Below are 72,089 nucleotides of genomic sequence, written 5' to 3'. Positions count from 1 at the left end.
CATTTAAAGGCAGTAATTTGAAGAGTAGGAGCTGATAAATACTAGTTGTGTCCCCCCATTGTGAGGGAGCGGTCTAAGTGGTGAACTCTCTCTTTCATCCTCTTCCATTGCCTGTGGCTTTCTCAAGCGTCAACATTCTTCCACTTATCTTTATAGCCATTAGCGCTGTCAGCCTCCCTGTGTCTCTGCTCTGACTCACTGTGAAGCCCTCGCTGAAATTCCATGAATATCAGTTGACAAGCAGGACGCCTTAAAACGTAAGTCGCCAACAAATTGAGTTGGTTGTGTGTCTCAAGGAGTAAACAGTGAGGAACACGATCTGGAGAGAGGAGCGTGTAGGCCTTTAAGTTACACCTCTGGCCTGGCAGCAAACACGCACTGACACACACAGACTAACACAAAAACAAACAGTACAGCATGAATTAGAGCGTAGAGTAAAGTGGCCTCTCAGTGTCTGCTGTTAGGAGGTTTCTAGAAGATGACTGACTCTGCAAATGTTGTCCTGGGTGATATTAAAGATCAAAATATGGACAAACTTGCCATTTTTTGGTTGCATGTGACCAAAATCACTGCATTCTATCTACTGAGATCAAGCATACTTTAATGTAGTAAGAAGACTAAGTAATGTAGTATTTTTACTTCTCTGTAGGCGGCACCTTTTTTCTTTTAGTTGTTTGTTCCAACTGTTGGCATATTAAGTAATTTTATATACTTTCTGTTGCATTTTTCATTATTTACATATTCTACCAAACGATTAAAGAAAAATATATGCAAATTGTGCCTTTTTGTGATCTTTTTGTCAGATTGAACTCTTCACGTACACCTAGCTACAGCTAACACGGTCTCAAACTTCACTCCTGCAAGAAATGTGCATCCATTCCAACAATATTTTCTAATCAATCGTGTCTTCATGTTGAAAGACAGCTTGTTGTAATGTGTTGCATTATAGTGAGAGGTACATATAGGACAAAAATATTAGAGTTCTTGCGTTTACCTTCATCAATATGCTCATAAAGTTGAGTCTATATGCTTCTCTGACTGTCTCAACAAAAACACTATAAACTTCCTGATGGTAGGATTTATTGCGGGACTGTTGCATTAGACTGCATTATTGTAGATCTACTTAATAAACTGGCAGCTGAGTGTCTCAAGACACATAATCTGAGAAAAGCAATTCCATGAAAGTAATGAATTTAGAGAGACTACAGTTAATCAAGATTGTACCAAAACAACACAAAGAATTACTATTTAATGCCAAAAGTTGCTACAACTGAATAAGACAACATAGCAATCACTAATAAATAAATGAATGGACTTATTAGCGTAATCCATTGAAATTATGCTGGATCAGTGAGGATGGAAGTTTCCAGCCCTCACTGAAGTACTCCTTGGATCCTATAGGGGGAGTCTGGCATCATGGCTGCGTGTCAGGAGAACACACACATTATACTCACTTTGGACCACACACTAATGGAATGTGCAATCCTGTCATCAGCTTGTAATTACAGATTTTAGCCAGCAATATTCAGCCTTCAGAGTTTATAAAAAGAAAGCAAAAGCTGTGCCAGTGTGACGTCTTTCACACCCTCCCTGTGTTTGGTGATTTGACAGGAAAGTGGCACGTGGTCTTCGCATTTTACACCAAGTTGTGAAGCTTTTCAGCCATTTAAGTCCAATTAGAACGAGAGCAGCAACATGTCTTGAATACCACCCTCTAAACCAAAATGCCCTCAGCTATTGTTGATAGTCTAATCCCTCAGTGGGTGTAATAGAGTTTGGGACAGAGAACATGAGGATTTGGCTAATCCCCTATTAAGGACCTCCTTAATCCTTTTGAAAATCCTTGTATAGACACCAGGTTACAGCAAAGGTCAGATGGATTAACCTTGCTGAAAGTGATCTGTGGGTGTCTACACAAAGAAAATTAATGTACAGCTAGTTGTAGGAGAGTCTTTGTTCCATTACATATAAAACTGATCTTACAAAAACCAACACTGCATATTAAAGACACATTTTGCTTCTCATTATATTACATTTGTTTAGTTTACAGATTCATTCTGCACAGATGAAATGGATTTGTTCCAAAGTTTGATTTTCCTCTTAATACAAAATAAAGAATGGGACTCAGCATTTAAAAAAAAACATAGTGCAAACAGTAATACAGTTTAATAAAGCACAATTTGCATAATTACATTTTAATGTGTCTTTTTTTGGGGTTAATGAGCAAGTTATTCTTTTAAAATACGCTACCATTGAGTAATCATATTATTCTGAATATTATTATTTTTCAATTCCAGTGATATAATTCCTCATACAAAGGTAAGGTCCCTGTGAATTCCTCTGCGGATGGAAAACGTATCTGCACCATATGCTCTGTGGCTACTGATGTCAAGTCAGAGTGATTAGGTGGAAGTGGAGTTTATGTAAGCAATGGTGAGCGCAAATCGGCCCCAGATCTCCCCACAAGATGCTCACACTCACTGAGCTCGCAGCACTTTACACAGAGCATTGAGATATGTGATATTAAGTAGGAGGCCATAAAACCTTGTCTGGACCCATGTGGTCGACTGCAAGTAATAGGGAACAGTCAAATATATATTCAAGTTTTCAATGAAAGCTCGTTGAAAGTGTAATGATGTTAAAGTGCTGTCAGGGGAGTCCCAGCCTGATGTTTTATTGGCTGTTTATTTTATTGGAGGACTAGCCATGAATCTAGGTAGCCTTCAGTGATATTGCCACAGTGTGGTTGAGCCCCTCAGTCTGCATGAGAGATTTTATTAGCCAAACATTTGTTTCTCTATAATAAAAGCACCCAGGACTATGTCTTTCCAGTTCACTGGTGAAAATAGCAAACAGATGTGTGTTCAGTCCTTAGCCTCCTCTACACATCGCTGGCACTGTCCTTTTATGGCGTTTTGCTTAGAATGCAAAGTTTCACTTTCATAATAAGAAACACTGGCCACTGTATGTGGCAGCCTCTGTGGCAAAGCTGTTTATGACGAAGGAGTGAAATAAAATGCAGCTTTACACGGCAAACACTTATTACACTCACTGTATTACTGAGCATAATTAATTCGTATGGGATAACTGCGCTGAAGCCCATAGAACCTGAGTTAATATCACAGCCAACATGAATTTTCTGCTTGCATGGAAAGCTGTATGATTGTTTACGAGTGTTTCAAAACCCCGGGGATGAAATAATAATTTTCCCACAATGCTCAGTTCCATAAATGTGGATGGGATGCCGGGCAATTTCTGTTTCATTTTCTCAGCTCACTAACTGTTGGCTACACTGCAATATGTGATAACTACACCAGTAATATTTGGTCTATGGGACTAAATCCATTACAATAAGCATTTGCATAATGCAGTAGTGTCATTGAACAAATGAGGAATATGTAATGATCCAATCTGTGCGGGACAGAATGAACACACTGCGAGTAAATATGTAATGATTTCCACATGGCTGCGCATCTGACGAGATGAACAAAAGCTCTTGAATGACCCTGATCGTACAGTCGCCGGCCTGGTCAGCGCTAAAACATATCAGTGACCTCGTTGCAGCTATTGGCAGGAAGTGCTGTGAATTATGTAAGCATCAGACACACTTCTTAAGAGACCGTTGCTTGGCAAGTCAGTGCCACACACATAATCAGCACAATAAATACTTACAAGCTGTTTGAGTCAACTGACAGGCCAGTGACTGATGTGGTTGCAAGAGAGTGGGCTGAATGGATGGCACAGATCAGCCCGATGAGGTCAGAAAGCAAGGCTCTCGCTGCATTTGGCCCAACTGATCTCCAATTAAAGAGGGCATTGACATCACACAACAGAGCAGACCATGTGAGCCACCTCTGGATCTCTCGCCAAGACATGTCACACACACCCTCTTAGCTTTCACCACCAGCTCATGAAGGGGAAAAAAAAAAAGAAAAACACACAAGAGCCTGCTTCTGAAGAAATTGTTGCACCTAATTTTGTCTTTACATTCAGACAAAGCCTTTGGAGTGGAGGTTCATCCCAGGAGTCATCTGTCCTGAGGTTGGGTACATGATCTAGTTTCTGCAGGTCCGTACTTCTCCGGCAGCCCCTGTGGGGAGGGAATAGTGAACCCCTTTACAGGCTTACTTGGCTATCATGTTTCTTGCCTCAAAATACGAAGCCTGCAGTCGATATAACTATGACTATTATCTATCAATTAATACATCTGTCTCCATTGTAGGGGTCCGCTGCCCTGCTAGCGGCCTGACCAGGCAGTGAACTCTTGCATTCCTAAAAAACACGGTCATCCAGCCTCTGTAATTTGTCATGTTAGAAGTTGACAGTAAAAGGTCATCCACTCCCATCGCTGGAGGCAAGAAAAAGCACCAGGATGAAAGTGCACGTTCAGACGATGGCTATTACTGGGCTCTCCCTATTTGTATAAGACTGGGAAGACACACACACACAGCTTTATCTAATGTAGGTCACCTATCTGTCTTATACTTCTCACACTATCAGAAAGCAGAAGCGGTAGCTGTTTCATTAAAAGACACTCCAGCAGCTAATAATGCACCTATTACGTGCCTTAACGTTTGTGTGGCGTAGTAGTTACTGCAGCACTGATGTGTAAAGAACAAAGATTCTCTTTGTGTCTTTACTCCTGTTTGTTTTCATATTTATATTTAATATCTGCAGATTATAGACTCTAAGACATAAAACAAATAATGTCCCCTCTGAGTGTAGTTTACGGCAAAGATAGTACTTTATCACACAGCTCCTGATATTCATGTTCTCCTACTGTAGATATCGTAGCACATCTGTAACTTAACACCACCTTCCACCAGCTGTATACTTTATGTCGCACTAGTTGCACATTGAGTTTCAAAGCCGACAAGCTATCCATTAAATCGGGCCACCTCTGACTCCACTCCAAAGAGAGGGCAGGTCTGCCAACAGCTCATCCATCATGCACAATATCAATTGATTTCCAAACATAAACAGAGCATCTATGATATAAGGGACAGCTGGATCAGAAGGGGCACTGCAGAGGAAATGCACTTCTAGACATCACGGCTGAATAGTCCAGCTCCTGTCTTCTGCCCGCTCTCCCCCAGACTGGCATGATTTAGTCGGGTCCCTCGCTTCCTGCAATTATTTTACTTCCGAAGCACAACAACACCCAACCGAAGCACCATGACACTGTGAGGTTCCCTCTAATGACTCCTGCAGCTCATCTATAGCCGAGTCTGGACCGCTATTTACTCCTGTGGTGGGAAGTAACTAAGTGCACTTACAAAAATAGGTACTTGCATTTTTAGATTATGTTACTTTATTCTTCTATTAGACTTTATTAGTGAAATGTTGTATATTTTATCATATTAGTGTAGTACCTTTTGGATTAGGATTTTAAATTAATCATTTATAAAATACAATTCATTATGAAAGATTCAACTTTAATCTATACAAAATATAATAAACAAAATTTCTCATTCTAAGTTGGATTTTAACTGTCCAAAGAAGAAAAGGAAGAAAAAAACTACTCTTTGATCATAATTATGAATCTTTCAGTAGATTGCTACTGAAGTGGTTCCTAAGGAAACTAGATATCTGCACTTCCACATGGCTCTGTTTTCAGGCTTTTTTTAAAAAAGATTGAAGGGCATGACGGGGGATCTTATCCAATCACAGACCTTTTTCAGCAGAGCAGATGAATTAGTATAAAGTCTGTAGAGCTACTGGTTACATGGAGGATTTTCACGCAGAAGACAGAAGACTGAATCTTGGATTAAGCCTTAAATAAATATGGACCTCTGGCTCAACTATTCTGATGCATTTAAAGCATAAGCGCTTCTGGTGGGAGGGGCTTAGAATTAGAGGGAGGGGCTACAAGTACATTTCGAGTTTGTGGCGCAACACACAGTACATAAAAATCTGTGTAAAATTAATACTTTTCTATCAGTATTTATAATTATAAAATAGTCTATGTAATACCATTGATATGTGCAGTAATGTTATTTCTATCCAAAGAAATATGGACAATCAGAACTAGTACTTTAGTTTATTCTTAATTTTACTACTGATATTAAATACATGTTTGCACTATCCCCTAGTAGCCACTGTGATATCTTATCTTCTGGTTTTGCCTTTTCCAGATTTTGGCCAACTGCATCTTTCAAAAGCATTTATACTTTTGATGCTTAAAATGTATTTAGCTGCATTTATTTCTGTACTTGTACTGATTTGTAATTGACTATATCTAGAGTGATACATCTACTTTTACTTGAGTAACGGTTCTGCTCACCACTGATTAACCCATTCTTTCAGTATAGTGGACTAAAAAAATAATAATGAAATAACAAAGCAGCGTACCAGTGCAAAACAAAGTGTTCCGGTAGTAGTTTGAAGGTTAAAAAGGCCATGTCAGACACAATGAAAAACATATACCAGGACATTATGTATGTATGAGAGCCCCGATTTGAGCCCCGGGAAGCACTCAGGAAATGTGGCTGAACATGATGACAAGATGAGAGTCTTCTAATCACATCACCATAATAGGGAAGATGCGGGTAAACAAAGGGTTTGAAACAGTGTGTGGGCAGCGTTTGACATCATATTTATCTCACTCATACGTTTGGTTCACAAAAACACCAAATAAAACAGCCCAGTTCGTAATTGTTAGAGAATAACCTGGCCCTTAAACTGCTCATAATTTGAGTACTACCTTCATAGTCAGCATTTGCTTCATGGTGCACTTTGGCCAGAGCTTCCACACTCTGCGGATCAACATTCAAAGCTCACATCTGCTCCATCTTAATTAAGAAACGTGTGTGTGTGTGTGTGTGTGTGTGTGTGTGTGTGTGTGTGTGTGTGTGTGTGTGTGTGTGTGTGTGTGTGTTATTAATTATTCATTGATAATCTTCTTGAGCATGATATGGAGCAATTCTGTTAAGCTACATTGAAATATTATCAATTATCATGTTTTAATTTTTACCCAAGTGGCTCCCCTATCTCCACTTACATTACCCTCCTCTGCTCTTCCATGCAGCATTAGAGAGGCGTCATTAGTGAGGACCAGTGGGAAGGCTGCCCGCAATGGAGCAAATGGAAGTCATAAAGCAGCACTACTCATCGCATGGACATTACACATTGACCCTCCCAATCCCTCAGCCTCTGCAATTGGCTGACAGTCTGCACCAATGACACGGTAAACCACAGGCTTTTCAAACTCAATTTAGCTGGGCATTAATTATTCCTCTAAGTATTCTTTGCCCCCGTTAATATTGAAATTCATAAATGTATAAGGTTGGGGCCGAGCATGTTGTGGTACACTTACCAATGTGATGATACAATTCCCATTTGATGGTCGCTACCTAATTAAGACTAGCGAGCTGTGTACTGCGAGACTCATATATCTTTGTTATACCAGACAAATGCTCCCCTTGGTTCACGAACCGGAGCAAGTTCAGAGTTTTTTGATGACTGAAACTTCTATTAACTTTCATTTAAAATTCAATCGCTATTGTATGAGGAACTACCATACCTCCATATCCATCTATATCTCGATATAGTGGGCAAAAATGAATTACCCGTGGTGCTAAATTGAATTTGTTGCAGCACAGCTTCAAATCCTCAGAATGTTTGGCGCTATAAGTGGATTAAAATCTCCCCGTGATGTAAAAATATTCAATACAACCAGGGGCTTGCTCGGTTTGAGGGAGAGACTGCACTGCTGACGCACTTAGTTCTGTCATCTCATCAAGGTGAGAAGAGTTCAGAGTTTCTCCCTGAGGGCCTTGTTGTCCATTTGAACCCTTGGCCTTTGGTCCGGGGTTCAGAGGTGCAGACTGCTCCATCTTAGACATCCACAGGGCTACTCTTAGTGCAAACAAGCTGATCACAGGTATACTTTAAGTAAATGCCATACTTGCACAATAATCTTTAAAATCTACTTACAAATTACATCCAAAATGATGATATGGTTTAAATCAGTGTTGTCATTGTGGTAAGCCTGCATTTTCAGAGAATGCTCGTTCAGCATGTGGTTGGAATGAGACTAAGCCAGTCGCAGACACACAGCAGTCAGTACAAAGCTGCTGTTATTTAAAGCAGAATTCAGCAGGACTTTTCTACACGACCTGTTGGACTTGATGACACAGAAGCTACCGCAGAGTGCGACATCTCTGACTTGATTTCAGTCAGCGACAGATGATGTTTGTCCAAAGCAAGAGCAGATTACAGAGTGCACAGTTTGATGAATTCTCACAGACAAGCAAGCCTCCTTAGATGTTCAACAGCTCTTCTTTTTTTATGGAGTTCCACATTCCAGATGAACACATTAAATCTTTTATTCCTCAGTCTGTCCATGTGATAAATTACAGAAAAGGTCTGGACTAGAAAACTGACAGCTGCAACCTCTATTACACCCAGCTAGTGTGTTTTAGGACCTCTAAATAACACTAAACATGAAAACAAGTGATATAAAAGTCAGCAGTTATGTGTTTGTAATACGTGATCATAGAACAAAGGATTACTGGAAACGTATTTTTAATATTTGTTAGATTTTGGGGCTGCACAGTGGAGTAGTGGTTAGCACTTTCGTCTTGCAGCAAGAAGATCCCGGTTCGATCCTGGGGTGGGGCTGGGATCTTTCTGCATGGAGTTTGCATGTTCTCCCTGTGCATGCGTGGGTTTTCTCCGGGCACTCCGGCTTCCTCCCACAGATCAAAAATATGCTGAGGTTAATTGATTACTCTAAATTGCCCGTAGGAGTGAATGTGAGTGTGATTGTTTGTCTGTATATGTAGCCCTGCGACAGACTGGTGACCTGTCCAGGATGTCCCCTGCCTTCGCCCGAGTCAGCTGGGATAGACTCCAGCACCCAAGCGACCCTGGTGAGGATAAAACAGTGTATAGAGAATGGATGGATGTTAGATTTTGTCCCGTGTAATTTAGTTTATGTGTGTGTGTGTGTGTGTGTGTGTATGTGTGTGTGTTTTAGCATTTGCTACATTGTGGGGACCAAATGTCCTCACAACTGTAGGAAATCCGAAAACTATGTCACTTGTGGGGACATCTTTCGGGCCCCACAAGTTTAAACAGTGTTTTCTTGGCCATGTTGTTGTTACTGAAAAAAGTAAAAGTGCGAAAACGTTTCTTTAGGGTTAGCCATTGTTTTGGTTAGGGTTAGGGTTAGGGTAAGGGTTAGGGGTTAGATATGAATGGGAGTCAATGGTAAGTCCCCACAAAGATAGAAAAACATAGTGAGTGTGTGTGTGTGTGTGTGTGTGTGTGTGTGTGTGTGTGTGTGTGTGTGTGTGTGTGTGTGTGTGTGTGTGTGTGTGTGTGTGTGTGTGTGTGTGTGTGAGAAAGTCAACATCAAAGCAGATCTAGTGTAATCTAATAGCATCAGTACGTTCCAGCTCAAATTCTTGTCACATGTTTGAATCAGTGAGTGATCTATTTTAACAACAGAATGCATTCTTTGTAACTACCCTCCAAAATGACACATGCAGAATCAATCTAAATTTAAGCTTTTCCAAGCTGATTTTCTTCTTGTGGGCAGATCAGATTTGTCTGTACCATAGAAAGCCATTCTGAATCAGTTTTAATGATGTGACACTGCAGTTAAAGTTGACATATTATTACAAACTCATGCTATCATTGTTTGTACATAATAATTTCAGTATCTGCTGTGCTAATTGACCCACAAACATTAAAATGAGACAACCTAATCAGGTTTTTGTGCACCTCCTCCTATCCAAATACATTCTGTACCAACAATATTCAACTTGGGAGACTTGTGCTATGCCCACCATGCTAATTAACTACTGGTGTTATGGCTCCAGTTATCGCAAAATTGATCACTGGATTCACCAGCTCTGTCCAGATTTAAATATTGCATCAATTTCATGAAACTGCCATGAAATGTTCTTACAGACTTTCATGTTCTGCAGATGATGTCTTCAAATGACTTTGATGATTCCATGACAGTTCTTTCTGTGCCATTTTTGGTTTTGAGTGAAATGTTTTGGCAACTACAGGATGAGCTACTGTGAAAACTGATACAGATATTCACGGTCCTCCAGGGATAAATCTCAGTTGTTATCTCAAATGATAATCAGGTAATAATTATGCTTTGTTCAATACTTAAGTTCATAACAAAATGTCTGCAAAAATAATTCCATTATTATCAGAGTTTGTCATGCTGATCATAAAAAAATGCTGATTGAAAATATCACATTTGATGACATCTGAACAACTGTAGTGAAGCTACTCCAAACTTAGACCTATATCATGATGTCTACATCATTTAGTTTGAGTCTGCACACATGCAGTCCTTGCTGTAGATATTCTTGTTATTGTAGTTTATATTAGTTTTATCATCTGAGAAGTGAGTTTGGTCTAGTAAATCTTTCTAAAACTATGTATTATTAGGTGCTGAATGTCACATGAAACATTTGAAGCACTAGTTCTGCCAACTGGGTGACAGGTTGAGGAAAATGAAGGGACAAAAGTCTAAACCTGCACATTGAAATTAAATATTTGTGTGTTGAAACTTGAGTTTAGAATGAGCAAAATGGTAAATGGTCTGCACTTATGCCACACTTTTCTACCTTAATACTACACACAATGCTTTACAGTGTCTCTAATCCACCTATTTTTTGCCCTGAAAAGGTATCTTAGAACACAACTTCAGGTTCAGTGTCTTGCCCAAGGACATTTTGGCACTCAGAGGAGCTAGGGATTGAACTGCCAAACATGCAACTGGAGTCCAACCCACTCCACTACTTAAACCACAGCCGACAACGGAGCGGAAGTCCTGCAACAAATTTGTTTCTTGCATCATGAACCAAAACCAAGAATTAAAAGTGATAATTAAGACAAGGAAAGTAATACTTACGGAAATTAAGCCTGTCTTACATTGCCAGTGCCAGACTATCATCTAGTGAAGATAAAAAGTCAGGCTAGATTTTAAATCTGATACAAAATTAACTCACTTACTTAGAAATACCTCTGCAATCAAAACAAAAAATACTTTAATGTGTAGATAACTTATGTAAGAACCAGCTGCATCCTCATTAAAACGCTGTTCCTGCATTCAGTGTTTTTACTTTCACTATATGGAGAAGGAAACTATCAGAAAAGAGATTTTGAATCCCTTTCCCTCCATACAATCTGCGGGGATCCTATTCTGCAATAATGGTGTGGAGCTTGTGACATTCAGTGCTGATAGAGGACATCATTTCACAGGAGACCTCACAGAGCAGCTAGACCAGGAAGAATGTGGCCAGATGGAACTGGGCTGAATTGTCAACATTTCCCTGTTGACTAGCCAGCTAAGCAAGTTCCACAATGCAGGCAGATTTTTACATTCAGGAGGCAAGAGACACCACACACACAGACACACACACACACACACACACCTTCCCAAAAAAAAGGCACTAAAACCAAAACTAAAGTGAGTACGCAGAGCCTCCTGAGTGCCTCGTCTGAGAGGGAGAGGACAAAGGTGAGGGCTGGCTGTAATAAAGCCGTATGCCCGCTGTTAAGAAATGAAATGTAAAGCCATCACTGTGATCCATCTTCATTAAACAATTTCCCCTCTGCCTTGCTTTCGAGGGTATCAGTTTCAAGGGGTCAGGTGCTATTTCTCCTCCTCTTGGGTGTCGGCATGTGTTTAAATATACTGTAGAGTGCAGCAGCAGAGCAGTGAAGCAGAGGAATGGGAGGCCATTGGTCCCGTGCCGATTGGCTGCCATTCAAGGTTACTCTTGGAGGGTTTCCCATCACCCCCCTCTAAGTGATACATTGCAATCTGACAAATGCAAACTGTGACATTTAGGAAAGCACTGGGAGAATAACTACTGTTGTGCTGTTAATCTGGGCTCCTCACTGCCAAACTAGACTGTTAGGCGGGCAGTTTTACAAGCCTGATGTCCATTTCACAGCCAGGTCATTTCAGAATTATACTGCATGCACTTTCTTTTCAATCAACCGTCCTCAAAAAACAATTTTGGAACAGTGCATGCTCTGGGAAGCTGGGTGAAGAGGCACAAAATAAAGATGTAATTCTGCATCATGTTCCATCAAAAGCTGCCTTTAACATCTGTGGATGCAATAGATTATTTGTTTTAGATGCAAAGTTTATTTTCTGCTTAGAATTCCGGGAGAGAGCATAGAGTGTGAGCACTAGATTAATTAGGAACATCTAAGCAGAACATAAAGATAGAAGCACTTTTTTATAGGTAACCAAGAGTGTGTGTGCAAAGATCCGGTGTTGTTTTGACAACGTAATTACTTGATTTATGCTCTTTTTTTAAATCCAAGTCAGGGATGGCCTGACTATTTTTGCTGATTCATAGAGAAAATACACGAGGACAGATCAGATGAATTGCTTTTTTCTCAAACTCCTGTTTGTCTAAATAAGAACTCTGTGATCAATCTTCAGTCTTTCAGTTAAGTTTATTGTCGTGACTGGCTCCTCGTTGTCTGAGTAATCGCTAGGCGGTTTCAGATAGCTGATTACCTCATCACTCCGGGGCAAATCTGTTATAATTTGAGTGAGCAGGTGCACATCTCACTGCCTCGCGCAGCCAAAATAAACATGGGAGATAAGGCCTGTAAATTCACTGGAAGCTCATAATTCTGGATGCACAGATTTGTCATAGCATGAAACACGGTAGCAGAGTTGCGTTGTGTTACCCAGAAGAAATAACAAGAAACAACGGAGAACTGGGGAACTCACAGGAGGAAATTTCTCTCTTTCTTTTCCCCAAATGCAGCGAGCCGTTTCCCTATGTATGGTTGCGAGGCGGCATTAATTATACTTCTCCCAGGAATTGCTCCACTGCCATTGTCACCAAATTACCGCCTTTCGCCACAGATCTGCTTTCTCTCCTTTAATGTGCCATTTAATGCAGTTTCTCCTAATCCACTTCATAGACAGAGGTGAACGGAAATGGTGCTGTGTGTGTTTTATGCAAATTGCAAGATGGGGTGATTAATTTGTAATGGGTTTCAGTGCAATTGAAGGCAGCGGGAACTGATCAAGGGCAAGGACATTATAGAATAGTACAGGCTGCATAGGGGTGGCTCTGCTTGTTCTGCACTGTACCACAGCATGACAGTATCTCATTACATCTAGACCAAACACCTCCCCCATTGATAATGAGCATTTTTCATGAGGAGGGACTGTTTTCGTCTCTTGTTGTATTTTCTTGTTCTGAGCCGCGCATCATTCTTCATCTAGCTAAATCATCTATTGATCCAGCTCTATATCTCATATCTATGCACCATAATGTATTGTGTACTGTGCATGCAGTGTGCCCGGGCCCGTTTGGAGATCTTCTTGTTTGCTGGAGGATGCTACATATAAACTGCAATGCATCACCATCCACAATTTAATAACAATAGTCTTTACACGAGCTAACTAAAATGTGTTTCATACTGACATTGGCAAGCTCTTTGAAAATAAACCAAACACTCATGCACATAAACTAACATTGTTTTCTCACAGTCTTTCACGCACATGCAGGCACCACTTTTAATGGAATTCCATAGACTGCTGAGTGTAATTTTTTTGCCTGGGGAAATAAGACCGGAAAACTCTGTTTATATGTTTGATGCCATTCATTGTTGATTGTAAACTGCTGAACAGACCTCTACAGATGCAGCAGTGTGTGTTGTTATTCTGTATGATGGTGTGTAAGATGTTTTTTTAAAGGATGTTTAGCCCCAAAATATGCTGATATTATCTATTCAGCTCTTTGATTCATAACACCCCAATTGTTAAGATATAATCAGATGCAGCTGTAATTATTTTTCTTAGTCAAAATTGTAGGAATCTGTTCATCAGTGAATACAATGAGCGTATTTTATTTATAGCAACTCAACTTTTTTTTTTTTACAAAAATCATGTCAAGAGGAGTCAGAATTTCTTATTTGTGCTTCAAAACAGCATGTCATTTGTGTTTGTATTGGTCATTGTGTTTCTGCTTTATTTGTGTGTATAAATCATGAAACAACAAATTATTTTTACCTGATCTGTTCTCCAGTATGCTGACCAATATGTATGAAGATGCGGACATTTTTCGATTGTGCTTGTGTAATTTTGGCTCCAGGAGAAATGAAAATAAAATATGTAAACTGAGAAAATCCTAAGATGTCCTTATACAGCATGTATGAGGGGTATGGACAGCTAAAATGTTAAAAAAAAAAAACAAACAAAAGTAAAATAATATTGTGTAATAGTTCCGAGGGGAAAAAAACTATAGAACTTGAAATACTGTGGAGGAAAGGAGGAAGCTGTGATTCCTCCGCTGTGCCATTTGAGCAGTATTATTTTAATCACTTCAGGTCCCTTTCTGTCCCTGCTGCTTCTCAGGAGTTCATGAAATTAAATATTTACCAACAGTAAGATGCTGACCTTTTGTACGAGCATCTTCAAACAGCATAACTTCCACTGCTCCATGAGAACATGTCAGCCACAGCTAAACATCACTATAGAAGAGTGTTGTTTAAATCCTATGATTTCTGCATTAATTATTAATCATGATGTGATTCCTTCCACACCCTCCCTTCGTGCACCTTTGGAGAATAGGTGTGTCATATACTATTTAACTGAGGAGAACAGGAGCCCTGCACAGCCCAAGCGGCTTAGCAGAGAGACACAAAGCAGCAGTGGCACCGTTCATACCTTCAGGTGACAGAGTGCTGATGATTATAGCAAGGACAATGCCCTGCATGTGTCAAACAATTGGCAAATAATTTATGTCATCTTTTCCACTGTTATTTCCGTGGAGGGCACTAACTGTGTTGCCAATATCAAACCTCCTGCAGAGGAGAGGCGGGGGGAAAAAAACGGGACGTGCTACAAAAGACTGATGGAGGGAGAGAGGAAGAGGGAGCAAGAGGAGTGGACTGGGGGAGGGGAAGAAGTGCCAGGCTCAGCTTTTTCCTGACTGAAGATGCACAGCCATCTGTGAGGAGACAAACACACGTATGGCCATCATTTGTCCAACATCTTACGTGATGTGAAGGCTTTTCACTCGCCATGCCAACCTGTGTGGCAGATGATGTATGTGTTTCTTCAGTCCCGTGATTACTAGCATGGAGCTGCAGAGCAATGCTCTTCACCTCATCAGTTCCACAGGCTGCGCTCCAAGGTGGGTGAGGGATTCTCTGCAAGATGGCTTCTGACACACAGCACAACCAAGGCGTAGCAGCATGAATATTATACAGTGCATTTCACCACAGCCACCCACTGTGAACAGATCAATCGAGGTGGATGAGGTGAATTAGAATTTTAATAGAGTGCCCAGGTGCAGTAATTAAAAAGAATGATTATATTTTCCCTAAATGCATAAAAAAGTGGATGGTGCATTAGGGTGGTGTTGGCTGCTTCAGTCTTGTATGTAGCTTATGCTGCCTTTTTATTTCTCCTATGAGATTTAATAGAAACTTTTAGAAGACAATGCAAAAAATAATAATAATGTGTATTATTTATATTCCTCATCATAATGTTTGCATGTTCGTTTTTATGCCCAATATATATATTTTTTAAAGGACATTATTTATCTACCACACAAAGCAGTTGACCTGTATGTACATAACATTTTTGCCTAGACGTCTCCCGGCCATTAATCACTGCCAGGATTTAAGCGAGTATTATTAAGTTTCACTTAATTTGGAAAATTAAGCCCATTGCTCCTTTTGGTCTATAATTATCTTTCATGGCCGGTGGGTGATGCATAACAGGTTTATGTATGACTAATACAGCACAAGGTAAATATAAAGATGTGGAGGAAGGTGGCCAAGAAACTGAGACAACAACTCGGCGCCATCAGGCAAGCTGAGAGACAAGTGGGTGATAATTGTTGTGGGAGCCACGGGAGCAATAGCCTCTTTGAGGGAAAGGTAACAAACCAGCAACACAATAGAGATGAATCACAGTGGAGGACCTCCTGCTGAAGTCGATCTTCCACTGAGGCCCTATTAGACTTGGCTCACAAGCTTTATGTTTCAGCTGCAGACTTATGGTTATGGCTCTGAAAGCGCAGACTCCAACAGAAACAGACATTTTAAAGCAAATCCACAAAGTAAATTCAAATTTTAAAAGTTTCAGCGATTGATAAGTGATGAAGAATCGACCTTTGTTGAAGATTTTGAATCTTACTTCCGTAGAATAAAATAGCTCTAATAATAGGACAATGCAATTCCATCTTCACAGTTCAACAGCAGGACAGAAAGTTCACGACAAAATCCAGTCAGGTGAGTTTAGTCTCAGTCTGAGCTCTAAGGGCTGACAGTCAACAAAATATATCCATTGTTCGGTGGCTTCATCCAGAAAGAGAGCAATGTTTTTGTAGGGTGACCTGGGCAACTATGCTATGTCAACTGGTGTCAGGCTACAAGTGCGATATACCAGCTTGCCCGCAGGCTAAAACCCCAAACGAGGCCCCTTGTGTCCCAAACAACACAACCAAAGATAAGATTCCAAGTCTCTTCCTTGACAAATATTTCTAGTTAAAAAGGCGCGAAGAGGAGACACAGCCCTGGTGACTAGACAGGAAACCGGTCGGCCAGCTTCTGCTCAACACGTCAGCAGATCAAGTGGAGAGCATGTGTGAACATGGGTGTGCAAAAGAAGCCACTTGATTGATCATTAGGAGGTTCTAACAGTAGGAGTATCTAAACTCATGATCCTCCGATGTGCCATGATGCTTAGAATTTGTTCTTTTGTTCCTCTGGGGCAGAAGTCAAGGCCTCCCCTCTAATGGGACCCCGACTCCACAGAGGAAACTTTGTTTCACATCAAAGAAAAGGAAGTCCTCTTCTGCTGTAACTATGCTGCTACAGATGATGCAGCATCTTTCATGGTCCAGTTAAGGAGAAAAGGAACAAGCGAACAATCTAACCTTTAACCCATGCATGACTTTTCTGAACCTGTGGTGATTTGTCCAAAGTTCTGGTCCTTCCAAACAATGACCAACCTTTTATTGTGCAGAGCGACGGACCATGAGGAATTCTTATGCTTAAAATTTGAAATTGTGCAGATCTTCAAGGAGTTCTAATTAATTTCCAATGAACAATGCAAGTTCTTATTTTGCTTTATGTTTTCCCCCGCCTTTCGGAGACAAACCAGGCCATCCAGTTCAGTGGTTCTCAAAATGGGACGCAGAAAAACTCATTAGGTTTCCCCTCACCTCCCTCAGCCGTGGTTGAGCTACGGCAGGTTAAGTGTCACTCAGAAATTAGCGTTCTCCTGGTAGAGCAGTGGACGCCACATCAGCTGCTACCATTTTTGTAACTACATTAAACAAACCCTCTGAAGGCCTCAATGATGCATGCAATCTTAATTTTTATTACAGCAATTTATTATACACTCCCTGAGCTTATGACAGCCCCGACTGTCATTAACAGATTAATTATAATTTCCCCCTGCGCTCAGAGTTAAAGAGAAACGTGAACGCATGCAGGCGCCCTTAAAAACAATGAGAGTTGGGTAACCGTGTTTCATCATTCCAGTGCCTTTACCCTTCACCCTGCCTGAAAGTAAATGAAATAAAGGAGCCAGGGGTGTGCTCCTGAGGTCCTCCCTGCAGCCACTGCGCATAACAAAGACACAAGTGATGCACTTCAAAGAGGGGAAGAGTCTCCTCCAGGTTCATCATGTGCCAAGAAACTCAAAGAAGATATGGAAGCTGCCTTTTGGCTCCACCTCCTCTGAGCCATTGTACAAAAAAAAAAACGACAGCAACCAAAAGAGGAGATGTCATATGCAGTATTAGTTTCCATACAGGACTGCTCTTCAACTGGAGACAGCCCAGTTGAAGTATTTAGCACCAAGGCCACACCATGCTGAACATATTATCTTGTTTTACTGACAATTTGAACCTAAAAACTGAAACAGCAGATGAAATCTTACACAACAAGAGCAAATAACATTTTCTTGTTCATCTCTCTACAGGCCTGCTATTCAGTCAGATTCAGACAGATTTCCATTACAGACAGTCACAATTATGCTGTGAATGATTACACAATCTCTCTGCTATGGTGTCACAACCACACTCCCAAAGCACATTCCTGAACTGTCCCAGCTATATTAGTTGACGATCCAGAGGAACCACCTCATTCAACTTGCCTACAACATACTGCAGACATACTGGCTTAAAACAATTACAAATACATGAATTTAACCTTCATGCGGAAACACGCAGTATGAATCCTTTCAAAAATACAAGCATATTTGTTGCTGTCATCATTCTTCAACCCTGAAACCAAGTCAGTCTCCAACCTTTACAACCTCCAGTTTAATCACGGACAACAAGGTGTTCTTTTTCATACAAACATTCAATCCAACTCCATGCCAAAGCAGCAAAATGCCAATGTCAGTGCTGAGTCTGAGCACAAATTCAGAAAATGACAATGAAAAGAAATGCCAAATATGCAAACAACAGCACAAAGTAAGAATAGACACAAGTTTCATACCTCATTGGCCGCATAAACTTTGAGGGAGAAACCTTCCAAAAGAAAACATTGCACTCTTCTTCAGTCCTTTCATGCACTCACAGCATTGACAGGTGTGCTGCTCCTTGTGGTGATTGGTATAGTGCGTCTAAAATAAACTACCTCATTCCAACAAGGGAACATTTGTTCCACAGAAAGGTTCCTTTTCATATATTCACCATTGTGTGTTTGTTAATCTTTGAAGCTTATTTAAATAAAACAACAAAAAATATATAATTTTATTTACTAAATTCTTCCTGTTTTTTAACTCAAAAATAATTAAATGAACTTAAATTTTATAGATAACTTCAATTGCAGCTACACATGAAGAGTTCATTTGCAAAAACAGGTAACTCCGTTTTCAGAAAACTCTTTTTTTTATTGTTTACTTGAGATAATAATAACAATAACACTAATAATTTATTTTTTCTCTATTTTATCATGTATTTTATACTGAGTCAAATCCACTTATCTTCACTTTGATTGATATTATCTCAAATAAACAATAAAAAAAGTTTTCTGAAAATTTATAAAAACGGAATTATCTGTTTTTGCAAATGAACTCTTCATATGGTTAACTGCAGACTGCTGAAAGTGATCCTGGTGTCCACACTGTCCTGGTGACACTATGTTATATAGTTTTCCTGAACAGGGGTTGGAGCTTTAGCCAGATCTTGGCAGCGTCTGACTTCAGCTATCTGCTAATTAATCCAAAAATAAGGAGTAGAGTTGAGGTAAATCATGCAGTACCCTGTAATGGAACCTTCACCGATCAGGCATAACATTATGACCTCAGGGAATGTCCAGTCGCATCGGGATGGTGGCAGTGAATTCTGCAGGTTGTAGAGTGCTATCTACCCAGATCAGGCTTATCCTGGCGCATCCCACAGATGCTCAGTAAGATTTCCTTTTGGGAGTGTGAACCCAGGTGAACAGCTTAGCTCTGTTGTGTGCCCTGGACCACCCCTGAGCAGTTTTTGCGGTGTGTTGGGGTGCTTTGTCCTGCTGATGGTGGCAACTGGCATCAAGGACTGTTGTTGCCATGGGGGTTGGTGGGTTGAGGATGTTGTTTGACCTTCAGTGTTAAGGTGGGTGGTGCATGTCAAACATCCACATGAATGTCAGGACTCAAGGCTTCCCAGCAGAACATTGCATTATAACAAGATGATCAAAATTCACATCACCTGCCAAAATGTTGTGTATCTGTCATTCAAAGTGCCCACGACCCTTATTATGCATAACTTCAAGCCTTTATAAGAAGTTATGTAAAAATCACCTCCATAAAGATTTCGTAAATAGGAAAATTAACTGTAAAGAACAAAACAATTTTTTTAAACCAGGCTATAAACATGCTTATTTCTGCTGTAAAGTTGAGTATTTCCACATGGGGACTGACTTGCTTTTTGAGGCAGCCTCAAGTCTTCATTCGTGGAACTGCAGTTCTTTGCATTTCCACGTTGACTTCATTTTTTTTGTCCAGTAAGTAAGTGCTTGTGTCCATCTAGCATGCTTAATTTGACATTTCTAGAAGACTGGCAAATTTGAAAACTTTCAAGAAAAGATGAATTACAGCAAGCTGGATGTGTTCATTTTCAGTGAGTTCAGCACCAAAATCTCTTACACACCATTTGAACTTTAGTTTTAAATGTCACTTTTGTATTTTAGTTAACAGAAAACCAATTACAACTATATGAATTGAACTTCTGCTATGAACGACATCTGCAAAATATCAACAAAGAGAAAAACACGATGCTGCCCTACAGAGGAGCACTGAAGCAGCTATCAGCTTCTATGAACAGCTTTTCACTGAAGGTCTGTCCCCTGCAAATTAAAGCAAGAACACAGAGATATTGAGGTCAGGGTAAGTTTAGCTAATTTGTGTTAAAGGCTGCGAGGTAAGAACATTAAAAACCTCGTTGGGAAGGTAATAGCCCAATATTAGACAAAGGTGGGGATTAAATTCATTAGATCACCCTTGATCATCTGTAATGACCCTCACCTGTAATTTGCACCTCATAAAAGTTCTTACATCTCAGTGTTCATCATCTTGGGTTACACTGTAAGTGTCAGAGTGAGGGAGAGTGAGTGTGTTGGTCTATAAACATTTGTAATTAGTCGTTTAGATACTTAAGAAAACATTATATATCATATGACCAATATGGAAAATGTTGTCTGATAGAATTATACATATTTGACTGAACAATTAAAGCACCAATTCATAATATAAAAATACATTTCAATGGTAAATTTGGGTGCAGTAAATGCCTTGCAACTTCCAAAACTCTTGTTTTTTCTCTGGCACATATGGCAGATATTATCTGCTTCAGCTAGCAAGACATATTCTAGACAGACATATTCTAGACAGATACAACCAGTGCCTTTGTTGTGTGGCCTCCTAAACCAAGATTACACAAAGCTCTACAGGTGGTGAAAAATGAAATATGCAGGACATCCCAGTGGTCCAATGGTTAAGACATAACATCTTTGTTTCAACTACAGAAGGGGTAACCCTCATTCCACGTCCTACTCCTCTTTGTCTCCCCTTGTTTCCTGTCTGTATCTCTGCTTTTTGTACCAAGCAAAGGTAAAACTGAAAAAAAAAAATACTTTGCGTGACCTGTCCCACATCATCAACAGGCAACATCAGGTAAAAGTACAGAACCAGGTAATGATATACTTCTGTACATGAAGGCAAAGCTTCATTCAAGATGTAAAAATTTCATTTTATCAGCTGCATAGTATCATGACAAGTCGCTCAGCACCAAATCAAATGCTACAACAATATGACGCATTTTTCATCCAAAGTCATAAATCTGCCGCTTCTATCAAGTGTCATCAAGTCACACACTAAAAGTATAAAAATCATGTCAATCTGATCACCTGAGCGAGCTATCAGTGTGAGCTTATCATAACCCAGATCCAGATCACTAGATAATGACATTGCATACACTCTGAGCTAACAGAGAGGCTTCCTTCATGGAATATTAAAAATTTTCCACACATTCATTTAATAGTTCGTGCAGTTTGCACCACGGAGATATTTCCTCATAAACTGTCATTGATGCTGTTTAGTTTTGTGGCTGCATCTCACACTGAAGTCGCTTGGAAACCTGTCGATTGAGCTGCAGGTATCCATAGCAACAGTGCTTGCAACATGCTCAGCCTCCGAAGAATTAGAACGACTGTTGAAGGTGTGTTCAGATAAACGTGACGAGAAATGAGTAGAGGCCTGCAGGAGCTGTTGTATGAATTAAATTGACCAAAAAAAATACAAACATGTGACTACCCTCCATGAGATTGCAGAGTTGATAAGAAGAAGGAGAAAAAGCAGGCTATAGGTGGCGCACTGGCCCAGTGGGGGAAATGGACAATATGATAAAAACATCTGATCAGATTTTGAGAAACCATAGCTTGTTGTGTGGGTCACTTATGTGTCTGGATAAAGAATGTTTTTGAACAACAACAGTTTCCCAGAATGAATAATGTCTCTAATAACTACAAAAATGGCTGCAAGTTGGATGATGATGGTTCATCCCACAGTGCCAGTTCCGTTTACCAAGAGTGGCCCACAACGCATCATAGCATGTCTCCACAGAAAGTGTTTCGAATGCATCAGTCAAAACAAATACGCTCCTGTTTCTAAACGGAAGGTGTAATATCTTGCATTTTGCTCACATTGTCCAGTTTTAAAGACGATCTGGAGCATACTTTTAATTTACTCTATTTCCTTGCGTTTTACTCATACCCTGTTCCAAACACATGGGTAATTAAATATCAGTACTGGGTCTGAACACATCCTGTGTAGACACATGGTTGATACTCATACCTCCAACCTGGATAAAAATACACTCAAATTTCATTCCTCAGGAAGACAGATAGGGGAGATTCTTTAACAGAGACTGCTCTGAGTCACAGGAGAGAGTGGAAAACTGGAGCTAAAGACTCTGGTTTGTTCCTCTTAAATAGCAGCAATGAAGTCAGTCAGTCTGTTTCAATGTGCTTATTACATAAATGATAGCTCACACTTGGTCAGTGATGCTTATAGTTGCACATTTGAGGCAATAAAAGTGGCTGTTAAAAGCCATGTACAGTATTTGTCATTTAAACCCACAGTGCAACAATCCTAAGAGCAAATATCCCTCGACGTCGGAACCTTAATTAAATCAGGCCTGCAGTATATTTTTAAAGCTACTGCTTTGAGCTGTATACTGCTTTACTGATTTACCATTTGTTGCGGTGGGTTTAAATGAACTGTATATGGAGCACCTTAAGAGCAATGCTACAAAGTACAATGTTTCATTTATGAGCTGCAAGACACAATAGTAAAGAGAGCCGCATTTCATTAAAGTTTAATTAAGACAAATGATCTGTGAGAGCACACCGTCTCTTAGGTGGCTCTCATCGTGTGACAACCAGCTGCCGAGGACAGAGAGAGGAGACACCGAGAGAAGGAGGAAACGCTGGCGACCGGCAACGACAAACTTGTGAGTTTCTCACTGAGCTACATACATAGAGAGCTCAAACTAAATCAGAAGAAAAGAAACAGGGGTGGCTCCAGTTGTTGTGTGAGGCAGCGTCCCACTGGCATGCGGTGTGATTTATAACGGGATGACTGTAATCAGAAAAGGTTAGCAACATGCCATTAATGAGATTTCACAGTGCCACGGTAAACAGGCATCGTGTGTTTTATTTCTTCCTTCCCTCTGCCCTCCACTGTGGGTGTTCGGTAACTAAACACGACGACGTTGAACAGGGCCCCTCATGCAAAACAGGTTCTTTTATAAATCTGATGAAAGCTAATCCAACATTTACGCATCTTTTAGCTCTGTTTCTGTTCTCCACCATCTTCACCAGCTAGTCACTTATTATTTGACCTATCTGAAGTTCAGTGCATGTAAGATGCTAAAACAGCTGCCTGTTGCCTCTAGAAACAAAGAATGTAGTTTGGGCGGTAAAAATGAAGCAAAAAGTGAAGATGGAAACCATAAAACCAGAACAAATGAGTTAAAAGACACTCAGCAGTCCATTAAGCCGAGAGGGAGCTGCAGAGGCCGGAGATTTGAATTGAATTTGAGTTGATTCAAACGCATAAAAATATTCACTGCAGCAGCTTTAAGTAACACTAACAAAGTTGCTAATAGCATTTTCCGCATCATATTTTGCTGATGTGACTTTTCACTGATTTCACACTGTATATAAGAAGTCGCACACTTGATCGGCCTCTTTGGGAGTTTAAGGCAGGTCAGATTGTGAATACATGGAGCGTAATAAAAGAAATGCTCAATGAGACAAAAAATATTATGTGGTCCTGCTCTGTGCACATCCTCACCACGGGAAACAGCTCCGAACACGAGCCACATTAGTAGAAAATCACATTCATCGAACCCCTAAGTAAAGAAGTCGAATGTCAGCACTTCCCAGGAAGAAAATGATGTAATTTATTTTCCTGTCAGTCAGACCTGACTAGAGTGCTGTCAGTCACTACAAGCAAAAGAGCCATGAGCACGCCGCTCTGCTTCATGCCATTAGGAACGGTTACATTTTCAACAGCTACTGCAGCCGGTTTGTCAGCAACACATTTTTCATGAGGAGGCCTTTTGGCTTTCAACATGCGGCTTTAGGACAAGAGGTCTGAGGATGTAGCACCATGTGGGATCCTTATGGCTTGTCCAAGATATTGCAGCTGTAATAATAAAGAGCCTGGACCATTCACAGTAATAGATAAGGCAACCTGTAGCATAACTGAAGATAAATGCAGGGTTTAATGTAATTTCTGCATGTTTTCTTTTTTTAAAGAAAGAGCCTATTTCAAATCAGCAAATATTTTTCCAGCGGAGAAGATGGTTATGTTATGTATGCAGGCATTGTGCAGAACAGAAGGAGATTGATGGACTTGTGCAGTCGGCGCTGCCTGGTCATACTTAGGCGAGCTCTCCCCTGGGCGAGCGAGACTATTGGGCGAAGTTCAGATGTAACTTCATTTTCTATGTGGATGAAATGCACCTTAAGGGCAGAGGCAGTGGGTGGAGGAGAGGAAGGGCTTGAGCAGAAACTGAGTTTCCCGCTCACACAGATGCTCGGCGAGAGTCAGAGGCTAAGGCATAAAAGAAATCCATTGTGGCTGTGGAGCCCGACTGCTGACAGAAATTAAATTGTGTCCACTGACTTTTCATATAGCAACCCGAGGTCTGTGTCGATAGTGCCGGAGTCTCGGTACCATTACTGGAGGGGCTAAAACACCTTTGTGTTTGTACTCCAAATGTCAGCATTACAGCTTTCCTTATCTCCACTGCAGTATATGAACAATTTCTAATAAAGCAGTGGGATCACAACCTCAAGCGTGAGGCATCTCTTTTAGAACAATCTAAATAAGTACATTGTTCATATAATACTGAATTGTGAATATTACAGTCTTCTTAGCAGCATAATGCTTATGTTTTAGTCATGAGCAATTTAAAATGATAGCTGTTCTAAAAGACAAGAAATTTGACTTCATGAACATAATTTTCATCATATTATTCCTGTCAAAAGATGTGTAGCTCACAGAACATGTATTATAATTTAGTCTAATGTTGTTCACATCTTTATCTGTGACAATAAGTAGATTTGAAATGATTTGAATTTGACCAGCTTCCCCATCTGTCCTTAAAAATGTGAGTTTCTGAGCATCTCTTCATTTTCTGCAGCTTTTCAGAGTCTAATTTGCAATTAATAGCATTCAGCAAATATCACCAACATTAAAGTTTGGGACTTGCTACTCCCTTAAATCAGAAGGAAACATTTGTATTTCATTTCTGAAGACAAAGCAAATGTGCATTTTATTCAATGAGGAAGGAAGAATCTTGATTTTACCACGTTAGACATAATCGTTTGAATTTCTTCTCTACTCTTCATCAAAAAGTGACACCACGAATCCCGTCAGATCACAGCTAGGCTGACATCCCTGTAAACAGATACATGAGTTTAGCTCAAGGCTCGCTCCCAGCGGTCAATGCAGGTGTCATTTCAAATTAAACTCCAGGACCAACATTATTGAACTGCTATTTCTGATTAACTGCAACTGAAATCTTAAGCAGCATATTTAAAGAAGTCATTGAAATTGGCATTGCAATGAAAAGAAGACAGATATGTTAGCAGCACTGGGTGATTGTCTGCTGATACAGAAACTGATATGTCTAATGCTTCTACCACAGATTCCCTGCTGTAAATGTGTCTGAAATGAAACTGATTCTCCGATTCTTGCATTTAAGTTAATAGATTTGGTACACTGAAAAAATATTTAATGACTTTTTATAACAAAAGTTAATTGAGAGGAATGGGATCCCTTTTCCATCTGTCTGTTAAATATAATGTTAGCCAGTTAGTTAAGCTTAGCATAGTGAGGAAAGAGCTAGCCTAGCTCAGTCAAAAGGTAACAAAATCCATGACATATTTTGTATAAGTAATCTGCAAAAACACAAAAAAGATTGACTGGTGAATCTTGGAGGTGCTGATAGATGAAATTTTGTTACCATCAAGGGAGCCATAATAGCTATTTCTATTTATTTACTGAATTGTGTATTTCCATTACAAACTATTTTCTGGATTTCCAAAGTGGAAATTAATAGTGTCATCTTTTCCATTTCAGCGACATTATAAACAACATACTTGGATGCAACATTTAGTTGTTGGATCAGAATATAAGCTTAAAAAAAGATAGAGCGTCCAGTGTTTTTGTCCTTAATTAAGCTGTATTATCATGTACAACAACGCTTCTAATGAACAAAAACAGAACTTCATAAGCGTCAGAAGTAGAACAATGACTGAATAATCATTAGTCCTGTTTATGTAAAGGTCATTGTACATTTTAAGTCCTAGTAGAATATCTAAATTGAGATTAAGCTCAGTTTTCATTTCATTTTACTGTTTTTGTCTCCTATGCCTCCATAACTGAAACCTTTATGTACCCTTGTGTGCATATTTTCAGAATGCATCTGTAGAAACTGTGCAGTAAAATCTTGATTCAACAAGACAAGATACGCACAAAAATTCCCAGCCAACTCTTATTCTCAACTCGATTGAATCTTCAGAGACAGACACGGTGCTCAGATGAATATCAGATTGACAGATTGATCCATGAGGATGCCGAACGTGTTGATAGTAGCAATCTGTATGGAACACAGGCCAGAGCAGCCAAGAGAAATTACTTATTTTTTTGATGCATGGACCCCGCTGTTGAGCCTAGTTCACGAAAAGTTCAGTTGAGCAGCGGGCTCTGTCATGGTCCTTTTGAATGGATTCACTCTCCACTATCTCTCTGGCAGGCTGGGCGTAATGGATGAGGTGCAAGGTTCCAACAAAAAGCACATCTGCATCCACACGATAAAGTGGCCCACAAAGGAGAGGCAGGTTTTCTTTGAACGAGGACCCACTTGGAGTTTCCCACACATGGTCCTCATAAACAGCCGAGGTTCACAAGCGACCAAAATGTTACTCTTTTGATACAGACAGCCAAAATATATGCGATTACAGCTTAAAAACCTGTATTTAGACACACATTCTCACTACGCTGCAGATTCACGTTATGTTTTTCATGACTGACCACAGCTCTATATGCAACAGTGATGATATTTCACCAGACATACATAATGATGCTGTGGCCATTGGTAGAAACAGTGCTGAGGTCTGTCTGCCTTTGGTCCATTATTGAGCACATGTCGTTGCTCAGGGTAGACAGTATTGTGTAATTGACTGGCTGGCCCTGAGGCAACTGGAGATGTTAGGCATCTCTGTGGTCACACCTCGGTGCCTCACAGTTGGCAAGGCTGGGCTTGCAACAAATCACACTCCACTGACAGCCATGCTCGTCTTTCGCTGCTCGCATCCTGTGGAACTGCAGCAACAGCAACAAAACGCTTGAAAGCCAAGGACAGCACATTTAAATATTACTCAGCATCGAAATTTTTTTTGTCCACCTCTATCTTTACATAAGGACCAGCTAGTTCCGATCACAGAGCTGTGAGCACATGGCGGTGGCACTTATCCCGCTTGTAACCTTAGAAATGGCTGCGAAACCTCTGCTCCAGCAAATGGGAAGGTCTGGCGGGGGAAATGTATTGTCTGGGCACTCCAGAGAGAGAACAGATGGGGACGTGCTCCTGTTGTTGGGCCAACAGGACACTTGAACAGACAGATTGCACATTTACATTTACACCTCAGAGCTGCAGCCATTATGAGCCAAAGCTTATTGCAGAGTAATATGCATTGTTGCATCCAGCTTAGTCGTGGGTGGCCACTGCAGATAGCTATATGTGCATAAATGTAGATAAGATTTCAGTGCAGACATTAAACAGACATTTACTTACAAAATGCACGAAACTCCAAATGATCCATGCAAAATCAGGGACGGACAAATGCTGGGAATTCACAAGGATAACAATCACACCGTGACTGGGTACACAAATGTATTCAGATTATGCCTGGTGGTCAGAGTGCATCCCAAAACCCTCTAGTTTGATTTTATCCCATCTATCATTATTCTCTTTGGCAAACACAATGCCATTGGTTCCCAGAAGAATTATAGGGCTGCACTGCAGAAGACAAACAATTTACTGGCACTTTGCCTCACTGAACAGCACTGTCAGCCTGCCAGGAACCATCCATTTTAAACAATACATGTTTTAGTCTCTAAGCTGCACATTTCTTGGACACAATAACTCACAGCATAGAGCACAGAGCCGTTTACATTATGCCAGCTACTTAAGATAATAGAAGCTATTCAAACAATGGAAATGTGTATTCCCATCTCACAGATGTCTGATTGCATTGTATGCTTGATGAGTTAAGATAAACAAATATTACAGAGATCAAATGAGCAGATGGAATGTGCTGGAGAAATACCATCACCTCTGCTTTAAACTAGCTCACCTTTAAAGAGGGAGAGCAGATAAGATTCTTCTTGGCAGGCTTTTCTGCATTAACTCCCTCTCCTACCAGAGTGTAAATTAAGTGGGGAGCTAGAGCAGTGTGCCGTAGCAGGAATGTGGGCCCGAGGCAGAGCAGAGCAGAGCAGCAGGATGCTCCAGGGGAGCCGGAGGCCACATTATGCTGCAGCAGGGCCAGAGAGCTGAGAGTCTGACAGCCCTGCGCCCTCAGCGGACACACCAGGACCACTGCCACCATATTCTCAGGACATTTACATTATTCAAAGATAAATGCATTGTCAATTTTGTGTCTCCCAACACTAGATATGTGTGCCGCTTCACTCCTCCCGCAGCCAAAGGTGGGCTCACCTCCGCCCGCTGCGAGACACACTACAAATGAAATCAAATGTCTTTCTCGATGGTGCAGAATTACTTAACCCTGCAAGCTGCCTCTGTGCGCTTGGATTTTAGATTGTAGAGCAGAGGCCTGTAGGTAAGGAGAACGATAGACGCAGGAAATGTGTCTTTGCACTGAGGTTCCTTAAAATCTGACTCCACATTGTAGAGTCGTAGAAATGGAATTTCAGAAGGGACACATAGCAAAATCTTAATCAGATAAGAATGAGATCGTCTTTAATTATCACCTAAAATCTAGTCTGGATTGATTCAAGTACATCTTTTCTATTTTCGTTTGTTTTTTGTGTAGACTATGCAAAGGTGTTTGACTTAAGTAACTGTCACTAGTTCTTGTCTTTATTAGCCAATATTTGTGTATTTGAGGTTACATTTGCCTTCAAACAAGGGGCTCATCTGTTACAGGTTTAGTCTTTTGGCTTACATGAAGGTATTTTTTTCTTTACATTAAAACAAAATATCTTATCTCAAGATTTCGGGTTTCGTTTGTAGGAGGATTGCTAAAATCATCCTCTGTGGGTCATGAATTCTTGTAGCAAATTGTCTCCAAAGTCATCAAGTTGATGCTGAGATATGCAGCTACATTTGTAAAACTCTGTCCAGCTGGAAGCAGGGAATGATTACGGTTCATCCTCTGGGGGCCATAAATGTCTGAATCAAATTTCATGATAATCTATTCAAAAATCTGGACCAAAATGATCAACATTGTGACCAACAGCTCCAAACATAACTGGGGGCAGAGTCTTTACAGGAATTCCTGCTGTGAAGTTCTGATGTGTAGAAACAAAAATAGCACCAATCTTACTCTCAGTAAGTTGATTTTTCTTTAAGACTGAACTCAGTGACTTTTAAAAGACATCTTATCAAGTGAAAAGCACTTTTGCTTGTTTTTCTAAATGTTTTTATTCATATCTGATGGGGCACTTTTGCCTCAAGAAACTAGTCAGAAATGTGACACAATGCATAATCTGTGAATCCACATCAGCCTGAATGAGCCTGAGGACCTGACAAGTTGCATTTAATAATAGAAAAATGTCATTTTACAGTTTTGTGGCTAAACTGTAACATATACAGTTCTGACACCGAAAAATTAATTACATTTTCACATCTGCCACTTGAAACTTTAAACAAAAAAATGGACTAATGAAGACAGAATACTCATACTGATTTCACATCTGTTATAAATTTCTCTCAAAGTGTGAAACTACACAAAAGATCAAACTTGATCTGGACTTGCAGCTGGCAGAAAGAGTTAAAGCCAAAGATGAATAGTGGTACAAGGTTAAGATTAAAATACAGTAATAACTCATACTTTATCACACTCAGTGCTGTAATGTTGAAATTAATGTGTGCTCAGGACACTATGAGCAAAGTAGCCCTTAACAGAGATGAATTTTTCTGGTTTGATCTTACGGTTAAACTTAAGTCTGTTTTTTTTTTTTTGTCGCTGCACAAATCTCATGAAAAGATCAGAACAAGCGGGTTTTACCAGCATGTGTTATCTGCAGTAAACACGTACAGCCTGATGCATCTAGTTCCTTTGAGCCATTCTTGTCCAAAATACTGGATGGCATGTTTTTTTCCGTACAATGAATGTGGCCACTGTAGTTAACTTGGAATCATTCCCACATACAATGTCCTCCTGCACCAAATATGTATCAGTCTGTGGCTGAAAAAGTCCCCTACAAATGAGCTATTTTGTAAAAATGTGATTTTTTTTTTTTCAAAACGAGACCAACTTTTTCCAACAAGAGTACATCTTGGAAAGGAACAAATGGGTTTGAGGCTGAATGACTCAGACAGGGAATAAAAGTTGACAAGTTTAGAGACCTACATGATTTGTTAGCATGAAGAAAAACTACTAACACCAGATTTATCCTTTAAGGACACATTTTTGACCCATTTCAAACACAGTGGGTCAGTCTTAATATCTCAGATATATGCAGTCAATATTATTTCCATTGGGTATTAGTTTTTGTTTTGAATATCCAGCGCATCAAATCAACAAAGATCTTCCTGAGTCAAGACCTCCTACGAAGCAGGATCTAAACTTATACAGGACAGGACGTGGGATGAATGTTGAAACTTCTTTGGATGAATTGTTAACTTTAATACAGAAACTTATGAATATAGTTATTCATTCAACAATCCATCTCTCATATCTAAAAGTCACAGACTATTTTACTGAAATAATGTGTCTGGGATTACAAATGAAAACCACACAGGATCATTCTTTATCCAGCAGACAGATTAAATTCCAAACCCTGTTACTGTAATAGGCACACTTGTAGCTTGCCATGAATTAGGGCTCTAATTATATTAGGTACTATTTTAAACAAAATAACACATTTCTTATGATCCATAGGTGTAATTTATAGCAAAGCCAGGTTCATTTTCTTGGGCAATCAATTTCGTGGTGTAGCAGAAGACTAATATAATTATGTAAAGCGCTGAGAGCTGAGTATCGCAGTCAGCACAGAGGGTTTTTTCCAAGATAAATGAAGATGCAATTTATTCACTCATAATTTCATACCGAAAATGGCGTGAAGGAAATCCATATGAGCATCAGAAAAGGGTAGAGGCACTAATACTTTTTGATATAGACTACCAGAGCATTGCAGTCAAGGCTTGGGTAATGTATGAATTACTCCGGGTTTCCTCACATCACTGAGCTATCTTTCACACAAGGAAGGAGGAGAAGAGCCTTTTGGCCAAGCCCTCTAAATCATACCCAGAGGAGGGAGTCATATATTATAGTTACAATTATATCAATATCACTAACACGTAAGAGCTGCTATAAATCCACGCGCATCAGTTTCTATGACAACATGCATGATCCATGTGGGGAAGCTCCTCAGCTACTGTTCTCCCCAGCAGTTTGGTTGCAGGTTTCTCACAGGAAATGTGTTTAATGAAGAAGCCAGGCACATAGAAACTCAGTATATTAAAAAAGAAGATTTCAATTCTCATCTGTTTTCATGAAAACATTTATCTATAGCTTCACTGTTATGGTATCAGTAGGGATGTGTGAAAATATCGGCCTACCGATATAGGCATAAAAATGTAATATCGGTCAATATTGTTTTTTTTTTTAATTAAATAATGCCTGGATTTATGTAATAGACTCATAAATAGAGAGAGGGAGAGTGTGAACTGTTGTTCGAGACAATTAAAAAAAGAGGAGGGGGCATTTGTTCCATAACTTAAGTTGAAGTAGTTTTCTTATTCTGCACAGACAATGTTTGCATTTGGAAAGCCTTGTTGCATTTGAGGATGCATCACAATAAAATTAGGCATGATGTGTTAATTCCACAAAAGAACATATGTGATGTTACCCACAATTAAATAGCCCACATATGTTGGTATCGGTTGATATCGGAATCGGAAATTGAGAATTGGACAATATCGGGATATCAGTTAGTGACAGAATAGCCAATATCAGACATCCCTTGGTATGAGAATGCAAAATATTGCTAGAGATGCTTTTCAGTCAGGTGCAGATGCATGTTTCTGGGTTATTGTTACAATTTTTGTTGCAAAATAGCAGTGTTATATTTATTAGCAGATAGCATCCAGGAATGCAGCTGTACTTCATGTTTTTCACCATCATCAAACTATTCATCTCTTCTGTAGTGATGCTTTTACGTTTGTCATTGCATGTGTGTGCTCTCCGATTTAAAATACCATCTAAAGGACAGATGTAGCCTTCTGCAACCAGTCCACAAATGATGCAGTCTAATAATGTGACGTACCCTGCAGCAGTTCTTTCTGTTTCCCCTCAGAAGGAGAAGCACAGTGCAGACCTTATGAGTCGCCAAACAACACACATGCCCTCCCCATGGACAAAATAAAGCGTCTGCCTCCCCCTGTCCGTTCACCTAAAGTGTGGTGAATCCTTAATGACAGCAGAGGCCACAGAACGGAGGACTTGTGACAACGGTGTCCTCTGACATTCCCATCCTCTGTCACTGCTCACAGATGGTCAGAGGGGGTGCGCTCCAGATCACTTTCCCTTCCTGCTGCTGTCTGATACCACAGAATTAGTGAGCATCAACACATATGAGGAGGAAAGATGTGAAATCATGTGTGTCAGTGGAACAAAAAAAAACAAGATAAAAAGCATGGAAATAATGCACTATGGAGCAAGAATGCTACTCCTGTTCTGTATTTCATGAATTGCTTTATTAAGAGAGGAGGCAAGTGAATGAGCAGTTGAGCAAAAAAACACACCATCTCAAAGCAAATTAAGCATTTTATTTGGAGAGCAAATGGATTTTAAAGACATAAATACAATCTGCTTGTTACAGAACACATTAACAGTCAGTGGGGGCCTGTGGATAGAGCAGCATAAAACATTACAAAGTGACGCAATTAAAGCTAATACTGACATTTATACATCAACAACTGCACCAGCTTATGCAGTTAAACACACAGAATTAGTTAATGACATCAAGATGTGTTTGATTTGTTGTCCAGGTTATAAAAATACACAAAAATTAAGTTGAAAAAAACAGCAAGGTGAACTTTCTTAGTGCATCCAGACATCATACAAGCTTGGAACGAATCCCAAAATATCCAGGATTTAACCCCTTTGTTGTGTATCCTTGGGTTTAGTTTTTACAAACAGAAAAGCCAGACATAAACCAGAATACATTCAGCCAATTTAGAGCTAATTATTTTCTTAACTCAGGTTTAATGGGTTGAGGAAAAACTCACTTTCTCATCAACATACAAACAATTGTTCCATTGGAAGAAATGAATTAATTCTGTGGGAAAAGAAACAGACCTCCAGCCCACCTCACATATAAACTATTCCTTCTATTTCTTTCTGTCAGTTTTTTTTTTAAAGATAAAAGTCCATATCTCATGCAGTTCACTTCGTTTTTGTTCAGATTCAGTCTTGATCCGAGGCTTTATAATCCACAGTCAGGTCGGTCGGTGCAAACGAAGAAGCGCCTGTAACAAAAGAACCGAGCAGGTGAAACGGAAAATAAATGACACATTCCTCACTAATTTTAAGGTCATTTCTTCTGCTACAGCTGCTGCTCCCTCTGGTCTCCCCAGCGCGTAAAAATAACAATAAATAAATCTCCCTTGAGATGGAGACGGACGCTGCTCGGTTGCGCGGAGGAGTCATCGCGATATGTTGTGCCAACTTTCCTCGAGAGCTGATCTAAGAATGCGCAGAGTGAATGATTATTTCTCACTACAGCTCATAAAAAGAGCATTTACTCTACCTCAAACACTGAATAAGAAGCTTCTCTCCCCCGGTGGTTCCTGCTTTGAACCTTCTGTCCATTATCCAACACAACAACACGCATTTACAAGAAAAATTACGCATCAAAACTGTCAAATGTCGCGTGTTTCCAGTCAGGAAGTCCAGAATGGGGATAAGTTTAAAGGCTGTTGTTCTCATTAATAGTTGCTCTACAGTATACGACTACTTCCCCATATGTAAATATTACCCTTCACTGAGGGGGCGTGGCCTGCTCGGCTGGTATCCAATCAGGAGCCCTAAATGAGCTGCACTGCCTGCTCCAAGCAAAGCTTCTCTTCACTTTCATCAATTACTTCACATTTCAAAATCAATTTCAAGACATGTTTGCAGCTAATCCAAAACAACACATGTGGAATCAAAACAAAGCCAAAAACAAATATAAATGCTTGACTCAAACCGCTACAATGGGGAATTTTGCTCATTTTTGTTGCACAAGATTCAAACAATTTTTTTTTTTTTTAAAAGCACCATGTTTCTTTTCTAAGGTGGCCTCCAAACACACGTGGGATTGTTTTTCTAAAGTACAGAGCAGCTCCAAGCAAAGGAAATACGCTGCTGTTGTGTCCAATTGGGGTGAAATTTCCTCTTTTTATGGCAGATTTGTGAATTTGATCCAAGCTGCACCCATGTATGAGTCAGAGGCGTAATTACAAGGATGCAATCTGAAACCCAGTTTAGTCCATTTGATGTCTCATGGATAAGATTTTATTTATTTTTTTGCTTCATTTGTCGAGACATCCTAGATTTTTTTTCCAGGCATTTCTAATAATTATTTTCAATAAGATCAACTGAGCTGGTTTTCATTGCTAATCTTGTGCAAAATAAATAGTGGAAAATGGTGAATATTCAGCTTCAGATCCCGTTTAAAAGATGTTCTTTTGTAAGAGCTCAGTAAATGACTTGTGAGGTGCAGAAACTGGAGGGGAGGGAGATGAGAAAGGAGGGTTAAAATGGCCGCCATGCACTGAATACTGAAATGATTTGTAGCCCATTGTAGCAGCTCTTAGTCCACAATCCAGCATGGATTTTTATTGAAAAATAGGGTGAAATAAATGTACAAGCTTTTTTTTTAGGATGGGGGTTTAGGATCATACCGGCATGCTGAGGCAGTTTATTGGCTGATTTTTTTTTTCTTTTTGTCTTTTTTTTGAGGATCACTGTGACTGTGAACCTGCGATTTAAAGCCACTGATGATTTCTGTGACAGGAGTTTCATTTGCCTTCATGCGCCCTTAAATCCGAGGATTTATCATCTTCGAAAATGTGAACACAGAAGGATTTTTTTCCCCCCTCCAACTCTTCCCCCACCATTAAAGATTGGCCTGCTCGGTTAGAAATGTGTTACTTGGATTTGGAATGCAAATGCTTTGTTCACGAGGAGGAGGGATCAGCGAGGAGTCTGAATGCGACGAGTTTTTGATTAATGAGCTTTGAAATGGCTCTCCAGGAGCAATAAAGGATGAACTGCTCTCTCTCTCCCCCCTCTCTTTCTCCCTCACACACACATGGTTGCATCTTTTCCAATGTCAAAGCAGCACCATGTATTTTTATTGTCACCAATCTGCTGCTTTGCTACAAAATGGGCATGTCTGTGCACTTGAGCCAATTTAAGGTGGATTATTTTTGATGCAGCTCCCCAATCAATTAGACAGACATTGATTAGACTTTGGTCTTTGCAGGAAAATTGAGCTCATTTTCTTGCACACAGGAAGGTAATCATGTGGTCGAGACTTTTCTTTTTTTTTAAATGATAAGTGCCATGTGGAAGATGCAATAAGCTCATAGACTCACTTCCCTCACACCAATAAAACATCAATAACCTCCAGAGCCTTTTATTCCGCTGAAATGCACTTTGCATTGGAGGCATAGAGCCGTCTGATGAGTTTTAGATATCCTGGTGTCTAATTATTGATTGTTTCTCCCCCTGTTTGGACTGTACAGTGGAGCTGGGAGTCAATAAGCCTCCTCTGCTCTGCTACCTGACAGTTTTGTGTGTATGTTTTTTTCCTCCATCTGCAGCTGAATGAGAAATTAAAAATAATGAGAAGCTGCAAGGATGATCAAAGCTCCTGCTGCAGAGGGTTTTTTTTTTAAACAAAATCAACAAAATCCAATAAAAAAATACAAGTTTAAGCACTTTATTTACAAAATGTTAAACACAATAAAATATAACATTTCAATATCATTAGGGTTTCATAAATTTATGGATATCCAACTGAATGGAATAACAATGGAAGACAAATAAAGAATAGCAATGGACTACACAAAATGACATGCTGGTGTGTATAATATTTTGATACTTCGATAGTCTACGTTTTGCTTAAGGTTTGACACAAGATTAACCATGGACATACATATAGTGGTGTTTATACACTATAAAATGCCCCATTTATCCCAGATTTACAATTAGAAATGCTCTTTTTCCAACAATACACTGCGAGTCATAGCATTTTCCAAAAACCCTGTTTTGCCAACACTTTCCAAGTGCACTGATCTGTCCAATCTTACAACAATCTCCACACTGACTTATAAATACTCGCATATAAACGATAAATAATGTGCAATACAAAAAGTAATTAAATAATAAATAGGCTAATATGCTAGTACGAAAGATTATGCAAATCATAGTCATAAATAAATAGGATGCCCGTGAGGAAAATGAGATCCTAACAAACAGACAGAAAATTCCCCCCCCCTACAGATCCTTCTCTCTAAGGATGAGCTTCTACTTTCGTGAACTACAAGACTTACCTTCAAGTAACGGCATGAAATATTCAGTCAAGAAATTTTTTTTTGCGCATTGCACTTGAGAAGAAACAAACAAAAGAAAAGAACTATTGACAACCAGGCTAGTGTGCCTCTGCGCATCCCCAAATATTCAAGAGAAATGGACAAAGCTGTATTATTTAGAAAATAATTACACAATAGCATTAATAGTAATATCAATAATACTGTAATAATACACATGACTCGCTTGGAGTGTAGTTATTAGACTAGTGAGGTAATAAAAAAGAGCGCAACGTAATTTTGGCACACACACACACATACACGCACGCACACGCACTCACGAAACCACATATTACAAATGCGTCAGTTTAGGCGCTTCCTGAATCCTTCCCTGAGACGCTTGGTGAGAGGTGAGGTCTGTGTATGTGGGATGGGGATCACAGGGTCCATGGTGGTGGTTTCCTGGGATCTGAGCGGCACAGCTGTAGTCCACGCTGGTGGATGAGGGGTGGGGAAGATGGCCGAGGTTGAACATGGGGCCCGAGGCTGGCATGGAATCAACAAAATTCCCACCCACGTAAACGGGGCTGCCTTGCAAATTGGCGTTGGCAAAGCTGCCGGTGCTCTGCATGCCGTGGTGTTCGTACTCGGATCCCGGGTACCTCTTCTGTTGCGGGATGCAGCCGCCCAAGGGCGCAGTGTACGCGGCCAAACCGTACATGTTCTGCTGGGGTTTGGCGAAGGACGGGGGCGAGGGCGCGTCATAGCTGAGGCTGCTCACGTTCTGGAGCTGGCCAGAGTATCCAATGTGATTTGGGCCACTCAGCGGCGGGCTCCTGTCCGGGGAATGTCCCAGGGGAGAGTGCGCCAGCCCTTTCGACTTCTGGTCCTTTTTGTATTTCATCCTCCGGTTCTGAAACCAGATCTTTATTTGGCGCTCGGTCAGATTCAACAGATTCGCCATTTCCACCCTCCGAGGGCGACACAGGTAGCGGTTAAAGTGAAACTCCTTCTCCAGCTCCACGAGTTGCGCGCTGGTGTAAGCAGTTCTGACCCGTTTGGAGGCCGGTCCTGGTGGGCTCTTCTCGTCACTCACCTCGCCACCTGTGGAGGAACCGCAGCATCTTTTTGAGCCATGTGAACAGCAAGTCATAAGCACATGAAGGCCCAATCAACCCCCCCCCCCCCAACCCACCCTTCCCTCCCTCCCTCGCCCCCTGAAAAAAAACACACAACATGCACACACACCTTCACCTCCGCGATCTCTACCTGCAGTGGCACAGTTGTTGCTCTTCTGCTTTGAGTTCTGCCTGGTCTCCTTCATCCAGGGGAAGATCTGCTTGGTGAGGGCCGGCGTGGCCGCGCTGGAGCCGCTGCTGGATGGAGACTTCTTCTTCTGGGACGCAGAGCTGTTGGAGCTCGGGGAGGATGCGGACAGTGGAGGCGCCTGCTGCTCCGAAATGCTGGTCGCCTGGCTGCTGCTGTTGCTCTGATTGCTGCCGCTTTGCCGCATGCAGTCCCCGTTCAGGTCACTGTCTTTGAGGGCCGGCGGCCGGACTGTGGAGGTCTGGATGGGACACACTGAGCCCTGGTAGTCACTCTCGATGTTAGAAGTAGGGTAGGACTGGTGCGCTGGGCCGTAGTTGTAAGAGTCTGGTTTGGGGTAAGTATAGCCTCCAAAAAGCCCAGAGTTATCGTAGTATGTTGCTTTCTGCATTTTGTGGGTTTAAAGCCAATAAGCCAGTGCAACTCTATCCAATGGCATGGGTGTTGTTTATTCACGTGATTGGTGTTTCCCACCGTTGCTCCAGTCTGTGACCTATAAAGACAAATAAACTCATTATAACCGGGCCTTAATGAATATGTGAGACTCAGGGTTGGGAAATCAACAATAAACCACGAGAATCACCACTCTGCTTGGCCCAGGTTGCTCTGGGTTACAGCAGCCTTTAGATTAGAAATAAGCAACTGCCTCCACACACTGTCTGAAACAATGCTTCATCTCCGAGGCCCAGATTCTGGACGCTCCACTCACTTCTGGCACAAAACAGTTAAAGTTTAACTCGCACCCTCTGGGAGGCTTTAGGAGTCCCTCACAAATAAGCTGAATCAGCATTTGACACGCACATACACACAATAGCCCTTTGACTAATCACAAGGCCCGACAAAGCCCGTCATGCGTTCATTGTTCAAACGCGCACGCATTTTGGATCGGGTTTTTACGCACGCAAGACGCTAAATACTAAAGTCCTCCAACGGTTGTTATTAATGTTGATATCAAAACGTGTAGGTGGTGGCTGCGGGTGAGTGTGTGCGTGAGAGTGTGTGTGAGTGAGAGAAAAGGGGGGGGGGGGGTTTGGGTGGGTGGGAGGCAGTAAAATATGATATTTCATTAGCCTTCAATCACATCTTCACCTTTTTTTCCAATTGGGCGTTTTTCTTCTCCTGCTGATCCATTCTTGCAAATTTTTACCTCTAATTTGCAACACAAAATACATTTAAAAAGTGGCAAAAGCTCCCTATGAATATATTTAATTGCAGCTACATGTGTTTTGTGTTTTTTTACACATATGACAGAGACGCATGGCAGCATTTTAACTAATACAAATATCAAAGGGCCCTGTACTGTACGTTGGTGGCTTCAGGAGGAGCAGTCCTCGCCGTGCATAACAATTGCACCTGTCAGTGTGGACCGCGGCAAAATTTATGACCGCAAATGTTATGGTTGTAAACGGCCTCAGAGAGGAATGAAAGGCAAAACACTGCTCAAGAGTCGCAGCTCTCAGAAGTGTAAAACTGAGCGTAGGTGGAAGGCAAGGGAAAGAATTTCATACTCGGCGACTTCTCCCATGCAGAGCTTATAAATGATGCCTCCATTCTGGCTGAGTGTGAGTCTGCAGCTTAAACGCAGAGGGGAGGACAAAAACGGAGCTAATTCACTGGTTTTAATGAAGCATTTTGGCGATGACGCGGCTTGTAATGTGGAAATCGTGGGGTGAAGTGGTGAAATTCTTCCAGATTTTACATTGTGTAGTTTGCATGTTTTTCTTTCACTAATGTCTGAGATTTTTAACATGTATTCTTGCATCATGTTCTCTCATTCATTCTTTTTTTTAATCGGGCTACAAACGAAAAGGGAACTCGCTGAAATTGGACTCTGGCCTGCGTAAATAATTACAGGCTCCGTTAAGGCCATGCTTCATGTCTGTTTTCGTGATTTAAGCCTCCCGCGAAACACTGTGAGCGTAAATGTGTAGCCTAATAACAAATCACCCTTTCACCTTGTTAGCAGTTGGCTGTGTCGTCCACTCCCTTCATTAAAGAAGGGTTACTCACCGAAATGTGCGCAGATCTGTTTGATGTCCCTCACGCATTCATCGCTGCTTCCATCTTGACCTAGAAGACAAATAAAGTTGAGTAAAAATGTGCTCGCATGAGAAGATTTGTTTTAGAAATATGGGAATAAAATACGATGCATATTAGGCCCAATCTGTGCCACACTTTTAAAAAATAAATTGTGTTTATAATATTATTTTAGAATTAACTAATTATCAAAATTCTAATTCTTATTGGCCAGTGAATTTAAGTCTTTTTAAAAATCTGCTAAGCTCCACCTATGACTGATTTTTTTAAAGTTACTGCTACAATGCTTGAGAGTGAAAAGTCCTACATGTGCACTTTTTATACAAAGAGCCAGGCCAAATATTTAGCAGCCATAAGCTTTTTTAGGTGACCTTTGGGTCATTCAGCATTAAGCCAAAGTTTAATGAACAACGAGCAGTTTGGCTTCAAGTGGATCCAAATAAATTCAAAGCAGTTTTTTCCTGCGGCGACAGAAACAAGACAAGATGCTGCACCGACGGCAAGAAAAGCAGAAATCCAACATTTTTAATTGAACTATTTAAAGTGGAATTAATTCCTGTCTGGCTGCTGGATGTTTGGAGGATAAATGGTTTAAAAACATGGCGATGGAAATGTGGGATTTCTTCTTGTGGAATATTTGTGAAAGCTGCTTCGATAATCTGCGCCTCCACAACTCTTGAGCACACTGAGCTACTAGTCGCAGACATGGTTCCTCTTTTCACACGGCTGTGTTTTTCGCCTACGCGCTGTTACGGTAAGTTTGGTTCGCACAATGGCTCGGAGTCAATATGGAGTGTTATTACCCCACTTCTGCTGCTTAGACCCTTCAAATCCTGTCGATATTTCAAGTTAAACAGTTTGGAGACGCGTGGTGGGGGGAAATAATAAATTTGGCACATCCAAAAAATGAAAAGAGCAGAAATAATCACTTAAAGTCTCTGTTTTTGTGTTAAAACCAAAAAAGAAAATTGGACATAAAATTTAAATATTTGCTGCAAACATATTTAAAGTCTTTGTTTCTTAAAGCGCACAATCAGTAGCAGGCCTGCAAAGATGTAACACACAGAAATTAAACATTAATCCAGCAGTTATTGGAGCAAAAATGAGAAAAATCATCTCAGATAAAAGCATTTATTGTCTCTGCTACTCGGGCCTGATGTTTGCTCCAGTGCAGACAATCACCAAAGAAACAGAAAATATCAAAAATATTCACATTCACATGAACCAAGAGCAAGTTAGTCATAAAGGAATCCAAACAGAAGTATTTGCCTTTTGTTCCTGCGCACTATTCAGCCCCGGTAATCCTTTAAAAACATCCAATATGAATATAATATAACGTTGCAGGTTAACAAAGCCATATAGTTGAAACCACATAAATCACGGCAAACGCCAGTGTGACGATAAGACAACAAATTAATGTGATTTACGATCCAAGAGTCAAAAAGAAAAAAGTTCCTCTCCTGCTTCCTCCTGCGAGCCGCTTTTCATGAAATCAGCTGAAAAGCGCAGAGCAGCTCAGGCTCAATGTGTCGATAATATTTGAACGCCAAAAAAGAAAAATACAGGAATCTGCTTTTGAAGACGCAGCTGAGGGCTCCATATCCGCGCAGGGCGAGAGCGACATTAACAAGCATCAGCTCCTCGGATGGAATGAATCATATATATTTCCTTGCATTATATTAACCCGTGGTTAAAGGTTGCTTTCTGCCATGCAATTCCTTACCTGTGAATCAATTCATCATAAACCAGCTCCCCTCTCAGTCTCACTTCCTTTCCACGCAGTCTCTAGAATAAATCCTTCACCCTTTGTCTGTAGACAATGCTGTCCTAAACCTGATCTTGCTGTTTTTCAGACATTTCCATATACCGGTGGAGACAGTATTCCCGAAAGAATGGAAGGACTCGCATTCAACTACCAATAAAAAGCGAACAAGGTATCCTTATTCCAGAAAAAAAAATCACTGGCAATCAATCACCCAGTGAAATATACAGGAATTCAGAACCGGACAGGCCTGTGCAGATTTGGAGCCAACATTAGGATTTTTTGGGGTGTTTCGGGGAAGCTTTATGATGACAAATAAAGGCGCTGCCGTTAGATACAAGCATATTTGTTCACGTGATTGTTCTCTTCTTCAAGCAAGCCTTACCTCACCAATCCATTTTGATAAAGGGTGGCGTTTATTTCCTCATCTGAACTGTGTGAATGTGAAAATGTCCCTCTGCCTATTTCTGTTTTATCTCCTCGAGTGTTGCAGCTCGCCTCCACTTCCAGTATTTAAACCCCAAGCAGATATGCAGCTCTATTTTTCTCTTTTTTTTCTTTGAGGCTACTACTAATAATACAGATTTACACATTCTCAGCCTCCAGCAGTGCACTGCAGCTACAGCATCTGTGTGCGTAAAATGATTTGTGCATTTTACGCACGAATTTCCAACAGTTTATCCAGGGATTTTCACCTCACTTATGCTAGAAATGTGACTGATTTATAGAATCTAACAGGGATTTTGCAATAAAAAAAAGTGCAAGCAATAAAACGAGCATCCACATGCATGAAAGCATTTTTATATATTATTTTGGAGTACTATTTCAGGCTCTATCCAAAATGACAAACGATTGCAACGAGGTGTCTTTTTAAAAAGAAAAAAAGAAAGAAAAATGATTAATGAAATACATGACATGTGGTTTTTTTTCTTGCAACTGGGAATGGATTGTATTCAAATAAACCACATTATCATCTTGTGTTGGCTGAGTCTCTCCTCACACACTGCTGAAACACAAAGAGTCACAGTGCCACATCTCCTCCTGCACCGTTTTTCAGCATTTAAATCACAGATCTTAAATGAATAATAGCTTGGTTTAATTACCAATTAATAAATAAATTTACTGAAAAAAAAGGCCAGAATGGATTTAAAGGAGGAGGATTTTGGAGCCGCAGAGACCGTCGGCATGGGTTCTCTTTGCTGAAGAAGAGGATCAAGTAGGAGAAGGAGAAGGGATGCAGGACTGGTAGCGTCGCAGCATATGTTCAGAGGGTAATAAAAGTGAAAGATTTACAGTTTTCGCCCGGCCCCCCAACAGCCTCGCAACCCTTTCAGGAATTACTGAGAATGATTTACAAGGAGGCAGAACTGTCAGGCTGCCCTAAACTTCCAAGACTTCTAAGAAATCAAAATCAAATCATGCCCCCAAGAATAATTTTTTTTTTTTAAACTACAGAAATCCACTTTGCTCTCACGCGTAAAGGAAACATAAATAACCAGTTATTTAAGTTCTGTTGAAAACTTAAACTATAAATCAAAATAGGTTCATTTTTACTCCGCAAACAAGTCAAATCAATTCATCATTTTAAAGCTGTGTCCTTTAAAAAATAGATACTTCCTGTGTTTTAACATTTTCGTGCCATATTGGCAAAAATCCGCCTGTGAATAAGGAATGAATGGGCCCAGTGGAGAAGCCAAACTGAGCTGTATGTGTCCGAAAGAGCAGTTATTCAGAGCGAGCATCCATAAATACATGTCAGTGCCGTTTAGTTTTTACCATTAGTCCTATCAATCCCTCTCCAGATGCATGCGTAAAAGGCAAACAGCAAAATTTGTGCCGCTGCTGCCGCTGCTGATATATTAAATAAAAAAGAAGACATGCGTACAGCGAGCAGCCACAGCCTGCAATAGTGCTCAGAGCGCACACATCAAAGGGAGCAATTTATCAAATATCACGACATTTGATATCGTCATTTACCGGCTCGGGCAACATGAAAAATGCTGAAATATTTACCTACCCAAGCATCCATCGGTTCAGATGTGTCGCTAAAGTGCGGGACTACAGTTGCGCCGCGTATCGGATATTATTTTCTTGGGGGATCTCTTCAGTTTTCAAGTCTGATAGAGTCCTTGCGATTAATGACGACGCCGTGTTTCTAGGGGGACGTGCTGCATTAATTATTTAGACAATCACGTGGTCGAGAATGGAGAGCGGAGTGGTATAGTCTCTGGATTATATCTCTGAATGCAGACAGCGCACTTTAATATATCTTAGGGGGGTTGTCTGGCTCGGAGAGGCTTCTGCGAAAACAGCTGGAAATCAAATATGGCCGGATGGAGAGCAACGACGTTGTATTCCTGCACTGGGTGCAGTGTCATTGAAAATGGCACTGCCTTTGGCTTCCCATTTATTGCTGTTCAGACATGTAGGTCAGTGTGGCTACACGCTGCACGTTGTAGTAGGGCTGCTGTGACCTGATAATAGCTCAGGAAGCTGTTATGATTGGATTTCAGTTCCTTTTTGAAGAAAGAGGGCCACAGAAAGCACTGATTTTAGAATAAATGGCTTCAAAATTACGCACAGCATCCACTAGTTAACTTAAAGCACCAGTCATGTATAGTAGGTAGGTTAGTTGCCCCCCCCTCCCCCCTCCCTTCCTCGCCCTTATCTTCTCCTCAGCATCTATATGTGCACATCATTTTTGGCATCATGCTGGATTGGAGGCATCACTTTATCTCTGCTTCTCTCTAAATCTACATGACAAACGGCTTGTATTTTGCGCACAAACACCTACATGTCCACAGTTGCGCATGTGCCTGTAGTGGTGCTGGTGGTGGTGGGGGGTGGAAGTAAGACGATGGTCACTGGAGGGGTTGGAAAACTGTGTGAGTGCAGATTGTCTTTCTGCATGACTGTAAATGGTCACTTTGTTAGTATCAGAGTTGGTTCTGTAGTGTGGAGGGTCGGAGGTCAGTGTTGCAGTGGGTCATCCTCAATAAAGCTCATGAAGCATGAAGGGGGAGGTTGTGGTGGTGCTTGGGGGGGGGGGGGGGGGGGTAGTATCAAACCACAACTGTATGTCCTCTAGACCACCTTAGAGCATCATATGCAGGTATAGAAGCTGTCCTGCTTTACGAAATGTTAACACTAAGAAATGTGCCTCACTGTGGTTTGGGGGAAGTTTTCTGATCAGTTTCAGTCTTATGAGGCTAATAAACTTAGTTTTTGTTTGTATGCTGTAATAAAAAAGTCATATTCGGACTGTTTTGTTTCGTTCTCATTATTAAATCGCCTCTGGAAATTACCACTAAGACACTGAAGATTTTCTGTGGGGATGCTGCTTTACGCAGAGTGTGTGCTCCCTTTGTTAAGAGCTAATGAGTTAAAACTAAGACACGGCAGGGCACAAACTCGCTCTCCATTTCTTTTTTTCTTCATTGATAGGCTTCACTTCTGTTGCACCAAGAACACACTTCTGCCCTTAAATTACAGACTTTCCAGGACAACAAGCTGATTTTGCGCATGCAGAGCGCATTTGGTCCATTTGTGGATGTTTGGTAAAAGGGTGCTTTGGGTCCATATGGCTCCACATGCTTTGTAAAAGAAAATAAGACACTTTCCCCCTCCGAATGTGATCCTTTTGTGAATGGCGTAAACCAAATTACACCCCTCAAAAAACCCATCTAAGTAAAGCTGAATTAAAGAAAATAAGAAACGCCTCAGTGGGTCAGAAAAGGAAATTTCCTGGAAATAAAAAATAAAAATCTCATCAGTGGAGAAAATGAACACCCCACGACAAAGCTTTTTTTTTTTGCAAATATTCAAATGCATAATCAGTAGAAATCTTTATTTTTTTCCAATATACTTCTCACATCTCAATGCACAGTACAAGGTAAAAAGCATGTACAAAAATAAGAACAAAAAGATTGCATATTGACATGAGGAGACAAATGCACAAATCAGAACCTTTATCGGGGGCTGATTTTAATATAATACTGTTAAGACTGTGGAATTCGCTGGTTCTCAGTTTGAATGAGCTTTAGCCTCATTTTTTTCCTCTCTCTGTGTGTTTTTTAAAAGAATGAGCAGCTCTCCAAGAAGCAAAGCGAGGAGCGCCTGGGAGAGAAAATTGTCCGGCGGGTCAGGGGGTGTTGGGGTCAGTCCTTGCGGCTGAAATGTGTCCCCTGGATGAACCTGCCTCTGCTGCTGCTTTTGTCGACCTTCGGTTTGAAATACCTTTTCAAGTCTCTCATCACGAAGACTTTTCAAGAGAGGAGACCCTCCTCATACTGGGGGAGAGCTTCTGGGCTTTTCTTGTCCGAGGACAATGACGGTATAAAACAAGAAATATCTGTCTTGAAACGTGACCTGATGAAAGCCCCCCTTTCGGCTGGGTTTGTTGTAAATGAAAAAAGAAGAAGATTCCCATATCAACTAAGACTAAAAACTTTGCATAAAGCCATGCTAATAATGCACAAGAGTTCCAACGTATTTCAGAATAATAAGTTTTTTAACGAATATTTTTAATTAATTTGTGTGCTATAGGAAAAAATGTACACGTTTGTTTTTAAACAAATAAATAATGAAAAATCGTATCAAGAAAAATAAACAATTATGCTCCTAAATATTCAGGATTTTTGATTATTTCCGATGAGAAACATCCAAATATCAATTTTTTTTGATGCCATGCAGGAAACAAATGATCTTTCATATGTTGAGTTTCAAATAGCATGAGAGAGCCTCTGAAAATGTACACTGTTTACAAAGATGTCAGGAGAGATTTATAAGGGCACTCTGAATAGTTTGCACACAGGAATGTCTTACGTTTGAGAATAATATTTAGGCGCAGAAAATTTCAAAGCTTTTTTTTTGTACAAAATAAGTTAAAACATACAACTCACAAAAAGAAAAATCCAGCGGGACGATTTGCAACTTACGAAAGTAGATTGAGGAGTGTTTGGCGTGCTCTATGCAAATAATGCTTCCTTCAAGTATATATATTGTGCGTAAAAATGTGGCGTTTCATTTGGAGAAACACTGAGCCTCGTGTGTGGGTAATTTTAACGAATGACCTCGCTGTTGTTATTTTTTATTATTATTAGAGAATCTTCACGTGAATCCATGAGAGGAGAGGGGATATAGTTTTTTTTAAATCCATGAAATCGGGCCGAGCTTGCGTAATAAATGTCCTCAAGGGGGAAACGTCCAAATAAAATAAGGGAAAAAGAAAAAAAAAGTTTGTTTCGATGCTTTTCTGTGTTTTTAATGAAATAAAACACAGAAGAGGCTCAACTTGCAAACCTCACTTATAAAGACTGATTGATTTTTCTGACTCAGTCTCGTGTCAACACTGTTGGGGTCATTTTTGTTAAATTAAAAAAATAAAAAAAGAGGCTAAAACGACATCAGTCCATGCAAAAGTCAGATGCAACCTTTGTCTCTTTTATGTACAGATAATGTGTGGCGATATCAGGACTCCCTCCTCTCTTATAACGCTGTGATATCAGTCTGGTTGTCCTTCTGAATGCTTTGCAGATGGCTGGAGGCTGGTGCAGATCTGCCCTTGGTGTTGGGCAGTTTATGATCTTTCTTCCATTTCATCCGTCTGTTCTGAAACCAGATTTTGATCTGCCTTTCGGAGAGACAAAGAGTGTGGGCAATCTCAATCCGCCGCCGCCTGGTCAGATACCTGTTAAAATGAAACTCCTTCTCCAGCTCCAGGACCTGCTGCCGGGTGTAAGCTGTCCTGGACCGTTTGGGCTCCGATCCTGTGTAATCCGGGTTCACTGGGAGATAGAAAACAACCAAAAGGGGGGAGAAAAGGAAAGAAAGAAGAAGAAGTCACCAAATGTGGCCACTGCAGCATGCAGGGAAACAACAAGCGAAGTCCAAGCAGCCGGAGCGCACAAAGTTTAACACGCGGAAGCGACACCAGGAAATAATGAATGATTCGAAGTGAATTTAAGCAGATTTGCTGCAGATTTAAGAGCATTAGCAGCGGTCAGTGTGTGTTTTCAGGAGCTTTCAGGCTCTTACCTAGCGGCCTATTTCCTGAGCTATAAAAATTTATGACTTGTGTAATTGGCGAGGCCTTTCAAAGACTCCTATAAATATTACACTGAAGGATTTCTCAGCTACAGCTCTCAGTTGGTCCATAAGGGAGGAAGAAAAGGGGAAATCTTACCAGTTGTTACGTGAACTTTCTTCATCCAGGGGTAAACTACTGCAGGCTGCTTGGCTTGTATCCCATTTTGGCTCTTTGTGTTTTGCTGCTGTCCACAAGTCCGGGGTCCGGCAACTTGGACCGGGGCCCCCTGCTCAGTCTGTGCGCTAAAATGGCTCGGGTGGCTGGATCTTTCGTGCACATGACCCCGTGGCTGCACTGTGGAGTCCTGCACAGTGTTGCAGCTGAAGGGCTGCTCCGTGTAGTTTGACCGTGGGTAGATCCCTGGATGCTGAAAGTCTGTGTCCTGCGATGGACTGTAGTAGTCCGAGCCCTGCTCAGGTATATAGCTATTTTGTGAATATTCCTCGCAGGGAGGAAATTTGGGATCCACATACTTAGAGTTCACCATATACGAACTCATGGCCATTAATTTCTGAAGGTAGAAAATACTAATTTTTCTCGAGTTGTCTTTTTTCCTCCCTCCATAAAGCCCTCCTACTTGGTGTCAACTGAATAAAGTTAGCGAACCATGTGACCAGATCGGCCAATGGAGGTGATGCTGGTCCAAACACGGGCAAACATACAACTAAATACATTTTTACCCAACTCAAGGTCCAAAATTAGACCCTGCTGGAAACAAAACACACAGATTTCCCTTAAACATGTACATCTGGGTTTAGAAAATAAAAACAGATGCTGGAAAATAAGGAACAAACAGCTCCTCATTTCAATATTTAACTTTATAATTATTTTTAAAATAAACTTACACTGGATAAAGGTGGATAAAGATGTTTTAACCAAGCTGGGATAAAAACACATCACTTTCTGTGGTCTGACTTGAAGCTATAGCGTTGAACAGAGAAACCAACAAAAGATACAAAAAGCCCCCTCGGCATAAAAGCAGCGAAGAATGACTGGAGACAATTGATGGACACTGTCTTTGTCAAGAAGGGGTCATCCAAAAGTTACACGAATCTCATCACTTCATCTGCTCCCATCTCTGTGAAAAAAAAAAAAGAAACTGTCTCGGGAGCCTATTGGGCAGCAGCAGAAGCAGCAGCAGCCTCTGGGAATCAATAATGTAGAGACACAAACGACCCACAGGAGGAAAAAGCTACAGCTGGACTGTGCATGGCATTTTCAATTCCGGTATTTTTATTCACTAAACACGGGCATCTAATGGTATCAGGTGTATTTCCAGGTGAAACATTGTGCATCAGATTTCCTTCCAGCCTCTAGAGTTTCAGCAAAGCCCCTTTCTTATAAGAGCAATGTGCTGTCGTCACATTTACTCTCATTCATAACACAACACCGTCCTTTAGCAGCAACATATTAGGCGCCAAGTGCCCGATAAAAGGATGCCAACAACTCAGTGAAATCGAAGTTTTTTCATCGACCATATACTCCCCTAGAATCGAATCTGTGACTGTGATTTGATCACACAAATTCGGTTCTACAGGGTATATATAGACGACGGGAAGAGACACTTGGAGCCCCACAACCACAATACTGTGTGTTTACAGCACTGGAGCCAAAACGGAAAATTTACAAAGTGGCTTTACAGTCAGGAGGAACAACAGCATCAAAGAAGCTGAGATGCACACAGAAAGAGGAGGCGTGCATTAGAAACAGATGGGGCAAAAACACACACTAAAAGGCCTTTAATTATGGGCTGTAATAATATCTGAATATCTCAACTTAATTCATTTTCAGCATTCCCTGCAGGAACCACTCCAACATTTTACCCATTTTTCATTTTCTACAACGCAAAAGCGATTTTTATGTTGGAGATTTAAACCAACTTGCTCACATGGTTGCTCTAACGACCTTTCAGTCCAAAAAAAAAAAAAAAGATAAAGCAGAAGAGAGGTGCAGGCCTACAGGCTACCTCTGCACTCCTGTCAGTTTAAGCAGCAAATGACAAGTAAAAAGCACATAACTGGGGTCAAGACATGTTTCTGTGCAGCTCTTCCCTCCAACACAGCTCAAGTTCACAGGACGCAAAAATATTTCAACAATGTAAATAACTCGCCCCTTTTGTAAGCAGTCAAACAACGAAGCAATCCTCTAAAATCACCAGCAAATACTGAGCAGGCTAGTAGAAGACTGTTTATCACCGCTGCGTAAGAGATGAGGCTAAAGGCCACCGAGGTCAAACCGAATCATTTACAAACTTATCAAAAAGTTTAATTATTTTTCGCTCCTGCTGACAGCACAAAGGGTGCAAAAGTTTACCAAGTCACAGTCAGCCATTCACCATATCTACCATGGAGACCACCGCAAGCCCTGAGTCTTTACGAACTGGGATGGATTGCAATTTGAAAAAGAAAAAAAAAAGACCAAATTGGGCAAAAACATATTTTTCTCTTCAAGGATACTAAAAAAAGAGAGAATTATTTTTAACCAAGTGCCTTTTTGATTTGGGAGACTTTGTAAGAGCAGAAATCAGAAATTCTTTGGGTGAGCTAGTGTCAGATTAAATTATTCAAACTATAATCTCTGGCTGGAATCGATTCATTGGAGCGTATTTGGTTCAACCACAGTCCTGGAGAAGACAGAAAAATGCAGACGCACAGAAAAAAAAATAAAAATAAACGCTTCACTAATGTATGATGATGTGCTCAGTTGTTGGATCATGTTTGGACCACTGGTTAGTATTTCAGCCTGAAATAAATCTGTGGTTGAAAGATTTTTGTATTTATTTATTTTTTGTAAATAAAAAAGTGGGCCATGAAAATAAAACCGAAAACAGCAAAATAAAAAAAAATAGTTTAACTGTTTGTGCTCATGTTTTTTTTTTAAAACGAATCCACATTAACTCTGATCTGCAATTTTCCACCAAAAACACCAAATATTCGTTATGGCTGCAGTTTAAAGCAGGTTTGCATGATCTGTAAAAATCGTCCTTGCACTTCACATTTCAATATCTGGGCTCTTAGACAGCCTGACCTGTCTTTCACCTTATACCCTGCTACTCCTTCAGACGGGTCAAAGCCGAGATACACAACAAAAGAATGATAAAGTCAGCGTTTCCTGGCAGCTTGTGTTAAAACCAAAGGCCAGCTAGTGCAGTTCGGCTCCTTTTTTCCCCCCAACATATTTAATAGATTTTTTTTAACAAATAGCGAATATTTGAGGGCAACAGAAGGAACGAGGCCTGCTTAATCTAAATTTCGGAGAAAGTAAGAGAGCGGGATTGTATTGTGTAGCTGAGAATAAAAGAAAATAAAGCTTAAAATGGCTCTAAATGTTATATTAAACATTTAAAGTAGGATTTCTAACAAAAACTGACGAAATAAGCACGTAAAGGCCTGCAGTGGAGACGCACCAGGCCTGTAGAGAAAAAAAAACACTTTTTTTTTTTTAAAGCCACAACACGTGAAAGATTGAAGTGTTATTTCATTGCTGGAACCTCAGAGCTGGTTTTAGCGGTGAGTAAATTTATATGTGGATGAAACCGAAGCTCACACTGAGGACAAATTAATTCTAAATGATGAAAACTGCAAGAGCCAGATGCAACAGATTCAAACACTGCATTATTCTAATTAAGGCCTCGAGATATTTCACCACATTCACCTTTTAAAAAAGCCTCCTCACACACGTTGATTCATGCGCCTCCAAGCAAATAAGAAAATTAATGAAATGTCATCAGACCAAGTCACAAACGGAGTCCAAAAAACAAGCACAGAAATCAGATTAACACCAATCAGAGCAGCATCGTTGGGCTTTCTCTGTCTGTCCTGCACCAGTACGCACTGTTGCTGCGTTTGGAAGCAGGAAACGGTTCAGGCCGAGCATTACGCATGTGACATCACACGCCCATAGCAAGAGCAGAATGGTAAAACGCAGCTTACCGCAGAGACCGCAACACATGGCGCACCGTGCGGCAAAAACGCATCCACGCAGAGGAAGAAGAGGGGGAAAAAGTCAGTCCGGTAAGGCTTCCCTGTCAATTGAAGCTCTATTCCAGCCCATCTGGACGCTCTTACTAATACACAATGAGAATTATATTTTGGCTTGTCAAGTCCCAGGCCATAAAACAAACTTTAATGGCATCACGTGTTTCCTCGCAGCCATTCACAACAGCGCGCAGGCCCATAAATAATCCTCAAAGTTGCACTTACTCAATAATGCCGATTACACTGATGTGCACTGAGGAAAGGAAGGGAAAAAAAAGTGATGGAAATGAGGAAGCTGAGAGGCTGTGTGGAGTTTAAAAGTGTCAGGGCAGAGATGGGAACAGAGGTGAGCTGGAAATGTGCACATTTTAGGCTTTTACGCTCCCTTGAACAAACACAAAAGTCTATTTTTATGATATCAATTCATTAATATTAATAATCCTAACGCAGCCACATGCTCTATTGTCAAGTTAAACAATCTGATTTAACCCAAGTTTCTTTCAGATCTGAATGTATCCCTTTACTGACCTCTAAAGTGTTAACAAAACACTGAGCATGCATCAGTGGTTTGTGCTCAAATACATTTCTCTCCCCAGTGAACCTGCCACAGTAAGACTGATGTCATTCTCTCCTCCAGGCCAATCCCACAGTGCACTGCTTGGGTTTTTTCTCTCTCTTTCTCTGCCCCTCCTCTCTCCCTTTCCGACCAAATTGCACACAGCTGATAACGTTGAGGTTTGGGTGGCTGCCACAGCGGGGCAGGTATGATAAATGGAAGGCCATCAAATCACAGGCTTGTCACTTTTTACATGCATGTCTTCATAAAAAGTTATTCCCCTGTATACGAGTTGAGGTTAACTATCTTATGCTGGCCTGTACACCTGAGTTTGCCCTTTTTTTCTATGAATATGATAACTTACCTGCAACTTTATGGCTGTAAATAAAGTTATTTAACTCTCTTAAAGACATGATCATCATCGGTGTTTACAAGGATGATGGGATGCACACAGTTAAAGCTGAAACAGTCACTACAGCTTATTCCACATTGCAAAACGTGCATTGTGCTGTCCCTATAAGATCAATTAATAACAATAAACTACAAAATGATGCAGATATGAATTGTAGAGGGCCAAATCATCCCACACTGCAACAAGTAAAGGCACCAGACGACGGATTCTGCTTCTTCCTACATACTATCAGTCTAAAAGGGTGAATTTTCTGACACGCAATTCTCCAAAAGCACTTTCAAAAAATGAATTGGATCACATGGTTCCATCTCAGCCACTCACAGAGCTCAAGAACCTGCAGGGAAGGGGCTGCTGAGAGGCTGCAGAGGGGCTGAGTGTTGGGCAACAGCGCCTTCTGCTGGCGCATTGACGGCCCTTTTCCACTGTAAAAAATAAAGGTCCATCTACCCAAACATAAGTGGCTCAGCTAATCCTGTGTCTAATGATGGATATGCGCAAGAAAGGTGAAGAAAGTGCACATTTTCAAATGCAAATTGTAGCTGTTTGCTTAATGAAGCTCACGTCTCCTTAAACAGGTGGTCTAATGGGGGTTCATTCAAGACCTGGTTCTTGAAACAAATGAAACTGAATGTGATTTTTCTTGATTATCTTTCTGATTTTTTACACTTCAAGTGTATTTGCAAATGAAATCGAAGAAAAAGGGGCATATTTTGCAGTGAAGATGCGGTTAATCTTCCCTGAAAGGATAAAAGTGATGAAACTAAAGCAGGGAAATTACCAATGAATGAATGAATGAATGAATGAGCCTTTTTGTATCTAACTGGGGCAAAGTGTAAATAATAGCAGCCTAGCGTATACACTGGAAAAATGGATATAAAGAAATACTTTGTTTCGGAACATCTCACTATGTCACATGTTAATGCTTAAGATTCTAAATAAATGACAAGAAGTTACATGTGGGAGGATGTCTGAAAGGAGGAAACTGCATCCATTCATGGAAACTATCAGTTAAAATGTGTGCAGGGCCTGAGGTTAGACACTGTTCGACATAAAAATAAAACACACTAAAACCATGTAAGTCATGTGGACTGTCAAAATGAACAAACAGAGGGTGAATCCTGTCTAATTTTCTCAGGCTTCTACGAGTGCCTGTCTTCCAGGGTCCATTTTGCCGCATTGCAGTAAGGCTGTAAATACTTTCGCAGCTGCCTGTCAGGCAACAGTGAAATACTGTCTTTGTTCAGTTGGCCCCCATCTCCAGGCAGCTGAAAACAGCTATGAAAACTGAACTTCTGCTGCAAGGCTCTTTTCGCATATTTGGAACATAGAAGAGCACATTTATTCTGCCTCGAGCACAATGCAGAATTTTAAAGAAGTTAATACTATGCTGGGAAAAACATGAGCTTCACCAGATCAGGTTTACTGGTAGGTAGAGAAACGTAAAAAGATATCACTTTGGATTCACTGGTTCACATTTAGTGAGGAAAATAAAGCAAAAGTCAGCTTCAAAATGAAATGCATGATCAGTGAAGCTACTTTTCTATGCGTTTTAAGAAATAAATCTTTGCATTCACAATCAGAAACACCATCAGCAGCATGAAAACAAGATACATTTGTGCAGAAAAAGCTTTTAAAAACGCATGAGCATCAACAATCATGAACATAAATGAACTATTTGTTAATCCAGGTGGTTATTTGTTAAACTTTCTTTGGTTCTTGCAGCATAATTTCAGGAAAAAAACGTATTTTTTTTAATCATCCCTAAGATCTTTACCAAGCTTCTCTGTGCATAAAGGCCAAAATCTATTTACTTCCAGACACCAAGCAACATGTGAAATCTCCAAATTACCTGAGTGCCATTAGCCTGCTGCTAATTCACATGACTAATGAAAGAGGAAGCTGTCAGACTTCATATGCACACACAGACACACACACACACACACAGAGGGAGCAAATAAACTCCATTATTACGCAGAAATCTTACCTACAGCCGGGAGATAATCCATGTTTATTCTTTGAGGTTTACCTATGAGGCGCATTTTTTAAATCTAAATCTAAATCAGAGCTAAGAGGAGCCGGTGTCTCTCTGTGCAGGTCAGATGTGGATAAAGTTGAAACGCTCCTCTTGTCATCCAGATGAGTGAACCGCGCAGTGCCGAAAATATGTGCTGATCAGACGTTTATGAAACGAACGGCTGGGAGATTCTTTTCTTTTCTTTTTTTTTTTAAAGAAAGCCGACCATGGCGTATCGGTTTAACGCCATAGACGCAGAATGCAGTGGGGAAAAAATCGCCTGGGAAATCAGGAAAAGGGCCATGAAGACGTTTGCCTCTCACACATGACCAGTGGCATCCAATGACAGGCGATGGAGGCACATAAAAAAGGTCTATTACCAAGTTGTAAATTGTCCTCTCACAAAAAGGAATTTCGACTGCAGCAATTCTTCCCATCTTTGCGCATAATAGCAGAAGCCCCCACCGGTGCTCTAAACAAGAGGCGTTCTTTCCCTCCCTGTTTTTTCTCTCTCCTTCTTTTCTTTCTCAAGCATCAAATGTTATATCCTAAAGCGGAAAAGCCCATCTTGAAATTTTTTAAATAAAAAAAGCTAAATGATTAAGCGAATTGTAGAGAATAACACAGAAAATTGAAAAAAAACAGTATAAAAATATGTTTTTAAACCATGCAAAGTTTGATGATCCATCATATTTATTTCCAAAAACTAAAAATAAGAACAAAGAAAATACAACAAATAGAATGACTGTTATTTAAGTCGATGGAATTCGGTATTTTCCCTTTCTTATGCGGCCTAAACAGCAGCTGTTGTGTCCAGTAAGAATATTAAGCTTAATTCTAACGTGCATTAGTGTGTAAATAAAGAAAAAAAGCACACAGTAGCCTGATCTAAACTCAAACTAACGCTGGGACACTAATGCTGCTATTATTCTGGATATGTTTGAAATGCATAAAGGCCTGTGTGTCCTTTCCAGGCCAGCTGCTGCCCATAAATAAAGAGAATTAAAGAACAAAATTAGGGAGAAGTGAATTATGCTATGAACAATTTTCACGCTATCGACGCCTCCAGATTTAAAGTGTAAATAACGCAACTGCAGCGTTGCATGTCTGACCATTTCTGCAGCAAAAAAGGAAAAAATAAGGGGGAGAATTTATTTTATTTCCTTCTCGTTCATCTGGTGGCATGCCAGAGTCAGCACTGCGCGATTTATAGTCAGGCTATGGCTCTGGTTTCCTGTCTTATAGCTGTGTGTGAGTGAGAGGAACGCAAGAGCTCGGGATTTGTTGCATTACACAACTATGGCATTACTGTAACTCAATATCCCAATGCGATCTACGCAGGAGGGGAGAAAAAAATGGATTAACATCGCTTTCTGCGGTGCAAAGATATAGTTTGTCTTCTCCTTTTACATCCATAATGTTACAGCCTTTATTTGAGGTCACTGACAGAGTCGCCATGTTGCACAGGAACAATGATGTTACCTCCAGTGTGGCACTAACAGCACCTGATTAGGAGATTTACGCACAAAATAAGGCTTTCTATTAAAAAATAAAGGCACCAAACTGCTCCTAAATTAAATAAACCCTCCTAATAAAAGAAACTACACGTTGCAAACCTCTGTAGTTTTTAATTACTGACTTCTACTTTTTTTTCTACGTGCACATCCTGGGTGGGGGTGTGCGTTTTGGTGCATGGGTGCCATTTAACTGCAGACAGAATAGCGGTGGCAGACTACAGCTGCAACACTGTCAGACACCTACAAGACCAATAAAGCTGTAACAAACACCGGGATAGCTCTGCTCAGAGGGGCAGGTCTCTGTGTTTGCAGTGTAATTCCCAAATCTAGTGGGCTTCTCTTTCTCTCTGTTCGCTCCAGTTGGAGTATATAAGCCGAGAACAGCCTCCAAAAAACATCCAAATAAAAATCACCCCATCACCCTGTAAAATTAGCGTCTCTATGTGTAGTTAAATGCTAATATCCTAAGGGTTGTTTTACACTTCACTGCTCAATTGTGGGGGGGAAAAAATCTTTATTAAATTAAACTACCGAAGCGAATTTTATACTATCCAAGGAATTTGACGTGCGTAAAGAGAGAGAAACATTATATGCCGTTTATTTTCATCACAGAGCTCCTTTGTGCTTCTTCAGACTTCGGCAATAAACACAAATATGAAAGGACAGCTATCAAAAACAGTTAATAATACAACTTAATGTGTTTTACTCCCATTACGCACGAAGAACTGATAATTCAAGAGCTGCTTGTTGGTTCATTTTCCCAAATAAAGGCATTTAGATAAAGGAATTATCTGTCAATTTTTATTTAAGCACACTGATCAATGAGCCAGACGTCACATTTGTGTCAATAATCCTGATACTGCTCACTAAAATTCTCACTAAATCACTTCTAATCTACAGGAAGCTGCACACCTACGCCAACCAGCTCGATCTATATCGTTTCATTCACGTTTGACGCAGTGCCAGTCTGTATTCCTCCGCATTGTCACTTCGTATTCCTCCGCAGCCCCCTCAGAAACCCACTGTAATGTGCCACAGTACAGTCTGCAGTAGAGAAATCCTGCTGCAAACTGCGTCACAGGCCTCGACTGGCGATGAATTCTAATGAAAAGCAGCCTAAAATGGACGAATGCGTAAATGCACCCCCATGTATGTGGGCTGGATTAACAAAGTAATCTGTTAGATCTTCAATGTGACAACGAGGATCTTTTAGTGTTTACAAGACCAAGAAATGTGTTGACTGATTTACAGCATGCAGCAATTATTTAAAGGCGCTGATATATATAGATATCTAAAAAAAAAAATCCTGCACGCACTGATACGTGTTTATTGTCTTTGCAAGCAGAAAAACAAATTCTGAAAAATAAAAACATGCCAAGCAATGAAATGCTTCTTGAAAAAAAAATGGAGCAATATTTTAAATAAACACAGCCTGTGCATATTAATGTCTGTAATTACGCATCATATTGTGGGATTTAAAGGTTTCTTTGCTCTTTTTAACACTGTTCTGGAAAGAGCCGAGCATCATTAGCCAGAGTGTGTTTCCAATTTGTGACACTTTTTCACAGCCAACATCTTGGCCTGTGTGCAGCCTGGACAGAAAAAAACAAAACACAAAGCGTGTGGAAATGGAGCCACAGCATATCTACGGGTGTATCGTGACTGCAGCTAATGACAAGAGACTGAAAATAGTTGACCTTGCCTTGGGTTTGCAACGGCACCAGCGAGGATGACTGCATGGAAATTGGGAAATGAGGAGAAATTCCGGATGGCACCTCATAATACGGAGACGTGTCTATGCGTGAATAATGTCATAAAAGCGTCTCTTTGCTCTTCAACCACAAAAACAAAGGCTGTCAACACTGGATTTCAGCTGCCTTCAGCTGTGTTGTAGTTGTGTAGATCTGCTATGCGCAAAAATTCACATTTGTTCCTTATAGTCTTGTTTAATTTTATCTAGGAACACGATCTTATCTGTGTTCCTTGTGTGTGCGTAACGGTGCACAATCATGTGGATATTCTTTAAAAAATGAAGTAGCTGAACATTATCTTGGCATCACATTTTCAGCCTTATTAGTTCACTTGATTGTGGGCCGTGAACGCATCACACACGCAGCAATAAGACTTCAGATCAGGACACAAATATAGAGTTCGACACGATCTCTAATTTGGATCCATCTTGTGCTATCTGCGCCGCTGGCTGACAGTGTTTGGATGCTTTAAACAACTGGGAACCTCATGACAATCATCACTTTTAATAGTGGTGACTAAAGTAATGTTCATTTGATCTCCTCAGGACATAAAGCTGCTAGCTGTCCCTCCTCTGAAACACAGCAGCGACAAAAAGAAAAACAGAGCAAAACTGGCGTCCCGTTAAAATCCTGTTCAGCATTTTCAACTACAAGCCAGAACAATAATTGCAAATTATGTGCTGACGGTGCGGCATTTCTGATTGTGAATATTAGCGTGTGTGTTACTCAGTCTGGGCGTCACAGAAGCGTCAATTGCGGCTTTTTGCACCAAATACAGTATGGTAGTTGCTCTAAAATTCTAAGAATAGTTTTGAGGTGTTCATTGTGTTACTTAGCACGTTGTACCATTTACAAAAAGAAAAAAATACACTTAAAGCACCACCTCTCTTCTGAAAACACCAAAAATTATTTTAAATTTGAGCATCACGGAGCTTAAAGGAAACAAACAAGGCAGTAGATTTAAAATATTACTCAGTCATTAATGTCTACATTATGGAAACCAAAAACTACTGTGCTGCGAATACAGAATGCGGAATCAATTTGATGAAGTCCAGATGAGGATGCTACCTTTCAGCTTATTTATTCCATCTCTAAAAATGAGCTAGATTTGCTTCTGCTGTTTTCTTTCCTATGCTGTAAATTTCTGATTGACTGAGGCTGCTTCTGACTTCAAACACTTTCCCCTGTGATGACTAGAAGTGGCTGCTCTTTTGCGCAAATGTGTGACATATTGCTGAGATTATGGGGCCCTGGAATCTGTCACAGCAGTTCAAAAACAGCAACAGGCGATTAAAAGACAAACGGAGGACTTTCAAATCCGCAACTGTTAAATAAAGGATTCTTTAGCAGACATGTTTACCACGACACAACGCGTTTATCATATAAATCAATGTGGAGAATGGTTTGGTCCATGTGCTGGCTGCATGTTCCAAGCTGCTGGAACTGAGACTTACAGGACAACATCGCCCTCTAGCGCTGCCAGGACTTGACCCAAGGAGGTAACAGCGAAGGTAAACAGATTGTATTTAGAATTGCATTTCTCAGAGTTAGCCTCAGTTTAAATTAACTAGAGCCAAAACAGAATCAAATACATATAAATTACGCACGACATGCTGCATTAGAACGCTAAGATTCAGCCTGTGAGGTATAAAAAGTAGAATGTTTAAAGTAAGAATCCCCAGCACACCAGTCAAAGTTAAGTTTTTTTTCCCATCGGTGGGAAGTGCAGTTGATGAATAAACGTGACCATTAAGGTGGGGGGTGATTTCCTCTAAAACAATTCATCGACCAGACACCCTGTGGAAAAGTGTCTACGTTGTGTTTGTCAGCAACAGACGCAAACGCCCAAAGAAAAGGCATTTTCAAAGGGGAAGCGTATACTGGCCAGGCCCCATAAACTCATTTAGGCCAGACGTCTAGCCATTTCTATAGCTTTATTGGATCGCGCTTCTTCCTGCTTTAAAGCAATTGTTAGTACAAGTTGGACAATAAATTGGAAATCCGCCGCAACACCTCTCCCAATCGTAAACACTTTATTACTTGTAATTCTACGTTTTAAATTCCACTGCTCTAAAAAAGAGAAAAGCGAGATTTCACTTACAGTGCTGGTAAGACAATTCATCTGGGTTAAATATTTCTGTATTCCACGGCTCCAAAATCTGCTGAAGCCTCTGCGTAAAAAAGGTGTTTTTTTTTTTTGGATTTAAACAAAAATCACTACTTGAATGAAACAACCCATTAAAATTAGAGAAACGTCAAAGGAAAACTCTATTTTATGACATTAGCGAAACTTAAATTTTAAATACCATACGATTTTGGTCTGCACAACGTTGAACACGAGTATTTTTCCAAAACACTTCACTGTTAAAGGCTTTTAGAAGCTAGTGAGCGAATGTGTTAGTGATAAGAATCTTCCGTGTGTGTGTTAGCGTGTGAGTGTGTACTGACACAGACAGCAGACAAAGTAGTTGCTGTGAAAATGTTTTATATACACAACTCCAAATCCTTAATAACTATAAAAGCAATAGGCACGTTTCTGCTGCGTAAACATCCCAGTTTGCGTAAAATTGTAAACAAAAAGAAGAGGGAAAACTTCAGGACATTTTCTGACAGATCCTGTCTGGTTCTCATCAGGGCAAATTCCTCCACACGTGAGGCAATATTTGCCCAAATGGCATTGACACTTAATGTTATAGAATATCTAAAAAACAAAAATAAAATAAATCGGCTACGAAGGCCCCTACCAAAAAGAAATTGAATTGTTCACATGGCTTCCTTGGTGCAAACGTCAGAATGCGTATAATGGCACCAGCAGCGAGCTTATAGCTGATCCTTGCTGCTCCTCTCTCTGTTCATCTTCTTCATTTTCATCCTCCTGTTCTGGAACCAGATCTTCACTTGTCTCTCCGTTAAACTGAGTATGCGGGCCACCTCATAGCGCCGGTCTCTGGTCAGATACATGTTGTAGAGAAACTCCTTCTCCAGCTCTAAAGTCTGATATTTAGTGTAGGGACACCGCTTCTTTCTTGTTGAGCGTGCATGGATCCAGTTTGCTGCAGGGTTGTCTGTAAATCAAGGGGAAGATGTTAGAACACGTGTGATGAGCTTTATTGTATTTTTATTTTTTATTATAAACATCAGTGAGCTTAGTAAATAATTCCCAAATGGGGTTTGGGGACTTGAGTTTCTTTTCTATTATTTCCTGCATTGACAGATTTTCACCAAACCGAGGAAAACAAATCAGACTAATATCAGTGATAAAGTCTCCTCAAAATCGAAATAGATCAAATGTGTATCTATTCTGGCTTTCCTGTGTTATGAAAGACATTAGGAATCCTGCAGTACTCCTTGTAGGGCGGGTTTTTCCTCTTTCAGAACCACGGTATAGTACGAGACACTTTTATAGGTTAGTAAAAGCTCCAGTTTTACACACCCAGCTCATACAGTTCTTCGGGTTGTAAATCAGCACCGGCTATTTCGTTTACTTACTTGGGTCAAGTTGTTGTTGTTTCTCCTCTTTGGGCTCACTGTGGCTCGAAAGCTCGCTTCCACTGTGCTCCTTGGTCGCCTTTTCCGGACACTCCGACACTCCACAAGCGAATTCGCCGCTGATCGGTCGAGCTTCTGCTTCCAATGCGTCGCACTCGGTTGCCTGTTTCGCCGGCAGGACCTCCGGCTTCGTCCCGTACGGCCGACTGCCCGGGTGGAATCCGGCGAAGGAAACGTGGTTGGAGATGGGGTCCATCCAGGAGCGCACGCCAACATATCTGCCGTCCGAGGCGGGCAGATGGGACTGGTGGTGGTGGTGATGGTGCACGTACGGGTGGTAGATCCCCTGAGGGTGAACCGAGGACCAGGACGAGGAGAAAACGGCGGACTTTGGCGCAAAATTACACGAGGAGAAGTCTGCGTTGTCCCCAGCACCTGACGGCCTCGGGGTCATCGTGTGTGGAGCCTGGATAAAGCGCGCACCGTACACATCCTCCGGCTCCTGCCCCATGATAGCGTCCACATAGCAGTTACTGAGAGTGCCACTGGAAGACATTTTTGATCTCTACCTACTCATATAATATGGGTTGCACTGTTACGGGAAGCTTCCCTCTATGAACAATCATAGTATTTTTGCTGGCCTGCATCTACAGGGATTGGTTACATGGATCACGTGGTCATATTTACCAATACAGCGAGTAAATCAATCCTGCCCTTGCTCTGCTTCTTCTCTTTTTTTTTCGTCAGGTTTAATTTAGCTTTTCATTTCACAAATAATAAAAAGCCCACCATCTGATGTGACTGGAGGGAGAAAACAAGCGCTCAAATAATAAAATGTGTTTCGTCCCCTCCTCTCAGTATGCAGCTGCAACAAAACATGCAGCTCACAAAAGGAATGAGACACTTTCTCTCTCCTCACACACACACACACACACACACACACACACACACACACACACACACACACACACACACACACACACACACACACACACACACACACACACACACACACACACACACACACACACACACACACACAAAGTCAACCATCACGGATTCCTTGTATCTTAAAGCTGGAGAAAATTCTTCTAATATCGTCCTGATACCCTCAATGCTAGTAAAATGGTTTATAGACTTACAGAGTCCTCGTAAAATAGATGTAATAACATGTTGTAAAATAGCAGACGCCATTGCCGTTCAACAATGCGGTGTGTCCATTGTTAATATTTTGGCAAGGAAACATATTTTCTGGGTAGGTTTTTCTCTTTTTTTTTTTTTAAGTTGAGTAGGAAAAGGCAGTTGTGAAATTATTGTGTCCATTCAAAGGAGAGCAATGATGTATCAATAAATGTTTTATGAGGTGCGTGTGATTATACACGCCGTCAATAAAAAGAAAAAAAAATACTGAGGGTTCCATGTGTGTGTTGCTGTCTGATAGGTGTAAATTAAAAGCAATATCTTCTACATTTTGTCTTAATTTTTTTAAATAGTTAAGGAGATTTTTTTTCTTTACTTTGTGAGAGGCTATTTCTAAACCTTTAGTGCAGAAAATACAAACTTTGCAATGAAACCGTCAGGATTTAGGTCAAATGTGCAACACAAATCCACATTTACAACATTTTATTTTCATTTTTATCACAAATCAAAGTGGGTTTTGTGCCTAAATGTGGAGTTCTTCCGCTCAAATGGAAACAGAGGCCGATGTCGTTCAGTATGACCAAAGACTTGATTATTACCTGCAAATTTGAGCTTGAACATAACCTCCTCCGTCTTAGAGCCCTAACAGACTATTAGTTTCGTTATAAACAGGCCTGGACATAAAAGGCAACACTAGATTTAATTACACGACCTCCGCCTCTCTGCGTTCCTCTGCTGCACCCTTATTTTTCCACACAAACTAGTTTTGGAAAGGATCGACATATTTGCTTTCTTTGTTCACTTACTTTTTTCTCTAATTTTATAGGCTTTAGTTGGTGGGTTTCAACTTGTTTTCAGTGAGCTGGAGTGTCTCAAACAGCATGGATAATTATTTTTGATGCAACAAATACAACCTAAAACTGCTGGTTACACAAAAACGAAAATATTTTAAAGTGCTGTTTTTGCAGGCTCGTCGTAGGATTGGAGCAGAATAAGAAACATTGAGAGAAATTAGAAACACGTTTTCGGAACATTTTTGGATTATTGTTGCTTTTCTTGTATTACATTGCAAATTTTTCATTCTTTCCCAGCATTTTTTCCTCCTTATAACCATTTTACGCACAACTCTGCCCGCGTCATTTCCACCAGTGCGCAAAGCAAATTACAAATAATTGAGGATTATCAACCGCAGACTTGCACAACATAAACAGATATAGAAACAAAAATCTTTGACAATATATTTATTGCAAGATACATGCCACAAACATGCAATTAATTCACAGATTAACATCGTTTGTTCCACCACAGAAACATTTCACTACTGAGCAAAATGGGGCTTGCGCTTACTGTAAAAACAAATGCGGCACTATACGACAAGAAATGTGCTTTGAAGGCTGAAATGGAGGAACTCCTTAAGCACAGCTCGCCAGCTCCACACAATAGAATGTCTCTTGGAAGAGGGGAAGAAGTTCTCCAATAATTTAAGACCAAAAAATAGTGTTACCCTGTGATAAAATAAAACAAACACACGACGCCACACAACGTACTAAGATTGGCACAGGCCTTTTATATTTATATATATATATAGTCACAGTTTCGTTGGAGTTTAAGATAAACGTCCAATGCCACTAAAGCATCAAACTGAACATGAGGAGGAGGAGGGTGGAGGAAGAAAATTAAAGGCAGCTATGAACCTCTGAATCATGCGAGCTCACGAAAAGGTGAGATTTGAGGTCAGTTCACGGATGCGGTTTTCCCTGTTCATTTTCTTCAGCTTCATCCTGCGGTTCTGAAACCAGATCTTGACCTGCCTGTCGGTCAGGTTGACGCTCCTGCTGATCTCTAGGCGGCGCTCTCGGGTCAGGTACATATTGAACAGAAACTCCTTCTCCAACTCCAAGGTCTGGTGCTTTGTGTAGGGGCACCTTTTCTTTCTGCCACTTTTCGCCGTTAACCAGTTGTTCGTCAACGAGTCACTCTTGCAATCTGGATGGGTTGAAAAAAAATAGCAAAAAGTATTTTAAAAATTCAGACGTACAGTATTTTGGCGACGCACTCGACCTTCCTACTTGAACACAATCTCGTCTGCTGCTTTTTGGATTTCACCGCTGGGAAATAACACTCAATATAAACGCCTTCCCCTGTATAAATAAAAATGCAGGAGGGATGCTATTATGACATGCCACCGCTAATAAAACAAAAATTAAATGTAATCCCAGCTGATCCGGGCGCACGCCAGGAATACATCTTTATACAGCTGGAAAAATTAGCAGACTTCTATTAATTTTATAGGCGCGTAAAATGAATCAACGTGTAATTAAATTGTTAAAATCATCATGGAATGCAGTACTTTTGGAAAGTTGCAGGACACAAAACATGCAGTGACTTCATTAGAAGTTTACAAAAATGACAGAAAATAGTTTTTTTTTTTTTTAAATTACCAGTGCAGCTTGATGTAACTTTAGTTCCTGGAAACTCTTCAAGATGCACAAATACAGCAAAAATAATGCACAGATATTCATAGAAATGTAAATATGTGAGCCAGAGGGGAGCCAGGCTGCATGCTGCATGGTAAAAGCATTCTCTGCTGCCTATTACTGCAACCTGAGAAAGACTCTCATTAAACATTACGACTTTAGGGTTGTTTGTGTTTTATACTTGGTTTTATGATGCTGGAGCCTTCTCAGCGCAGCGCCACGAGATAAAAGCTTTCATTGTAGCCAACCCACCTTTCCCTTCCTTGTGGAGCAGCTCAGGGCTGGACACTGGAGCTTCCACTGAGCAGCTTTTCTCCTCCGAGCCGGACTTAGGATCCGGGCTTTCCTCTGCGGGCACCGGCGGGCTCGTGGTCTCCGGCTTTTGCGGGACGTCCTCGATTTTCTTTTCCACCTCTGCAAAATTAGTAGAGGACGACTGCGCCTTCGGGGTGACCCGGCTGAGCTGCATCAGCGTCGGGTTTGGGCTCGGCGGCTCATGGCAGTAGTTTTCCTGATGCTTCCCGTTCGCATAAGTTTGGCTCAGTCTGAAATAGCCCGGAACCGGGATCTCTGGGCCATCGACTGGTGGACAGGATTCGGGGATAACGTTAGAATATGCGGGGACCTCTGTCGAGCTGACTTTTTGTACTCTCTTATCGGAGTACATGCAGCAGTTACTCTCTTCCTTTATGCTCTGTGAAAATGTACAGTTTGAAATCTGACTGGGCGCCTCTATTCTGCAGGGTCTACTCGGATCAGTCCAGTTATCTATTTGAGGTATGTACGAGTGGACATTCATGCCCATAGTTTGGTGGTTGACCTCCCCTCTTTTGCCGAAAGACGGCAGGAGTCCACAGGTTTGCATTCCGTAAGTTCCCATTTCTGAGCCAGACGGCATGTACATGTTGCTGTTGGAGTAAAAGCTGTCCGTCCTGCAGGCACCAATTAGAGAGTCCACTAAAAATGTGTTGGCCGCAGGAGAGCTACTGGGAAAGGACATTTTTTGGGGTTAAGCTCTTTAGAGGAGAGAGATGTCCTTTGTAAGCTGACATATCTAAGGAAAAACAATCTGTAAGTCAGGATGCCTCCCGACCACATGACAAGCCCACCAATGAGATTTGAAAATGGCCTTGAGACGCAGCCTCCTCTGCGCACACGCTCGCTCTGCGGATGACGTGGTCAACAGCGACACCTACAACACGGACTTGAAATTGGTTTTGCGGATTCACGCATGACAGCGGGGGCATCGCGGGACTTCAATAAAGCCGAAACAATTGCATTTAAAAGACGATTTGAATCACCATTTGTGGCATTTTTGCATCCACAAGCGACGCTCTGGGAAGCGTTTTAATGCGTAGAAATCCCCAAAAGGATAGAAATGTGCCTCTGTGTGGCAAATCGTGTGAGTGTGTGTGTGCGTGAGGTGCAGCCTTCACTGCGCATTGACACAACTGCAGACTATTTTGGGGGAAAAAGTAACCAGCTGCACTGACTACAATGTTATTTTATTCATATGAACCCTTCTCATGACTCCAAACCCACCAACGAGACAGTGTGCATTAATTGTATTTGCATAGATTTTATTCTCTATAATATATTTAAATCAAAAATATAAAGCAAAAGAATAAAGTTGAGTACGAAATTTAAATATACAGTTTGCTCTCTTTATTTTTCTTCAACTTAACTTAAGGTATGACATTTGCTTTATTTTTTGACTATTTGCATTGAATTTTTGTTGTTTAGGATGGCGTTTTTAGAATTAAGCAGCACAAAAACATTCGATAAAGAGACAGAGGCCATTTAGATTTAATGCACGACACCAGTTTAAAAATAAGGAATCCTAAAGGTAAACAGTGGATCCACCTTTTGCAGACTGCAAGCATGAAGGGCAACGTTATAGTGTTGCAAAGCTTTCACTGTTACTAAATAATGTCCTCTTAATCCAGATTGAAAATCCACATTAAGTATTTGCTCAGGAGCTTTATTTTCATTTTTAAGTCACAAGCGCGTTTTCAAAGTTGGAAATAACCTGCTGCAGGCGGTGTGCACACAGCCTGCATGGGGCTTTATTTTGCTAAGTGCCTCATTGTTTTACTCTGCGAGGAAGGCAAATGTGTGCACGATAAAGAATCCTGCCTGCTAAAGCAGAGGAGGGGAAAAAACACACTTTGTCCCTGAAAAAAGGCCGCAATGCCTGCAAGAGACTCCACAGGTCTTAAAGAAAAACACAAGAAATGCAGCTGGAAATAAGAGTATGTTTGATATTACTGCGAAAAACTAAAATAATCAGTTTATGAGGGAATGAGGTTTTTAATTTTAGATGTAAACAACTGGTTGTAAGTAAACACTATTGGTATGGAAATGATCTCAGCATTAGAGGATGTTTTTTTTTTTTTAAAAAAAAGCTAAATATATGCCCAAGAGTTCAGTTTTTTTATTTTAAAAGAAAAAATGCAATAATCAAATGAGACAAGACAACACAGACACCGTTCTTTGTTTTAATGATCATGTTTCTATGATAATAATAATGACAACTGCGCAAAGATAACACTGATATTGTTTCATATACCGTGAAAACAAACCTATAATATGAGAGTATATTCATAAGGGTGAAATCAACAATTCGTACATACATACAAAATATACACAAGACTTGACTGAAGGAATATTTTTAACAAAAAAGAAGAGAAAAATAAAATAGTGCGCATATTACGCAGCATTATTGCCATACTTGGTCGTTATTATCATCACCAGTAATAATAATATTTTAAAGCAAATTCCAGCAGATTCACTGATATTTAAAGCATAATAAAACAAAGCATAAAAAGGGGTTCCTAAATAAAAGAGACGAACACTTTGAAACGAAACCCGAAAACTTGAAAATGCAAAAAAGCTGTGGGTTTTTTGGGGAATATCTGTAACGTTTCTGTGTTTTAAAGCAAATAGCCGGTTTTACAGTTATGCAGCTGCGAATTAAAATGAAATGAAAGCGAGTTCAAAGCGTGTGTATTTGAATATTAACAACGCAATAATATTTGGAGCCTGCAGAGACAGATATCAGAGGCCTGCAGGTGAAGATCTGAGTCTTTACGATGAGGATGACAAAGCCTCGAAGCAGAATTATATTTCTTTTGTTTCCAAACGCACGAATATGAGATGCAAATTTGATCGCTGCTTGGAAGAAGACTCAGGAATTAAATCCCCTCAGAGTGAGAAAAAATGTGTGTTAAGATTAGATATGTTCTTATATTTTTCTTTAGAGGAACTGTAGGCTGCAGTGGTGAGTGTTTTTACATATATATTTGAAGGAGGGAAAAAAAACACATGTGCCTTTGAGGGTTCTGGCTTAATTAAAAAAAAAAAAAAAGATATTCTGCTGAAAACGCAACAATAATTCAGCCGACTGGAAGAAGTAATGATTAAAATAAAAAATTGAAACAACCCCGTGTGCTGAACTGATTATTCCTCCACTGGCTGATTATCATGCAGGGTGCATGTTAAATTGCCTGAACTGTGGGTTTCCACTGGCGGCCCAAAAGCTGAAAGTCTGCCCTCATGTGGATACACCGAGAATCAGAGTGAAATACCCCACACAGTTGGTAATGCAATTTCACTGTAGGACAACATGACAACCAGCTGAACGCTTAATGAAATCTCTTTTCTAACAGCCTTTATGGGAAATAACTGCAGCTAAATATGACACATCAAGAATGACATTAACGTTAATCTCTCTCCAAACGCCAAACTTTAGTTTTCGAACAAAGGAGGCAGAAACAGGAGGTTTAACTGTTGCTAAAGTGGAAATAACGACCTCCTGCATCACATAAACTACCAATAAGCGGCTGTTAGTGAGGAATCATTGCATTTATTTAGTCTGATCCTCTACCGGTTACAAAAATGATACAATAACACGCGCTATTTATGGCAAACAGGTGAGGCGCAATGATGGAATCGTCTCACCTGCGTCACACAGAAACGCGCAATCCGTGATTCTCCTCATCAGCAGCAAATTCAAAACACCCATTTCCAATTTCCAATACAACAGCTGAGGAGATAAACTTGAAAAGCCACTTATCCTTCCAGATGGTGGTCCTGTCCACAGTATTTTCCACTGTTTTCCAGTAAACTCTGCTGAGATTACAAGTGCGCCAAGAGGCCAAAAACGAGCTAAATGTGGGACGTGGTGCGCAGCAATCTCTTGAATTCTCCCAGCTTTTCTAGCCTGGAGTTAAAGTACTTAAAAGTCAGGAAGGAGAATCAGTCCTCATGTGGTCTGGGGGTTGGGACACCAAAGTCCAATAGCCCCCTATTTAGACATTTACAGCTACTTTTATTATACCGTCTAGACGGTTCAAGGTTTAGTAAACAATCCAGTGTTTGAAAGCAAAGGAAATAACGGGACCATACAAGCGCCAAACTTCTCAACTGATGAATCTGTCGAAAATTTCCCCCTATGTCTTGCGTTATTTTTGAACTTGGGTTTGAGCTCATGTGACCGGTTTCGTGACTATAGGATGCACTTTGTCTTTTTTGCCTACTTTTATTTCACACCACAAGGTACATTACATGCGTCTTACAAACGTACATACACAAGGAAGGAAGCCTACATATATGTTTTATATAAATAATTTCAAAGCACAGGTCGCCACTTGCTGAAATATCCGTTGCCAATACCGCGAAAAAAGACATGAATACAAATAAATAAAGGCAGAAATTGTCGCAACAGAACAGCAGCTCGGTTTTGTAAGTGCCAGATATTTGTAAAATCAGCTGTTTAAATGTGACCAGAGTTCAAATGTGAGACCAGTCTTTAAAGCATGTGTGTGTGTAGCTGCTATTTACTCCCGTGTGTGTGTTGGTGTGTGTGTGTGTGTGGGGCTCTGATTCTGTCATGTATCAGAATAAAGGATTCCCAGTGAAATACTGTAGGCGGTCGCGGTTGAGCTTTTTCTCTTTCATTCTTCTATTCTGAAACCAGATCTTCACCTGCCGATCTGTCAGGTTTAACATCCTGGACAGCTGCAGACGCTTCTCTTTGTTAATGTACACGTTGAAGAAAACTCTCGTTCAAGTTCTCGGATTTGGTATTTGGAGTAAGGACACCTCTTCTTCCTGGACTTGGTTGATGAACCTGTACAAGACAAAAAAAAAAAATAATGAAACGGCGCTGTTTTGGAAATGGAAAAAGTGGAGATCAAGACAGAAAATGTTGAGTGTAGCTCAGCTAACTGGTTTAACAGATGCATTTATTTATTTATTTACTTATGCACGAAGGCCTTCTCGTCCACACACACGCACACACACACACACACACACACACACACTGAGAAAGGAATTTGCATGAAAATGAACTTAAAATGCTCTGGTTTTACGCATAGGTTGCTGCTTGCATGGAGACACAGTTACACAACACTCTGTATTCTTATATCTTCACAGCACTACCTATAACAGATAAAAAATAAATAGATTTATAAAACGATTTGTAATTTACTTTAATGCCCCATCAATACAAATCAAATCCAGCGATATAGCACTGTTACTGGTCACAAGGAAACCTTTAAGTACGCTAACTTAACGGTTTCCCATTGTAAATACCTTTACAACCGTAAAGTGAATCTTATTGGGATATAAAAGCTTTTGCATGCTTATAAAGACGCACATAACCCTGGGACGGTCAAGGCGGTGGACAGAGTGCAGCCCAGACGCTCTAATCTGGAAATTGTACACTTTCTATCCAAGACAAATAGTGAAAAACACCAACTTACTTTGCTGGTTGTTCTTGTCGCCGCAGTTGGAGGATGAGTCCTCGTCCATGCTCCCGGTCGGCTCAGCTTTGTGCTGCTCCAGTTTGGTTAAAGCCTGATTGTTATTCGCAGCATCACCGGGCACGGCAGAGTCTGTCTTTTGTTTGGGGAGCTCCGCGTTGGGCTTGTCCGAGTTAGGCGTGTCAAGAAACTGGTCGAAGCCCTGGGGAAGCACCCCGTTTCGGCCGACACCGGTGAAGAAACTGCAGGGCGAGCTGGTCCCGCCGTGGTGGCCGTACAAGGACTCGTTTTTGAAAATTACATCCGCCCTGCTGCTCGAGGACTGGATCAAGTCCCGGTGCATTATCTCGTCCGTGGAGTAGTAGGACGCGTAATTGCCCCTGTAGTGCCATTTGGGATGGTCCAGTCCATAATCCCTATAAGCGACTTCTCGAACAGGTTGGACTTGAGCTATGTTGGGAGAATATGGGAAATTAATCTGACACGAAGTGGTCTGCGGTAAAAAGGAGGAGACTGATGTAAAATCGGGCGTCGAAACGTAATAAGTGCAGCTCGGTAAAACATATTTGACGCACAGCTGCGATCATCGTATTCCGTCATATCTCTTCTTCCCTTTTCCTCTTTGCAACAGAGGAAAGGAATTGGCAGCTTGACTGTGTTAAACTTTGTCCATCTATAGCACCACAGGCGTGTGGAAAGACCCCGCCAGGGAGAAAAAATCGGAAACGTAGGCAGACCTGCAATACATCTTGATCGATTCTTGAGGTAATTGTGTCATGTGATCCAGCTAAGAAATTACCATACATCAATATCAGTCATTAAAACTGTCCGGAGAAACTCATGTGAGCGCATACAAGAGCCTCCATTGGCTCCCTGGCTGCAGAGGAAACTCCTCTCCAGCCTTCTTGCCCTATAGCTCACGGAAAAAGAAATCTGTGAACCATCGCTGGAATATTTAATTGAAAGCTT

General features: G+C 40.7%; 5 protein-coding genes across 8 annotated transcripts; all 5 read right to left on the bottom strand.

Annotated features, from left to right (window-relative positions):
- Positions 1-36,206: 36,206 nt before the first annotated feature.
- Positions 36,207-44,344, bottom strand: hoxd3a (homeobox D3a). Of its 4 annotated transcripts, none has more exons than XM_022198909.2 (4): positions 43,952-44,344; positions 40,146-40,205; positions 38,058-38,628; positions 36,207-37,913 (listed from the first exon to the last, which is right to left on the bottom strand). In XM_022198909.2, exons 3-4 carry the CDS (start codon positions 38,524-38,526, stop codon positions 37,162-37,164), a joined length of 1,221 nt encoding a protein of 406 aa, XP_022054601.1. In that variant the 5' UTR covers positions 38,527-38,628; positions 40,146-40,205; positions 43,952-44,344; the 3' UTR covers positions 36,207-37,161. The 4 variants fall into 4 exon arrangements, with proteins under 4 accessions (XP_022054601.1, XP_022054602.1, XP_051815046.1 ...); XM_022198910.2 differs by having other exon boundaries at positions 38,079-38,628; positions 43,952-44,342; XM_051959086.1 differs by lacking the exon at positions 43,952-44,344 and adding an exon at positions 42,320-43,910.
- Positions 44,345-45,766: 1,422 nt separating this feature from the next.
- On the bottom strand, positions 45,767-48,807 carry hoxd4a (homeobox D4a). Its single transcript, XM_022198908.2, has 2 exons — positions 48,119-48,807; positions 45,767-47,720 (listed from the first exon to the last, which is right to left on the bottom strand). The coding sequence occupies exons 1-2, from the start codon at positions 48,525-48,527 to the stop codon at positions 47,422-47,424; spliced, it is 708 nt and encodes a 235-aa protein (XP_022054600.1). The 5' UTR covers positions 48,528-48,807; the 3' UTR covers positions 45,767-47,421.
- Positions 48,808-61,003: 12,196 nt separating this feature from the next.
- On the bottom strand, positions 61,004-62,315 carry hoxd9a (homeobox D9a). The gene is made up of 2 exons (XM_022198874.2): positions 61,739-62,315; positions 61,004-61,314 (listed from the first exon to the last, which is right to left on the bottom strand). Exons 1-2 carry the CDS (start codon positions 62,292-62,294, stop codon positions 61,070-61,072), a joined length of 801 nt encoding a protein of 266 aa, XP_022054566.1. The 5' UTR covers positions 62,295-62,315; the 3' UTR covers positions 61,004-61,069.
- A 2,274-nt stretch (positions 62,316-64,589) lies between these two features.
- Positions 64,590-66,355, bottom strand: hoxd10a (homeobox D10a). Its single transcript, XM_022198873.1, has 2 exons — positions 65,608-66,355; positions 64,590-64,864 (listed from the first exon to the last, which is right to left on the bottom strand). The coding sequence occupies exons 1-2, from the start codon at positions 66,353-66,355 to the stop codon at positions 64,590-64,592; spliced, it is 1,023 nt and encodes a 340-aa protein (XP_022054565.1).
- Positions 66,356-70,251: 3,896 nt separating this feature from the next.
- On the bottom strand, positions 70,252-71,735 carry hoxd11a (homeobox D11a). The gene is given in 4 exon segments (XM_022198871.2): positions 70,252-70,415; positions 70,418-70,486; positions 71,121-71,678; positions 71,681-71,735. Coding segments are annotated over 4 exon segments (831 nt in total). The 5' UTR covers positions 71,721-71,735.
- Between the last annotated feature and the right edge of the window lie 354 nt (positions 71,736-72,089).

This window comes from Acanthochromis polyacanthus, chromosome 14, assembly GCF_021347895.1.
Source record: "Acanthochromis polyacanthus isolate Apoly-LR-REF ecotype Palm Island chromosome 14, KAUST_Apoly_ChrSc, whole genome shotgun sequence".
Classification (NCBI taxonomy): domain Eukaryota; kingdom Metazoa; phylum Chordata; class Actinopteri; family Pomacentridae; genus Acanthochromis; species Acanthochromis polyacanthus.
Note: the sequence above shows the minus strand (reverse complement) of the source record. Positions and strands in the feature narration are given on the sequence as shown.

Coding starts and splice junctions, on each gene's coding strand:
- hoxd10a (XM_022198873.1), bottom strand. CDS start 66,355: ATGTCCTTTCCCAGTAGCTCTCCTGCGGCCAACACATTTTTAGTGGAC. Junction 64,865..65,607: donor GCTCCACAAGGAAGGGAAAG/GTGGGTTGGCTA, acceptor CAACCCATCCAG/ATTGCAAGAGTGACTCGTTG.
- hoxd9a (XM_022198874.2), bottom strand. CDS start 62,294: ATGTCTTCCAGTGGCACTCTCAGTAACTGCTATGTGGACGCTATCATG. Junction 61,315..61,738: donor ACAACAACAACTTGACCCAA/GTAAGTAAACGA, acceptor CTTGATTTACAG/ACAACCCTGCAGCAAACTGG.
- hoxd4a (XM_022198908.2), bottom strand. CDS start 48,527: ATGGCCATGAGTTCGTATATGGTGAACTCTAAGTATGTGGATCCCAAA. Junction 47,721..48,118: donor GAAAGTTCACGTAACAACTG/GTAAGATTTCCC, acceptor TCTATCTCCCAG/TGAACCCGGATTACACAGGA.
- hoxd3a (XM_022198909.2), bottom strand. CDS start 38,526: ATGCAGAAAGCAACATACTACGATAACTCTGGGCTTTTTGGAGGCTAT. Junction 37,914..38,057: donor TAGAGATCGCGGAGGTGAAG/GTGTGTGTGCAT, acceptor GTTCCTCCACAG/GTGGCGAGGTGAGTGACGAG.